This window comes from Vigna angularis, chromosome 1 (assembly GCF_016808095.1).
Source record: "Vigna angularis cultivar LongXiaoDou No.4 chromosome 1, ASM1680809v1, whole genome shotgun sequence".
NCBI classification, from domain to species: Eukaryota; Viridiplantae; Streptophyta; class Magnoliopsida; order Fabales; family Fabaceae; genus Vigna; species Vigna angularis.
The window spans coordinates 20,385,217-20,457,305 of NC_068970.1; the positions used below are offsets into that span (position 1 = coordinate 20,385,217).

The window sequence follows — 72,089 nt, forward strand, 5'->3', positions numbered from 1 at the left end:
TGGCTACTTTGATGTACTTTCATCAATAATCCCTTATTTTGTAGCTAAAAATGAGCTTGGAAAAGTCTCCAACAAATTATAAAGCTGAACCAACCACAAGGCACGCAGAAACGCTCGTCCAGCCAGGGAGAGAGGACGCTCGTCCAACAGTGGAGGACGCTCGTTCAGCCAGGCAGAGGACGCTCGTTCGGCCAAGCCAGAAGAGGACGCTCGTCCAGCGAAGAGAGTAGTGGACGTTCGTCCAGCTAGCAGAAGTGGACGTTCGTCCAGCTAGCAGAAGTAGACGTCCAGCGAGACTCGCAGTGGACGCTCGTCCAGCGAAGACGCGCATTGGCGCTCGCACAACTAAAAGTGGACGCTCGTTCTGGACACATGAGAGGACGCTCGCCCATATCCAGATGGTCTGCGCCCGTGCGCGAAAGTGGCACCGGGCGCGATTTTTCCAGTAAGTTTCACGCCCGGGCGTGAGAAATGGGGCGCCCGGGCGTGACTTTCCAAAGAGTCTCGCGCCTGGGCGCGAGACAGAGAGGGCGCCGGGCGCGATTTTTGCTGATGTGTCTGACAGAGCTTATTTAACCCTAAAACGCGAAGGGGTTTGGGTCTTTGGTTCTTTGGAGGCGCAATTCACTCAGAGGAGAGCTTGGAGGGCTGCTAGGGTTCGTGGGAACACTCCCTCCTTCCTCTTGGGTTCTTCATCTTCTTCCATGGCCATTTTGTAAGCTTAAAGGCTCTCCATGGAAATGGAGAGCCAAACCCATCTTGTTGGGATTAGTTGTAGCCTTTGAATTCTTGTGTAATTGTTGAATGATTTGATTATATATATGCCTTTTCTATCAATTGCTAGTATTCTTGTTTCCAATCTTAAAGCTTGCATGTAATGGGGACGTTCATGACTTGATTTTGGGGTTTTATGGATTATGGGGACGTAAGATGAAACCCAGAACTGAAATAGGAGTCCTTGTGGTTCATTGATTCTAGGGATGGAAGATGATTCACATGTTGTCTTAGATCCCAGCTCTTTAATGCGGGTTTTGCTTGTTAGATTGTCCAAGGGATTGGAGTTTGATAAGGAAAACCTAGGCTCTTTCACCTAAGGGATTAGGGCTAGAGTGTTTTAATGGATTGACTTTAGTAAATTGATAGAGAGGAGATGAAATTGGTTTTACACAAGAGTGCATTGGTGAAAACTAACCTTAGCAATGTCATTTCATATCATTTCTAGTCTTTTCCATTTCTAAGTGTCTTCAATACCAAAGTCCAAACCTTGTAATTATGTATGAATTTATGTTTCTGCACTTGTTCTGTAAATTGATGTTATGTTCTTGAGTCTATATGAGTTGTTAATCGCACAATTCTCTAGTATTACGAGTCTCTTGGGAAAACGATACCCGGTCTTACCGGTTTATTACTTGAACGATTCGGTACGCTTGCCGAAATCGAGCCCAACAAGTTTTTGGACTAACAGCCATGGTCCAGGGTCAAGGTTCCAGGGTCCAAGGTCCAAGTTCCAGGGTCTAAGGTTCAGGGACCAAGGACCAACGACAACAGACCAGGGTCCAGGGTGCAGGGTCCGGGTTCCAGGTTCCATTGTCCATGGTCCAGGGTCAAGGTTCCAGGGTCCAAGGTCCAGGGACCAAGGACCAGTGTCCAGGGTCTAGGTTCCATGGTCCAGGGTCCATGGTCTAGGGTCAACGGTCCAGGGTCAACGGTCCAAGATCAAGGATCCAAGGTCCAGGGTTTAATGGTTTATGTTAGGATTAGGGTTTTGGGTTGTCAAGATTAGCATTATGGTTTATGGTTAGGGTTTAGGGTTTATAATTACGATTTAGTCTTAGGGTATAGGGTTAAGGGTAGGGTTTGGGGTTTAGGCTTTAGGCTTTAGAGTTTTGGGTTTTGGGCTTAGAGTTTTGGGTACGGAATCCATGGTCCAGGGTCCGGATCTAGGATCTAGTGTCCAGGGTACAAGGTTTAAGGGTTAGGGTTTAGGGCTTAAGGTTTTCAAGATTAGCATTATCGTTTATAGTTAGGGTTTAGGATTAGGGTTAGGATTTTGGGTTTTGGGTCTAGGGTCTAGGGTCTAGGGTCCAGGGTCCACGGTCTACGGTCCATGGTCCATGGTCCAAAAGGCCACGGTTCAGGATCCAGGATTCAGGGTCTAGGGTCAGGGTCAAAAGATCCAGGGTCAGGATGCAAAGATCTAGGGTCCAGGCCCAAAGATAGGATTGGAGGAAGAAAAAAATAAAAGGTCCAAACTTCAAGTAGCCATCGGAACGCTAAATTTGCCCTTGATGAGTATAATATGTTGCCTCGTAAGATCAGGTTTCACGGGTTAATTCAATGCTCCATGAGGCACAACACTCCTTCCCGCAGCTATATAAATGAGTGTGCCCAGGGGAACTTCACTAACTAGGAAAATTGGAATCAAATGCAGCCAAGAATCAAGTAGATATGATTATAAAATAAAAGTACTAAATCAAACAAGAAGCACTACAATAAAAGAGAGACATTAATAGCATGCTCTTTTCAACACACATATGTTCATGGGAGTGTGACCTACCAAATAAAGCGAGGGACCTACATCATTTAATGATGACATGCCTGTGAATTTTTCTAAATAAAAGAAAGCGTTTAGAAAAGACTGGTAGTAGCATTCCTTCACAAAATAACATGAATTCATAGCTAAATGTCTTCAACTACAGTCAACATATTACAACGTGTTAAGTTTCTTCGTTTTTCTCTCTTCCATATACCATTGCTTTAAAGTTAACTCTAACTACTTAGTTCATGTAGGGGTGGGGTTTGTCTTCGGTAATATATGATGGTAGTGAACAAGAACATGTACGCACCTCAGAATTCTTGGGTGCGCTTATTCCCTGCACTCATAGCATATCTTATGTTATCAATGCTACTGTTTTATTTAAAATTTCTCTTTGCCTATGGAAAAAACTTTAACTGGTCAGTCTAGAGGCCAAAAGAGTTAGCAGCCTGTGAAAGCTATCTTTCACTATCTCAGTCCCTGGATCCACCAGGTGACCCATAAAAATCAAGAAAAAAAAAAAAGAGGAATGAGAAGAAATATCAATTAAAGGAATTTAGAATGTTTATAGCAAGTATATTTATACTACAATTATATTATACTTATTTCTTCTATTTTGATGTTCAAACAATAATTTATACAGGCAAGTTAAGTCATTAATATCAAATGTTAAGATTGTACAAGCACCGAATGATAGACAAATATTCATATTGAGAACATATTTTTGACTTCTCAAGTCATATTCTTCATTTCAGAATTCCCCAAATATGACTTGGATGGCTTTTAGGTTTCATAAAATACTCAGGTTACATCAACTGAAAATGAAACTGCCAATACATGACAATCCCTCAACTATTTTTCATTAATATTGTGCAATTGGTACCAAAACATTGGGGACAAAGTTGGTTTCCTCCTATTAAAGTGTCAGTTTTAAAATTGAGTGACTCAAAGTAAATAAACATTGATTTCTAGAACTTCCAATGTCATGTCATTCTTCAAAAATGAATTATGCAAAGGACTGACAGAAAAATGCCGAAATATTATTAGTTAGATCGACGTCTTACAGGAATATAAGATGGCAAAGATGAGCCAGTAGCAGAATCCCTTCTACTTGGCATTGGTAGCTTAATTTAACTACAATAAACAATCAATGAAAGTAATACGAGTACAACAAATAGAACAGTAGGAGAAGACGTGACCTTGACATTCTTTAAAGTTGAAATAATAGCATGGGCTTCGTAGCTTATACTGTTTAACCACAAAAATTTCCCTTCAATTAATGCAGCTCCTAAAGTCCACGAAATGTCACCTGGGCCAAATACCACTTCAACATCACCAAGACAGAGACCATAATCAATCAATGATGCCATATAAGCCACCTGGAAACAAAATTGTCCAGCATAATTTGGATTTTCAGAAACACTGCTCAAACCAGACCATAAATTTGAACATATTTGTTTGCCTGACTCCCAAACCATTGTTAAGTTGGTTCTTGGGCTCAAATTTAGCTTGTTGTGGACAAAAAAGAAACCAGACAACGCATGAAACTTGGCTGGTTGTGCAACAGCTGTTAAATTAAGTATATCAGTGCCTGCAAGGTAAGTAATGAAACACAGTAAGTTCCTAGCAGCACATAATAGAAACAAAACTTTTAACCACCCTTTCTTCCATGTTATCAGGGAGCTAGGACTGTGCAATGTCAACACTTACATAGAGAAAAGGTGGACTGTATGACAACCTTAGTCATCAAAAGTGATATAGTTTCACACAATCAACAAGTGAATTTTTTGGTATGATCATAGAGAGGATGCAATAATGTTTCTTTATTGTTTGATCTACTTTTCATTTTTACGATTTTACAAAGTAGCGTTTTGGAGAACGGGTGAGAGGTTGAGAAAATGAAAGTAACTACATATAGCCACCGGGTACAAACCAAACCAACTGCTAAAAATTTGCCATGCTGAAATTATTATAAGTTTCCATTAACATGTATATTCAACAGACTTCAAGAAGACCAAGAGAAAATTTCATAAAAATTGTAAGGCGTGAATTAATAAAATAAGAAAACTACAATGCAAACAAATGATTATACCCTTACCAGTACCAGAAACTAAACTAGCTTGGCAATTTCTGCTAACTGTCAGATGTGACACTTTGGAACTCGGGTTCATAGCAGCACCAATAGCTAGTTCTTTGCATTGCTCCCAATTAGGTTCTCCAGTAAGACGTAAAGAATAAAGTTCACTTTCCTGGTCTTGGCTGTGATTTTTCTCATAAATGGAAGCCAATGCAGAGCAAGAATGGCATGTATAGTTTTGTACATAAGTTGATAACAGACAAGGATGTCTGAGGTCAGAGATACTGGCAGTTCTTTCCTCACCTTGATTGTTTCTGAGCATAAGAACTGTCCTATCAAACGCTTCATTTAGGCCAAACGCAGGAAATGAATATACCATAATCCGATGCTCCATTCATCCGAGCCTTGATTTCATCACATGCACATCATCACCAGCAACATCTATCTCTGCCACAATCTGCAACGACGAGCCCCCAATATCAACAAGTCCCAAAGTGGGAGACTTGGGATAGTTCTCATCAAAGGTGCCCATTCTGTAGTTCAAAGCCACCCAGCCATAATAAGCTTCCTCCTTCCCACTCAAAACCCTTATCCAGCTCTTGCTCATCATAAAGCTATGGCCTTTCACAACAGCCTCAATATCTCCCAATACCCTATCAGCGTCCTCCAAGGCGAGCCCCCTCAACCCAGCAGTAGCCAAGACAAAAGCAGGAGTATTGCCGCGCATTTCTCGCGGCACCACTTGCTCCGCCCACACAATGAAGGGCTCCAAAGCCTGTCTCACTCCTAAAGAATCATTAATAAAGTTGTGTAACCCGGGTTCAGTTTGCATACAGTGATATTGACAAGAACCTTTCCAAAGTGAACTCCTCTTCGTTGTATTATCAGGATAGGAGTGCAGCAACACTGGCAAGTTCCCTTTGATTGCTCCTTTCACCCCTACCATCCACTCATACACATTCACCCGTGTCCCAGTGCTTCCACAATCCACAACCACAGTGTAATACGACGACGCATTGAGTTTTCCGGTTTCTGACTCGAGATAAAAACCCAGAAACAATAGCAGCATCACCAAAATTACTAAACCGAATTTTATAAGCCATTTGTGTTTGGCGATTCGCTTGTATTTGGAAGGGGATTTGGGGACTTCCATCAGAAAAATGATGTAATAGTCATATGAAAACCCCTTTTAATCGAGTTTCAAAATCGGGTTGAGGAAAACGCGTACTTGGTTGAGATGAGATCTACTTCACTAGTTGTAGCAGCTACTACTGAGTGCATAATAGAAGATGAATTTACCAGAGCTGTGGCTGTAGAGTTGCTGTAGTTTGATCCGAAATTATCTGATGGAATTTGGAAAACTCAAAAACTGCTACTGAAGTGGCTATGATCACGATACTCCGCAACTTTCAAATCTCTTTTCTTTTGAGATTGCTTCGTGACTCGATCCTGGGAAGGTTTTGGTTTTTAACGAGATTTTGTTAGTGTTAAAATAACAAAATTCTAAACCGTAAATCACATTTTTAACAAGATCTCATATTACCGAAAAGCGAATATTATACATACACATATTTATAATTTTATAGTCCACGAAAAAAACTAATAATTTTTAAACATACAAACACAATAAAACTTACCCCTTTTTTTCTTTATTTTTCTCTTTTTGGAAAAAATCACTGTTTCGTTATTTTTAGTGAAAAAAAAATGTATTTCTCATGACAGATAATTTTTTTAAAAATAATTTATATTTTGTAATTATTTATTGATGACATAACATACACATAGATTTACTATTTCAAAATAATTGTCATATGGTTACTATGCAAATACATAATAAGAAACTATAGTAACATGTACAATCGACTATTAAAATAATTTATGAGAATATTACTGATTGACATTTTTTTGTTAGTGTTCATTATATACTCAATTGTGGTTTTCCTTTTTCTTAAAAAAAGTTACAGTTCAATCATTCAAATACAATTCAGGTCATTTATATATTTTTCTTTTCATTTTCATTACATTCAACCTTAACCCTTCCCACATTGTCTACACTTTTAACTTTCCATCTTTATGCATCTTAACCCTTTGTGCAAATTATATATTTATTCATCCTATTAGTTTCCTTTAACGATTTTAGTTGGTAATTGGTTTACAAATGATGAATTTCACGTTTGGATGTGATCATGATTTTATATTTAACTTAATGTGAAATCAAATGTAAACATTTTCTTTACAATTGCTTTATTAGATTATTAATTGTTTATTACAAAGTCATACTTCTTTATATGATAAGTTTAAGATTAATTATATATATATATATATATATATATATATATATATATCTTTACTTTTTAAATAAAAATTTATTGACATCCTTATTTTTATATTTGTTTCATTTTTGTTTTTAAGAGTATAAATTTTTGTCTCATCTTTATTAGTATATATCAAATAATAGGTATAGAAAATTTGATATTATCAAGGATTTAATTTATACAATTGAATATTTAAAATTTAAATTTAAATAATCTCGTGTAAAAAAAATTAAATAAAAAAAATTAAATATATATTTCAACAACTGTTTGATTTAATGAAAATATTTTTTTCCTAATATATATTACATCATTTAGGGTTCACTTTAAAGGATTGATTTGAAAAAGAGTAAGTGGATGGATTTGAGAGGATTTCAGAATGAATTGATTGTTGTTTATTTGAAGAGATTTAGAGATGAGTGAGAGTGGATTTAGAAGTAAAGTTTGTGAAAATTAGTATAAAATTTGACCATGTGACAAATTAAAAAAATTGTTTAATTGATAAAAATTGAAGATTACCAAAATACTCGTAATAGTAAAGTAATATAAAATTGTAATTGTTAATATTATATATAATTGTAAAAATTATTATAAGAAGAAAATAAAAATAAAAATTAATTTTTAAAATGAAAAAAAATTATATTATTATTATTATTATTAAAACCATAGGGGTAATATAATAAAAGTACAACACTTCCCTTCAAATCTCTGCTAATACGAGAGATGTGAGTTGATGAATGATCTCGTTTTTCCATCCGCAGCATCACCTTCATTTCCTCTAAAGTGAACATAAAAAATCTTGTTTTTTCATCTTCTTAAATCTCATCTACACTACAATACGTTCAAGTGAACAGAACATTAAACCTGTTAGATAACGTAAATAAATACATAGTAGATATTTCTCTTGTAAATAATTATTAAAAATCACTCATCTAAATAGGATCCACAATCATAATGATTCACAATCATAAGATCTATAATCATAGGATATGATTCCTCTTGTTTTAATGTATATATTGATACTATCATATCAATTAAAAGCACGAGATAATTTCTAACAAAACCAAACCAAATAAAAAAAATGTAATCAAATTTGTGGTGGAAGAAATAATATATTTAACATAATCTTTGTGAATATTGAACAAATTAAACAACAAAAAGAAAATGAGAAAGTTATATGATAACAAATAATATGGGTCTTTCAAATTAAACAAAATTAAGAACAGGAGAACATAATAAAGATAAGTTTATTAGGTTACTTTTATAAATGTTTTAATAATTTAAAACGGACACAAATATTAGGTGTGAGACAAGAAGCATAACAACGAATACGAGAAGTCAGACACATGTACTATAAGTATGAGTATGAAGAGTTGGGATGAATTTATGTTCTGTGTTCCTGCTTAGTTATCAAATAAGATTTTAGGTTTACTAATTATAAATTAATATAGGATAATAATTTAATGATTCATTTTTATTTGGATAACATGTTTGTGATTCCCGTTTTAAATAGGATAAAAGTGATGATAAATGTATATAAATAAAATAAATTGTATACACCAACTTGATATTACTTATTTAGACTTTATTTAAAAGATAATGATTTCTAACTTTCATTTTTGACAATTTTTTAACTTCTACGTGTTAGACGAATATTTGTTTTAGGATTCCACACAAAATTTTATTAAAAATGTCATGATCATTATAATAAAAAAATGTATTTAATTTTTAATCATTATGATTTTAAGTGAGATTATGGTAATTAAAAACATATCACATGAATATTAAAGTGTAAATGGAGTCCACAGTATATTTCAAAAGATAAATACAAATATGCTTAGTGAAATCATCAATAATTGAAAATAAATTATCAATACAAATAAGAAAATAATTGAAAAGATATTACAACAAAAAGGTTTCAAGGATTTCTATGAACTAATTTAGAAGCATGTCAAGTCTTACCATTACTGTTATTAAAGAGAAGTTAAACTTGCTTGACCAAATGGCGTGAGTCAGAAACTAAATTTTATTTTATTTAAGGGAAATAGTTACATATTTAACTATTAAAGGTGAAGGTTGACTAAGCTCACGGTGCAAAACATTAAAGGTATTGGAAACAATATTAGTGTGGGCCTGTTCAGTAAAATAAATAGAAAAAAATATATAAAAATACTAAGAAACATATTGACGAGGAAAATATATAAGTCCAATTTAGCTTCTCTGGATTTTTTTTTTCTCTTTTATATGCATTTAAAATATAATAATTCACACTAATTTTGATATTTTATTTATTGTTTGGAATTGGGACCATCGGATTCATAGTTGGAACAGTCATGTGAACTGAGAACATGTTAGATTTAGGTTGTAAGTATCATTTCAATTTTTCCAAGATAATAATACTTCAATCTATTATATTTATTATTGAATCTAAACATTTCTAAAATAAAATTACATTCCTAATATAAAAACAGATAATCAACTAGGTAAGAACCTAAATAATAAGGTATACCTCCCGGGAAAGATATATATTCAATTATCAACCATATATTGTTGAGTTACTTTAGTACTGTCAAAATGGGTTGTAACTCGCAAGTCAATCCGGTTCATCACGAGTTTGAGCCAGATTGGGTTGAAAAAAAATATAATTTTTTTATGTGGGTTAGTTTTCAACCCGACTCACTTAGAACCTGGGTTGAATCCGTGGTGAGCCAGGTGGCTCACCAATCCACCTAATTTAATTTAATTATTTATTATTTTTGTGTTTCAATATTATTAGTTAACATTTTTTATTATATTAAATGAGGATAAGAAAAATATGTTTCTAAGAGAGAAAAATATTATAAATTTATCTATTTAAGACTCTAATATTATAAATGGATAAGTGATAGAAAAGTTATTAATATTCAAAACTTATTTGTTTGTCTTTTGCTTAAAAAACTTATAATTAAGTGAGTCAACCCGTTTAACCCACCAACCCGTGGTGGGTCGAACCGGATTCGAATTTTTTGAGCTCACTAATAAGTGAGCCGAGTTGGGTTGACTCACTAAATGACCAACCCGTGATGAACCGGACCGAATTGAGTTGGGTTATCCGTTTTGACAGCTCTAGTTACCTTAATCACATAGTTAACTAGAGCATTTTCAGCACATGCAATAATTTCAATAAATTTTTTATTTAATTTGAGTTTTATATTTAGCTTTATAATTTACTTTATTTTAAATATATATTTTTCATTCGATTGAATCTCAAAATTTTGATAAATAGAGTTAATTTGGTTAATTTCATTAAATTGGTGTTAAACTATTTAGAAGTGTAACTTGTCAAAATATACACTTCTATATATGAAACCTTTCTAATTTTTCTTTTGTTTTTTTTTTTCTTTCTCCATTCACCTTCTTCTACCTTCCTCCACATTGTCCCACCTCCCTCTACCTCTCATTACGTTTTATGTTGAAAAGTTTTTTTTTTTTTTTTTTTTCTCAAGTTAATTATTACATGGGGTGAAATATTTCGAGTGAGGAATATTTAGGATTTTGAATTGGAAAAAAAGTACCCTTTGATGTCACGATGTTTTATTTATTTCTTGTATTTTTTTATTCAATTGAATCTCAATATTGGATACATAAAGCCACTTTGGTTTGTTCCATTAAATTAGGGTTAACATTATTTGAAAGTGTTACATGTTAAAATATGGATAATCTTGTATCTTGGAACCCATATGATTGTTTTGTTTGCTTTTCTATTCCTCTTCCTTTCTCCACCTTCCTTCACGTTTCCCACCTTCCTCCACATGTTACGTTGCAAGTTTGTTTCTTTTTATTTTATGGAGTTAATTATAACATAGGGTGAAAGATTTCGAGTGAGGAATATTTAGGACTTTGAATTGAAAAAAAAAATACTCTTGTGATACAATGATGTTGTATTTTGTTCTTATATTTTTTTTATTCAACTAGGTCTCAATATTTGATAAATAGAGTCAATTTGTTTTGTTTTATTGAATTGATGTAATTGGAAGTGTTACATGTTAAAATCTAGATCATTTTCTTGAAACTCTTATGATTTTTTTTTTTAATTTTTCTCTCTCTCTACCTCATTTTATTTTGAATTGTTTTTTCTGGAGTTAATTCTTATATGGGGTGAGAGATTTCGTGAGAGGATTATTTAGGACTTCTAATTGGAAAAAGTGTCCTTTGGTAGATGATGTTCTATTATCTAGAAATGGTGCAAAACGAATATACAATGAAAAACACAGTAAAGTGTGGAGGGAGATGAATAAAGGTGAAGGGAGAAAAAAAACAAAAATAATAAAATTAGAGGAGTTTCAAAGTAAAAAAAAAAAATCTAGATTTTAACATATGATACTTTCAAACCGTTAGTCTTAATTTAAAAGAAAATACTAAATAATCCTATTTAATAAATATTGAAATTTAATTATGTAAAAAAGATAATATAACACCAACCTTTGGAAACAAATTATTAATTAAACTATTTTCTTTTTCTAGTGGACGTCTTGAATTAACAAAGAATTTTTTTTAAATATAAATAGTATGAAATATTACGGCAAGAGTTTAAAATAAATTCAAATTGTGTTACTAGGGAATTCATTTTAAGTGTAATCCAATCGTTAAGAGAAAAAAATATGTATAAAGTAAATCAATCTATTTAATAACGTATGAATCCATTATAGGTGAAATAGATTATAAACTTTTTCTTAACAAAATAAAATAAAATAAAATTGAGTTGACTTGACTTGTTTAAGCTTAAGTCTATGGTGAGCCTTTAAGGTAGCTTAGCTTGATATTCTTAATTACAAGAATTCACAGTTTTGTTTGATTTATTTTTCATTAAATACTCATTTTAATCAAATATACAATTTGAATTTAAATTTAACAAAAAATTTGAATCAAACCAACCAATGTTTTGTGAACTATTTTTGTAATTTTTGTCTTGTTAAACATTTTCTAAAAAAAACATATTAAACATTTTGTAATAAAAAAATTAACAAAACAAAGAAAAAAGAAGAGATAAACATGTCATGATTTATTTTTGTATGATTGTTGTTATATTTATGATTTCAATTTTTTTCCACATTTATACATAAATTACATAATCTTATAGTTAACAAATTACAACACAAATTTGCTATTTTATTTTAGAAAGCATAAATATATTGAAAGTAAAATACAATCAAATTAACAAACTGAGAAATTGGAAAATTAGTGATCCGTTTCGTCTTGTCTAATTGCCTCAGTAAACCATCTTTTTGAAGAATTAATGGTACATTGATTGGAAGACATGCCCCCTCGTATACGCCACTTATCTTAGTTGCCCACTAGCATCTTATTATTTAACATATATTCTATGATTGATTAAAATATATAAAAAATCATAAAATAAAAAAGTCAATAGATAAAAATTTAAGTTTCATAAAAAATTAAAATTTATAATAAATTTAATTCAATAATCATACAATTTAAAAAGTTGGTGACATTTCTATTTCTACCAATAGTTTTGGTCAACGAGTCTTTTTAAATTGTAAGTGATAGTTTACATTCTATTCTTAATTGTTTTCAACGTGCATGTTGTGAACTTTATCATTTTTTTACAAATAGGAGTGCTGGTCTAGTTAAAATGCATCACATGAAAAATTAGAGGGTTCTCCTTCCTTTTTTTTATTTACAACTCTACCCTTATCAGAAAGAATATTTTACTTTAAAAAAACTGATCCATTTAATGATTAAATTGAAGCACCAGCCCTGCACTCCTTTCTAACTGAGTTCAGCCTTATCGCATTTAAGATTATTTTGTAGATCCTACACCTCTTCCTCCTCCTTGCCTCTCCTTGCCTCTCCTTGTCGCATTTCATTTCAAGTTCACATTTTTTTGTCCTCCCTCACTCCTCTCCTCGTCCATCATAATCAATTTTATTTGTTTTTAAGTTTTTTTGGTGCAACAATGTAATTTTCTTCTTAAGGGCAGATTTCCTTAAGATCATGATTTGAGTGTGATAAAATATGTGTTTGTTTCGTTTCTGATCTCTGGACCTTAATCGCACTTGGAATTGCAGATCAGGCGCCGTCGCACATGGAACTGCGGACGCCGCACATGGAAGTGCGGTTGGGAGGGATGAGAACCGCACTTGGAGCTGCGGTTGACGGGTCGCCGCATTTGGACCTGCGGTTGGCGTGCACTTGGAACTGCGGATGAGGCTAGCCGTACTTCGACCTGCGGTTTATGGTGGCCCCACTTGGAGCTGCACCACTTGCTTTTTTAGGGTTTCTTTAATTACTTTATTTTCTTTTATTATATTTAATTAAATTTGTTTAAAATTTATAAATTGTATTTCTTTATATTATTTATTATTTTTTATATTTATTTATAGTATTAAATTTGTTTTAAAAATATATGTATGAAATATTATGTTAGTATATTTAATTTATTTTGGTTAATAGTTTATATAGTTTTTTTGTTAACATTTTATATTTATATATTTTGTAAATTTTATTTTTATGTTATATTTTATGATTAAATAATATTGAATATGTTTTTGGAATATTTTTCATTTTTTGATTTGTTTGTTATTTTATTTTAAAGTCAAAAAATAAGAAGAGAGAAGGGGGTGCATGTAGGATAACAAAAGGAGATTTAGGGTTGTTGGTAGTTACGAAATCATTAACTCATCATTAATTTTTATTTGATTTTAATAAATAAAAGACAAATGTGTAAAATGAAAGGTGCAGGAAGAAATGGGTGAAGTGAAGGGAGGATTGTTTCAATAAATTATGCATCATCCAATCAACATTAACGTAAAAGCTCCCTCGATTCATGTCTAGATTTTGACAAGGTATCAAAATACATAAAATCCAAGAATAAGGTTGTTACATATGGGGTCTTGACGAGACATTATTGGCAACACAAAACTGGTGAAAAATGCGGACATCAAAATTTCTCGTGGCGTGTCATGCCAATCACGAATCAGTGCTGCATTAAAACGCTCTTGTGTCTACTCAATGAAGAAGTTGTCCATGCTGTGTAAGGTGCTAATTGGTCCATGATGGATGTATTAGCTTGTACTTTATCTTCATGCAAATCAAGCTCCTTTGCAAATGAATCAGACTATCATATAGACAAGACAGACCCAAATTATATATATTAATGAACAATGACAAAATTAAATGCTTAAATGCACGGACCGAAAGGTTAACATTAGTATAAAGTTCAATCAATGGCATATAGTGCACCATTAATCTTAACATTCAAGATAAAAGACACTTTTTAAATTAATAGCTTCCAAGTGCCAGGGATGGATTGGAGAATAAATTAATAGCTTCCAAAAGCACAAGGTTCCACCACTACTCGAGAGTCAAAAGGACTCGCGAATCAGCTTCTTTCTCTCAGAAGATACAATCAGTTCTCCAAAGCAATTTTGTCCAAGACACCTCAGAAACTACGTTTTCATAACCACTTTCAACACAAACTCAAATTTTTGTTTGTCATATAATAAGAGACTAACCAATAACTTATTTTGTTGCATACCTAAACTCCATTGGTTGCCTGACAATACATTCCAGTAACATCCAGTGAGAATACAACTTCAAAGTCAGCCACAATTAACAGATGATCTTGATTTAGAAATCGTGCTCTGTTTACTAATTTGTAAAAGACAAATTTAAACTAATAAGTTTAAAATTCCATTCTTTGCAGCATCTGAATAACTTGCACAATTGTGGAGCATCTGATACGGGTTTATGTTGTAAAAGCAGTAAGAACAAACTTGTCTTCAGGATAGCAAATTTCATGTGGTCATTTTGCTTAAAAGAATCTAAAAAATTAAGGAGTCAACAAGATAGAAGTGTTTCATTTGATGACACTTAATTGCATACCTACGATAATATATTATATAATAGATGAACCAAAGTTAAATATAAAACTGATTGCTTCATCATCCTCCACTGACATGATTGACTATTCCTTCTCTGCTGAAAACTGATTGCTTCAATTATCCCAACACAGCATCCGCAAATCAAATTCTTTTCAGACTCAAACTCAACACGGCAACCAAAGACAACAGCAAATGGAAAAAATAAAATAAGCTCCATTTTATTCCATATCAGTTAAACACTCAAAAGCCATCAGAGAAACATTTACATGATCAGGCAAAACTCATCTCACTAGTTTAACTCCTGAGACAAAATATTCAACATCCAAAACTAATCTTCACAAGCAGTAAAAATGAAAAACAGACTGAGTCTAATCTACATACAGAACCTAAGTGAAACGTTTACAACCAGATTGACTTTGAAACAAATCAATGTGAAAGTCACAGACTTCGCAATGTGTGATTAGTATAAAAATCCTTTACACTTATATACGAAAAAGGATATAATACTTAATTACAAATTACAGGTATATAATACTTATTCATCATTCAAAATTGACGAGTAAGGCAGAAAGAGGAAGGGCAAGGGGATTATTATAATCCATAGCTGCAGTGCAGTAAGCATATAGAATGGCTTCATAAATCTAAATTTTGTAAACAATTGTTAATTTGTGACACAGTTCAACAATCTAGTTCTGCCTATAAGCAATGTAATTGGCTAAAGCAACTAAAGGAGCAGCCTTGACAGGGTCAAAGCCAGAAAGCTGATCCTGAGCATCTTTGTTCAATTTGGCAGCAAACTCCTTAGACTTCTCAATCCCCAAAAGCTTGGGATAAGTAACCTTATCAGCCGCAAGATCCTTCCCCGCAGTTTTCCCCAATTCCTGAGAAGACTTCGTAACATCCAGAATGTCATCAACCACCTGAAACAACAATCCTATATACCGGGCAAACTTCCTCAATTTCTCAATCTCCTCGTCCGTTCCACCGCCCAGGATGGCGCCAAGGACCACCGCGCCTTCCAGCAGGGCCGCCGTCTTGTGGAGATGGATGAACTCCAAGCGTTCGAGGCCAACGTCGTCAAGCCCCTCGGACTTGATGTCGACCACCTGCCCGGCGACGAGTCCCTCGGCGCCGATGGCTCGTGCGAGCTCTCCGAGGGCGCGGACGATGCGAGGGGGGGAGGCACCGACGGTGGCCCCGGCGATGTGCTCGAAGGCAAATGCGAGGAGCGCGTCGCCGGCGAGGACAGCGACGTCCTCCCCGAAGACCTTGTGGTTGGTAGGCTTACCGCGGCGGAGGTCGTCGTTGTCCATGCAGGGGAGGTCATCGTGGATGAGGGACATGGTGTGGATCATCTCGACGGCGCAGGCAGCGGGCATCGCGGTGGAGGCGGCCCCTCCGACGAGCTCACAGGCGGCGACGCAGAGGACGGGGCGCACGCGCTTCCCACCGGCGAGGAGGGAGTAGCGCATGGCCTCGTGGATCCGCAGCGGCTCGCGGAGCGGAACGGCGTCGTCAAGCGCCTGGTTGACGGCGTCGGCTTTCTGGACCATGTAGGACTTGAAGTTAAACGCCGGCTTCTCTTCCGTCTCAACAGTCTCCTCTTTGGTGAGCACTGCGGAGACTGTGAAAGGCGAGGAGGAATAAAGCTTATCTCTTGGGCGTTTGGTAACGATGAAGGAGGGAATGGGGGAGTTGGTGAGGCCGTGAAATAGAAAAGTTGGGGATCTGGATCTGGTGAAGCTGGGGTGTAGCCATGCGTTAAAATTAACGGCACTCATGGTGGGGGTTGTGAGAATCTGTTTGGTTAGGGGAGTTAGATTGAAAGGTTTGGGCTTTGGTAAGAACTATGAGAGTTTATGCATTGCATTGGGGTGGCTTAACGAGTGTTGGAGGGAGGAGAGTGGGCGAAGGAAAAAGAATAGAAGGGGTGGTGAATGGCGAGTGGTGAGTGGTGAGTGGTGAGTGGATAAGCAAAGGGTTCCACTTGCACCAATTACTCAATTACTTTAGATTGGTTATTCGGATCTTAGGATATGAGATGAGATTCAACTACAACAGCAGAGAGCATAAACTATCATCTATCTATATATCTATCTATTGCCTACCTCCATTTCACTCCCTTTATGTTCTGTCACCTCCTTTCACTGCCTCGTGTCAATTCCATCAACTTTTTCTCCATTTCTTTTAAACCAATTTATTTCCTTTTATTTGACGTGTGATTCCACTTATCCTATACTTGCAAGAAACCACAGCAAAGGGGAATGAATATCACTCATTCATCTTCTTTTCAAATACCAGTTCATTAAATATCCCTATATTTCCTCATTCATCAATACGTATAAAATGCTTTATATTATTAATTATGAAACCTTCCACTCTTAATTATAAACGAAAATAATCAAATAATATGCTATCTTTCTATTTAATTTTCTTCTTTTTATATGGTTTGGTGTAGATGTCAATGTTATTCCCTGTTGTCCACAAGTTGAAACATTGTTTTCATCCTAATAACGTCACCTTATCCACCACTGGCAGTCTCTTTGTCAATGGCATTGGCTACAAAAAGAGACAGTGCTCATTCATCTTTTTGCCCAGCATTGTGAACTTCTCCAAAAACATTTATATTGAAACGCATCCAAACACAAATTAATATGTATCCCAAAGTAACATGTCATGAAACAAAAATCAAGTAAATAAAGTCACCCAACTCTATAAACTACTAGCTTCTCCAATTAATTATTTAAAATTACTTTATGTGATAACACACACAAATATATATATATATATATATATATATATATATATATATATATAATTTAAAAAATTGGGACCATGAAACATAGTATTAGGTTCAAATCAACCGACCTAACATTTTCTTAATTTGTTTTTAATATCGAAAGATGTTGATATTCACCTAAGTATATTCATTATAGGCTTGAAGGTGTCCAATATAATGTGGTCATAAAAAAATGTATAAAAAACAAATACTAAAAACATTACAACAACTTAAGCATGAATGAAAACAATTAAATTAAGAGTATGTTATTTCTCTCGTACCTTGTGCCTAAGTTTTAAAGAAAAAATGTGTTGAAACTTTCTTGTTAGAAGAAATATAATATGAAGAAATATAATCTTAAAGCTTTGAGTAAAGAACCTCTAAAGCTTCTTGAACTCAAAGAACACCTGACTTTTTTTAATTATTCTTTTAAAGATTTTATATGAATAATTTTGTATTATTTATGAGAAAATTTTAGTATAGATTTGCGAGATGCAACATGTTCGTTTGAATAGATTTTCAAAGATGAATTTAAATGAATTTGGATATATCTACTTTTCTGGTCACCTAGTAATAATCTAAGATTTGGAGTGATTTCGTTTGAAATGTCATATTTGTCCTACATACTTTGTAAAATACCATGTTGAAGATGAAGAACAAAGTTTGAAGAAGGAGTTGAAGAAGAGTTGTATTCGGTTTTGAGGGCGCTGTATTCAGTTCCCATTTTCGGGTAATTGGTTCTAGTTGAAAGAACAAATGCATCTGATGCTTGTATTCGGTTCCCGTAAGCTTGTATTTGGTTTCCATGGTGATTTATTCGGTTCCACAAGCCTGCACACCTTTCCTTCATGCTTCCCTCTATGCGCTGATGCGTTTCCAAGGTTGGTGGTAAATTGTATTGTGTAACCAACATACAATGCTTACTATCTTTGAATTTGTTATTATACTATGGTATTAGAGCATCTTTGCTTGAGGTACAAAAAACATGATGCTTGTGTCTTATAAATTATCATCTATTACCTCAGGAAGCTTCCTTACTACTTATTCACGAGGGTATTAGAAGTAACTTCCTGTGTTGAGGAATAATGACGGCTAAGCATCCAAAATACTATGTTAGGGACTCGTTAAATTATATTTTAAAAATAATTATTTTAATTTACTAAATTACCACTTTTTTATATTTTTGAATTAATTTTTATTTTTTAAAACTTAATTTTTATTTTTTTCTCCTTATAAACATTTTTACAATTAAATATAACGTTAACAATTATTATTTTATATTACTTTTATAATTAGGGACATTTTGGTAATCTTCAATTCTACCAATTAATTTTTTTTAATCTATCACATCGGTTAAATCCTATACTAATTTTCACAAACTTTACTTCTAAATCCACTCTCACTAACCTTCAAATTCTCTCAAAAAAACAATAATCAATTCATTCTCAAATTCATCCACTCATTCTCCCCAAAATCAATCTTGTAAAGTGAACGCACCCTAATAGATTGACGAATATGAAAATGGATGATAGGGCATCATAATGAGTGCACTTTTTGTTCTTTGTTAATGTCTATCGTTTTTTTTACTTACTACTTTGGAGATAATTGTAGTCTTCTTAAGTATATGTAATAATTTCTATCATGATCACAAGTAGTCAAAGTTTCACAAAAAGCCTTTGTCCCTTTTTCTCCCAAAGAAGTGCACATTCACATACCATGGTTTATGTAAAGAGAGAAAAAAATTCTCTCTATTTTCTATTATATCTACATCGACTAGTTTAAAACCCACTTAATTTAGAGTATATATTTGGGTGTAGACATCACCTTACAAGCCAATTTTGTGGGGTTGAGTTAGGCTTAAAGTTCACTTCTTAACATGATATTAAAGCTATGGTTAGAGCCTATCCTAGCGATATTTGTTGTTTGTTAGACATGTTATTCCACCTGCTATCGGGCCATTATCGGACCACCCATTAATTTTTAATCTCACGCTCGAGATTATGTTTATACCTCGACATGAGGGGGGTGTTGAAAGTCTCACATCGACTAGATATAAGGTCAATTTATATATATAAGTGGGTGCAAACCTCATCTTACAAGCCAATTTTGTGGGATTGAGTTAGACTTAAAGTCCACTTCTTAACAATATACATTTCCTCCATTATCAAACTTTTATACCCAATAAATCTACCTTTTCATATTTATATTTGATTTGTTTTCTTAAGAAATTGAAGAGAAGAGAATTAGGTTTCCGATGAGAAAATATCATTTAGGAAGATAAATTATGTATCAATAGTTACTACTTATCTTACTTGCAATCCCTTTATTCCTATTATTTTCACCTCGCTAAAATATTGATTACACCTATTTCCTGCTTTTATTTACAACATTTCTTATTCACAGTCTTAAAATTGACAACTTTTACATATTTGATCAATAAATCTAATTCAATGTTTTTATGTATGTAGCATGAAAATGTATGATATTAAAATCAAAACCTTGATACAATAATGAAAATGATGAACCTTGGATGTGTGATAAGGCAAAGTAGAAAAATGAGACAAAAGAGAAAGCAACGAGGAAAAGTAAAATCATGGACAAAAAGAAATTTTATTAAGAAGTAATGATACATGTATAAATTTTTTTACATTTATAAGTGAATAAAACTATTTGGGTTTAGGAGGTCGAGGTCAACTCTTATTCTTGGTCCATTCTTCCAACTCCAAGCATAGGTCAAGATTCTTCTTTCGCTTCATGCTTACATGTTCGATCAAACTAGGGAGTTACTTCCAAAAGACACTCCAATGCTAAAGTCAGTAAGAATCCTGTAGTATTAGCAATAAATACGTAATGAATGTAAAGAACCAACCACAATACCTCAAACATGTATTTATAGATTTTGGAATGAGTTTCAAATTAGCATCGGCCTAATTACAACCCAACTAGTAATAATCTTGCTTAGCTTTAACGTAATTGTCCTTAACATTAATCTTTGTTTAAATCGACCACTCGATTAATCGGTCGACTCTTTTGGGGTTTCAAGCTAATAGTTTGTTTCAATGAGCACATGAATCCCGAAAAATTGCGTGTCCCACTTTCATCGATTATAACTTCCTGCAACTGCCACAATTACGAAGTAACTGCCCACGTAGTTAACCATTTCAAATTGAGCAACTACATAGAAATCCTATTATCCTACTCAAAACGTGCGAAACCTTCTCGCACTCAAAAACCCCTTTGCATATCAAGGTGCAAGGATATGTTCAGGCTTGGGGGGCCTGTGTATAGTATGACTACTCAGTCAGTAGAAGACTGGACAATTCTATCAACCTGAAACCCCAAAAGAGTCGATTGGTTAACCGAGCGATCTCGTTAAACAAAGATTAATGTTGAGGATGATTACGTTAAAGCTAAACAAGACTATTACTAGTTGGGTCGTAATTAGGCCGATGTTAATCTGAAACCCATTCCAAAATCTATAAATACAAATTTGAGGTATTGTGGTAGGTTGTTTACTTTCATTATGCATTTATTACTAATATTGTCTGATTCTTATTGACTTTAATATTGGGTGCCTTTTATAGGTAACTCTCTAGTTTGATCGAATGGTGTAAGCATGAAGCAAAGGAAGAATCTTGACCTGTGCTTGGAGTTGGAAGAGTAGACCAAGGAGAAGAGTTGACCTCGACCCCATAAACTAAAACATTACTAGACAAATAAAAATAACACAAAAAAACAACATAAAAGCTAATAGCCTTTCAAACTGGATGTACAAATCAAACATTCCTAGCTTGGAGAAAATATTTTTTTAACATAATAAGAGATAAAGATTTGGTCAGAATATCTACTAGTTATATGTTGATGGAAATTGAAAAAAGTTTAAGAACACTGATATTTTCTCTAATAATGTGACAATCAATTTCAATGTACTTAGTTCTTTCATGCATAACTTGATAACTTGATTTAATGCAATTTGAAGCATAACTTTATTTAATGTAATTTGAATGACAGATTGGTTATCACAAAAAAGTAGAACATGTTCTTTGTAGATGACTCTCAAAACACTTAACAAAAAAATAAATCATTGTCTTTCACAAATGGTAGTAACTGTATATTCAATTTTGGATTAACTTCTCAAAATAGTCGATTGTTTCTTAGAATACTAAGATATAGAAAAGTTTTCAAGATATATAATGCATCACGTGAGTGACTTTCTTATATCATGTTTATAATTTTGAAAATATGAGAGTTTTCATAAATATTATTTATAAATATATTTATGACTTCTTACCATATTATATATATATATATATATATATATATATATATAATTTAGTAAAATATTTTGAATATTTGTAACAAAATGCAAAGATGAAAAATTTAGTCGCTAATTAAAGATGTTGAAAGTTATCTTTAGTATGAAAGGTGTAAATTTATGGAAGGTATTTTGATGCTAATAAAAAATGAAAGTTCTAGATATATCTTATTGATATGATATATGTGTCTTGAAAAGATATATAATAATGATTTGATAGATGATATTAGAAAAATATATATTAAAATATACTTGTTATAATTGTGAATTGTTACATGAAGTACATTAAAGGAGTACAAAATGTAGATAAATATGAGTCCACGTATAATCTTATATGAAAAGTCGCAAGTTGATGAATGAGAGATGGACACAAACTAATAAGGGTTTTAATGGTAAGGTGTTGAATGATTGTTAAATAAACTAAGGATAATTTTTCATATCAAAGTCTAAATCTAACCAAACTTGTGTACTATGAAAGCTACGAAACATTTTATGATTGATGTGAGAGTATATCCTTTTTAGGAATATTATCCATTCATGTTAATGTGATTCAAATTTGAAGGATAAAATCATTGTCGTGATATGAATCACTTTACAAAGGAAAAATATGAATTATACAAAAGTTAAAAATTGATTCAAATTATGATCATAATTTCATATAAATTAACATGTGAAAAATATTTTATAAATTTTCCACATATATAGTCATAAAGTGTATTTTGAGATGTTTAAAACTCGTGTCCGAACTAAAGATTTATTTTCACAAAACTACAATTTTAGGAATAAGAATTGAGGTCCACGTATTACAATGTTTTGCATAACTCTTACATTGTTTTATTACTAGTGTACCTTTTGTATATATAGGCTTACCTTTGGGGAAAAGCCAACAAAGTTAAGTTTTTGTAATAATATGGTCAATAAGATTAAGAAAAAACTAGTTAGATGGAAAGGTAGGTTCTTATGGCAGAATATGTCTAATTAAGTATGTTTTTAAAACCATCCCGTTATTTTACTATTCCTTCTTTAAAGTTTCATCTAGTGTATGCAATGCTATTATAAGGTTACAAAGAGACTTATTATAGTAGTATGAAGCAATGGATAGAAAAATAACATGGGTAAAGTGAAAGAATATTTGCAAATCTAAGGAACAAGGAAGGTTGGGTATCAACAACATTAGGTTATTTATTTTATTGGCCTAGTGAAAATGGAGGTTGGTTATGGAAGATGATGGACAATGGAGTTGAGTTAGTGGAATGTTAATAAATGGAAATAGTGTGAGTGATGAGGGAGAACATGGTTTGAGTGTGAAAAACCACATATATCAACATTGATGGTAAAGTTAGAACTAAGATTTCCAAATTTGAAAAGGGAAGATGAATGGAAATGATGTGATGTAGTGGGAAATGCCCACTGTCAAAATCAGCTTATGAAAACTTGTCGAGTAGCAAAATAAAGGGACGATATTGATTTCTTTAGACTATTTTGGATAATTAATGATTTGTCATCGGTCAAATATTTAACTTGAAGGGTAATTATGAAGAGATTAATAACTAAGCAAAATTTGAAACATAGGAAAATCTTACTAGACAACGATGCACATGTGATGTGTACTAAGGTGAATAAAATAGTGTGTCATATCTACTTTTTTCTTGTAAGATTGCAACTATAGTGTAAAACATGGATAATAGATGAATAGAGACAATTTTAGAACAACATAGACAAGTAGTAAATCACTTCAAACAATTTAGTAATTTAGAGCTCAAAAAAAATATATGGATAATAATCATTTGTGATATTTAGCATATGACCTAAATCCTTTTTCTTGTCAAAAGTCACACTAAGGATAAGTAGTACAAAGTTGATAATTATTATACTAAACTTACAGAAGAAGAGTAAAAGTGTTTGAGTATTATTAGGAAAATACAGGTAGTAAGACTAGAGAAAATATGAAATGAAAATGCATATGCATTTAGAAAAAATCTACTTTTATTTAAAGATAAGGGATTAATACACTGAAACAATGTGATGATACATAAAATAATATAAAGTATCTACAAGATTAAATGAGGTGTATCTTAAGTAGATATTGTAGGCAGGGAATTTTTTTATTCATTTGAAAGTTATTGTAATCTATACCATCCCAGTGCACTTTGATAGAAATTTGGATTTGTGACTACTTTCTACTAGTATCTAATGGTGTATGATAACTATTTATAAAGACTAAGACACCCCCAAATATCCTACTTTTCTTTTTGGCAATAAATAAAAAAATATCGAAGTACTTATTCATTTGATTCTCACAGCACTCTTATATCCACATTATAATATCAACATTTTTAATATCCTATTATGTTGATACTTAGATGAGTTAACAAAATTTTTCTTTGAAAATCCTTCATAATAACAACAAAAATCCTGTATTTTTATTTTTCCATTTTTTTAAGTAAATCATTCTTTTAAAATTCAAAACTCATTTGTTTTTGCTAATTTTCATAAAACTTATAAGCTTCTTCCTTATTCAGAAAATATTGACTGACAAAATATTCTAAAAATATATTTGATAACATTTTTATTTCAACTTCACTAAAATCTAATATATCTTTTCTCAATTTGAGTACAAACTTTATTCTTTAATAATTTAATGAGAATTTTTGTCAGACATTTTTACTCAAAACCAAATGCTTTGTTTTCAAAATGATCACAAAATTCGTTATCAGGAATAGGGTCAAAGCAATGGCATTTTTTACTGTCAATCCAAGTTAAAATATTAGAAGTTAACAAATTTATAAAAAAAATGTTTAAAACTTAGAGAATATATACAATGCAATAAAGATTAGACATATAAATAGAAAGAACAAAAACTAAAGAAAGAAGACACTGTTAACACAAATTATTAAGTTCTTAATTGTGCAAATTTTTGGTAGAAGATAATGCTCAACCTTATTAATTGAGTTAGTGTGGTTGATGTGGAATTCTTGTAAGTACTTTATATTAACCATTGATGAGCACAACTTCTATTTATGGTCATGGTGCACTGGTATGTTAGAAATGGAAATGATCAGTTCACTTTTCATTACACTTTCATCTTGCACAACAAAAGATAAACAGATTCAAGTTTTAATGTGTTACAAACTATGTATATATATAGTGGGAATAGTTGGAAAAGAAAAAAAACTAGTTACTTTTAAATAGAGAAGAGGAGAAAAGTTTAAGAAAAAATAAAAAAGAATACAGGCCAACAAAAATGTACTTAAAAAGTTCACTACATCAAAGTAAACTTGAATTATAAGGAAAACTCACTTTTCCCTCTTTCTCCCTCCCTCCCCCTCTCTCTCTATATATATATTTTGTTTTAAAGATTTTGATTCAGGTATTTAAGTGTTATAATCCTCTTTAGGTCATGTATTGATTAATAAAACCAATTTAAATATAATTTTATATGATATTTTTCACACATAAAACGCAGATGGTAAGTAGTCTACTACCAAATATAATCACTACTCCAAAACTTTGTAAGTCTAGAAATTTGGAAACGATTTTAATAGATTTCCTAAATCTATATTAAATGTATAAGATGGGTTGATGTTGATTTATAACTTTTTTCGTAAATGGTATTATGTTGATTTCCTAAATCTATATATTAAATGGTATTATTTTCCAGTTACCAGATATTAATGACACCATTGCTATGAATCCTAAAAAAAGAAAGGTATTTGCATCTTCTAAAAAAAGTAAAGTGTTTTAAAGGAGAGTTGAATAGAAAAAGAACAATAAAAGTTATTAGATGTCATAAATAACATCACATTTTATAGTCTAATTTACATTTTATAATTACAATACATTAACGGTCAAAACATAAATCCCATCCACTTAACCAAGTTTGATGATTAAGTATTGTCATTATTTATTTGAAAAGAGATTTTAGACAGAATGTAAAATTAGAATGCATCATGTTGGTGACGTCACCAAAAAATTATCCAAAGAATGAAAGGCTTTTTATGGGAAAATTGAGCTAAAAAAAGGCTAGCAGTTGCGGCGTGCGAGTGCAGTGTGTGCGGTACCTGCCAACTGCGAAACCCCTCTCAAATCTCTTCCGTCTTCCTCTTTTCCTCCTCTCAATAATCTCTGCACTTTTCTCAATACAGGTTATTCTCAATTCAAACTCCCTTTCCTTTCTTCCTCATCGCATAGCTTTTCATTTGTATTCCAACTTCCTCACCCTTCATCTCCCTCAGATTTCCCTCTCCGTTCCTTCGTTTCTTAGGGTTTCACGCTTTCCTAATTCCTTTTTATTGGAAACCAGACATGTAGGTTTATCATCTTTGGGATAACTAAATATTGGGCTTAGGCCAAAATTTCGATCTGCCTCCTCCCCCCTTTTAATTGTGTCCTTGTTAAATATTCTGATCTGCTTGCTTTTTGGCTTTGGATTGAAGTTGTGGTTTTTAATTTGCCGGGCAATGATGAATTAAATGTTGTGCATGATTGAGTTGATGTCACCTTTGCAGAACGATGATTAAACTGTTTAAAGTCAAGGAGAAGCAGAGAGAGCAAGCAGAAAATGCAAGCGGAGGACCACCTGCTAAGAAGCAATCAGCTGGGGAGTTGCGTCTTCACAAAGGTTAAGCTCTATGATTTCTGTTTTGTAAATGGCTAAAACTTGTGTGCTGGGCTCAAAGCTTTATGTGCACAAGTCAATTCGATCATGCATGTGCTACCCAAAATTGATGCGTCAAAAGAGTTTATGTAGCTTTTAATTACCAGAGTAGGGACTTCTGTGGGCTTTAGACATGCACGAAGAAGGATGTGTTAAAAGGAGTTTGTCGATTCACTTAGTCTGAACTGATGTATTTGGTTGTAGGAATAGAATGTTTGAATTTTCTGATCTATGATTTTCATCACAAGAGATAGAAATAATAAACAATATGTAAGTCTTTTTGTTTTGTTTTGTTTGAGTGACTTTGGACTGAAGAAGAAAGGTTGTTACTTTTTTAAGGGAACATGTTGAATATCTACCACACAATTTGCATTTTATGATGTCTGAAGCTTGTTTCCGAAGATGAGTTGCTTGCCACTTTGTTTGTGCTTTTGGCTTAGTGATTTACATTATTGGTTAATTTACTTTCTTTATGTAAGTGGTTTTATTTTTGTTTTTAGTCATTATGTTGTGTAAAAACTATAGTTTTTGTTCTAATAGTCTAATTCATGCATTTGACAGGATTGCATAATTTTATTTTGTTTTTTGGCATCACGCTGTGTAATAATTCAAGTTTTTGTGTGAGAATATCTTTGTGCATTTGTCAGTATTAGATATTGCTTTAATTCTGAAGTAAGAATTGCACAAACTTTGAGGGAAATGACAATTAGAAGCTTTTAAGGGATCTAACTATAAGGATCCTTTTTTATTTGTTAAGATCCTTTTTTATTTGTTAAAAACTGTGGTACTTGAAAGTACAACTGCAATAGTTTCTCAGATCAATTGTATTTTGGATTTTATGTGAATTGACAGGGGAAAAATCATCTGGTGATTGTTTGTGCTCTTGTTCGGTGCTTATATCACTTCCATCTGTATTCATGGAAGCTGTTTTAGTTTTGAATTTATTATTGATTTTTCTGGGAAGATTATTTCTTTTCTGCATGTGGTAAGCTGGAATTTAATCTGGCTATTTGCTGTTTTAACATACTCTGATTTTTGTGTACTCTCCCATGGTGTTGGTAAAGTTGTAAACTGATATATCTCTTAAAATGAGTATCTGTTCTTAGTACATAAATGAGTATCTGTTCTTAGTACAAAAAAGACCTTTGGAAGTTCAGGTAGCACGAGTTGATTGTATGGTTTTTATTCCTATGAAAAGGGGGAGAGGGACACCAAGAAAGACATTGGGGGAAATTGTTGATAGAAATTTCATGGTAAAGATTCTATGAGATCTGGTCTATAACCAGACTATATGTCATTCATGTAGCTAATGGTGCTAACCTTACCAAGTGGGATAAAGCTTTTGTTGTTATTATTGATCTTGTTTTGAGATTACTTGAGGCTGTGGTTTCTGCCATCTTATTCTGTTATATGAGCTTTCGGGTTACATTGGTGTGCACTTCTTGCAGACATAAGTGAATTGAATCTGCCAACATCGTGTATCATACGATTTCCCAATGGCAAAGATGACCTGATGAACTTTGAAGTTTCAATCCAACCTGATGATGGCTATTACATGTATGGAACTTCCCAAACTATCTGCCCATCTCTTTTGTATTTAACTTGGAAAATTGGATGTACCTATCTCATTGGATTTACATCCCCGTTCTCCACCCCATAAGTAAAAGGAAAATGAACTGAGAACTTCCTTTTCTCCTCTATTTTTGTTTGTTCGTTACAGGGGTGGCACATTTTTGTTTACTTTCCAAGTGTCTCCCATCTATCCACACGAGGCTCCAAAGGTTAAGTGCAAGACAAAGGTAGGAATTGGGAAACCATGATTATCTTTGGTATTATATAGTCATACTTTATTTATGTAGAAACTTACGTGTTAATCTTGCTAGTGACATTTTTCATTTTCCTTGTCTGTTTACAACTCATAATTTAATTTGTCATGCCATACACGTAGGTCTACCATCCAAATATCGACTTGGAAGGAAATGTTTGCCTTAACATCCTGCGAGAAGATTGGAAACCTGTTCTCAATATAAACACAGTCATCTACGGATTGTATCATCTCTTCACGGTATGACTCTGGTTTTAGCCAATTTTGGTTACTATCCTTGGAACTTTTACATTATAATCTCTGAATTATCGTGGCAGGAACCAAATTATGAGGATCCCCTGAATCATGAAGCTGCTGCGGTCTTGAGAGAGAACCCGAAGTTGTTTGAGTCTAATGTGAGGAGGGCTATGGCTGGTGGGTATGTGGGACAAACCTATTTCACTCGTTGTATGTAATCTTTGCTCCATAACTTAAATTCCGCAGTTGGAATATTATATCATTGCTTAAAAGGTCCATGGTTTGTAAAATTTACTTGCGAAAATTTCATTTTCTTTCAAAACGGTTGCTGCTATTTGTCCTGGAGGAGCACGATGATAAGCCCAAACAAAACCAAGCATAAGAAAGCCAAGCAATTCGTTACTGTAACTTTTTTGTGCTTGCTTTTGTAATGTGACTTGATATTTAAAGTGGACCAAACAAAATGGATTCCGTGGTCAAATATATATATAATATATATATACTTTCTGCTTGCTCCCATTGCAGTTGCATGACTATTGTTCTTTGATTGATCGTTTTAGTTACCTTGCTGCGTTTCCATCAAATGCAACCATTGATTAAACGTCATACTGTAGTGGCGTCAGTAATTTGAGGAATTTGAATATTTCTAGTTGGTTTGTGGGCTCAGTCTGAGATCACTACCATGTTATTACAAGGGTCACCAATTGTTGGGAAAAAAAAGGCATACAAATTTTCTTAAAAAAATATAGGTCAAGAAAATAAGAAGCTGAAATGAACCATGCACATTTTGTGAGTTACAATTAGCTTTTTCAATTGATTTATATAGTAATATTTTCATCTAATATCCCCGAAATATAAGAAATATGAGTAACCACACTGCTCGTTTCAGCATTGTGGTTCATTATCACGACTCTATTCGAGGTTTGAATGATGGGATCACACGTATGTTGCTCTACTCCCCAAACTATTTTGTTACCACAGCCCTTTTTTTCACCTTTCTCCATCTGGGATCGATCTCTCACTCTTCCATGTTTTTCTTAGTAGATATAGATGTGCGCTTTGCTCTCCTTCACATATGCAGTCAAAACTTTGAAGATGAAGGAGACCATACTCAGCCATTAGTAGGGATGAACAAAATTAACCTAATTATACTAAACTATAATTAACTGTATTATATTAAACTACATAAAACTAAACTATTTATAATAAAAATGAAACAGTACTCTTTTATAGTTTCTATATGCTCATTAATTGAATCATATCTTTTATTGTTTTTCTTTCTCTTTAATTGCGTTCTATCTTAAACATTATGCAAACTTCATTTTTATTCATTCCCCATAGTCGAAACAGAGAATAAGAGCTTCTCATCAAAGGCCCTGTCACCCCTTTCTCCTTGTCCTCTTTGTCATTGTCTTTCTTGCATCATGTTGGACGTGAGGTGATATTTTTATCTCTTTGGGTTTTCAATTTTTAAATATTACTATTCATTTTCGCTTTTATTTTCTCCAATTCGGTCAATCTAGTCTTTTGAGAATGTATTGGGTTTTTACTGGGATGAACTGTTATGGATTAGGGAATCAAGAATTATATTAAAAGGGTGACGGACAATTTTTGTTTTCGTCTTACACTTTCATTTAATCTAATCTCAAATGAAAAAAAGTAATGATTATCACCCTAGTGCATGGGTCCTTACTTCCTTGCACATAAATATTTGAAGAAAATGACTTTTCAGCTTATTCAAGTGTAAAAAAGCTTTTCAATTTTCAAGGAAGAAAGCAATATATACTAAAGGATATTCTGAAGTGAAGTTGGTGACATTTGACCATACCAATGAAAATAAACTTTTAAGGGAAGAAATCAAAATCTACCATAGAAAATATTTCATATCCTCCTTTGACTATATTATGAGATTAGTGATGTGAGTATGAAATCATTTTTTTTACGAGGACTTGTATTATGAATGAAGTGAGTATATATTATTTTTTTTAGTATTTTAATTGAGATGTAATGCTAGTTGAATAATTTAGTTAAAAAATTAAAAATAGTTTGGTTCAAAAATATTGTAATTTGATTAAAAAATAACACAATTCGGAAATAAGTTAAGGTATATAGCAGTTCAGTTCATATAACAATTCAGTGCAATTTAGGACAATACAATTTGATATAACAAAAACTAGTTCAGTTTACTCCGTCTTAACTAATTTTTAGTTCGGTTTTAGGTGAACTATTTTTGGTTCACTACAGTTTTTAACAATGCAGTTTAGTTAATTTTATCCATAGTTAGTCATTTGGGTTCAAACAAAATTTAGAAATGTTTGTAAAAAAGTGGATATAAGTTTAATTCACCGTTACAAGTTATCTTTAAAAAGGAAATTTATATCTATTTATATATTATGATTTGGTCATATTTCTAATCAATGTAAGATTTTAACATATTTTATATCCAAATCTCAACCTCACAATTATGAGATTAAGGAAGAACTTAATAGCTAACAACAATATATGTTTAATAAACTTGACTAATATAAACCTTGATACTATCTAAAAAGAGTGAAATTTAAAGGTACTCAATCCTACAAAATCAACTTTAAAATGGATATACATGTGTTTTGGTGGGGAGAGTTGAAAACATTGCAAAGAAAGATAAAAGAAAATTTTGAATGGAAAAAATAATTTATAAGGGAACTTAAAAAATTTAAACTTATAATTTTTTTTATTGAGGTAGAATTTAATTTTTTGGAATTTAAAAAAAGCAAGTAGCTAAAAATATGGAGTTTTTTTTCCCAAAAGGAGAAAATTTGATTATTTTGTTTTCTTTTCAATCATTCATATTTTGGTTGGTTAAAGTTTTGTTATCATGGTAGAAGACAATTTTCACTTTTATTGACTTTTTAAAATCACATTCGCATGCCTATAATGTGATACATAAATTATTGGATCTAAAAACAGATTTTCTTAAAAATTAGACTTAACAACAACAAAATAAGAAATTTAAACCAAATTGCTAAACTAATGTGGTTAGAGTCTTAGCATACAATATACATTGGACAAAAACTAAGAGGAGTGAATTGGTTTAAAATTTTCCTTAAAATTTGTCATTCAATTAAAACATTTTCTCTTGTTTTAATAACTTCAATAAAATAGAGTAAAGAATACAAAATTAGTACACAAATGTTTTATACTAGTTCAAATCAAAAAATCATACATCCAGTTGTTAGTATCTTTAAAAGATGGATTAATTCAAGCATTAAAAATGAACCAAACTTACAATCATAGAAGAAAAAGTTTAAGGTTTAAAAATACCTTTCTTTGCATACACAAAAGATTGATGGCACATTCCTTGAATAGCACAAGGAATGAAACACTTCATTTGAGTCACGTAAATTTGAGCCACGTAAATGAGGAACAACTTCCCTTAGCAATAAAAACAATACTCAATAACACTAGAACTCACTTGGTGAAAGTTATCGCTCTACCCACAATAGATTTTTAAAGCCCATTTTCACAAAAACAAAGAGTTTCTTTAGTCGTCACAACCCTAAACCTCTAAATAGAAAAATTATTTTTGAAATAGGTCTCCCAAAAAATATATTGACTGCTTATTTAAAAATTAGGTCAAGAATATGAAGAGTCAAGTCACAATTGCCACTAATAATCAATTATTGAAAGAGATAATCAATTATCACATAAATTTTTCTGAAAACATTTTTTCGTTATGATAATCAATTAATAACAATGATAATCGATCATTACAAAAATTCTTTTGAAAAGCTTGATTTTAATTAGATAATGGATTATCATTAGTCATAATAAATTATTAGAGTTTTTTCGGATAAATAAAATCTGAGTGATCTTTGTGCATGTTGCTTTATAACTTTCTAAGCTAAGTCCTACAAACACTTTATTCACTAATATATGACTTATTACAAAGGCTCAATCAAAGACATAAATAAATATAAGTCTTCCAATATCTTTTGTCATCACTTTAAATTCTTGGACTTGCTTTTATCATCATCAAAATTTACTCTTTGAAAAATGATCTCCATGATCTCCTTCTTTTACCAAAAATCTCTCCTTTTTTTATGGTGATCAAAATTTGTTTTAAAGTCTTTTGTAATTACCTCCAAATAACCAACTACATAAGAGAAGAACATTAAATAGTCTTAAGGTAATCATGCTTTAAACTTTTCTCCTCTTTTTTTTTTATCATAATAAACAAAATGAACTCTTCATGTAGCTCCTCCTAAATTAGATAACTTAATAAAATTGAACTTCTCCTTAATTAGAAAACCCGTACAACAAGAAAAACAAAAGTAGAAAATATTTTATTAAATTAAAATTTCAAATTCATCACATATCATCGTTATCATCAACAAAATAATTATTAAATTGCTCTTATGACTGAGAAACTCTAGCATCTAAATATCTAATTAGATTACACACTTCTTCATGCCTAGAACCTTTAAGAATGTACATTTCTTCCATCCTCCTACATCTATTTTCAATATTTTCTTCCATGGACGAAGAAAACCCAACAAAAAAAGAATAATCAACGACAGGAGTAGCCTTTGGCATGTCTTGATTCGTGCTGTCAAAATGGGTTAGAACCCGCGGACCAACCCGGTCCACCACGAGTTCAGGTTGGGTTGGATTTGAAAGAAATGAAATTTTTTATATGGGCCAATTTTCAACCCGGTTCATCCGGGTTGAACCCGTGGTGAGTCGGATTGGCTCACAAATCCACCTAATTCAATTTAATTATTTATTATTGTGTTTCAATATTATTACTTAAATTTTTTATAGTATTATAAATGAGAATAAAGAAAAAAATGTTTCAAGAAAGCAAAATATTATAAATTTATTCATTCAATACTTTAATTTTATAAATGGATAAATGACACAAAAATTATTAATATATGGTACATAATTATAATCATATTTTAAATACATAATTTCATTATTTTGAAAATTTGAAAATATAATATATGTTAAGTTTATTTAAGCTTAAAAATAAGATAATTTTGAAAAAAAAATGTTCAAAATAAGTTATTTTTTATAAGTATAGATATTACTTATATTTGAAAATAATTGTAAAAACACATTTTAATTATTTCTTGTTTTGAAAATTTTTATAAATTTATTTTGAAAAATTATTTGAAAAATATTATATATAAATAAAATTTTAACTTATATTTATTTTTAACATCTAAAATATAATAAGCACATTTCAATTTAAAAGGAAATGTCTTTTCTAAAAACAAACAATCATAAAAAAATCAAATAATTATTATTATTATAAAATAATATTAATATAACCTAAACATTTTCGTACATTAAAATTGAATAAAAAGACACACAATTTTATTAAATTAAAAAAAATAAAAAAATATGCTAAAAATTATAAAAAAATGAGAGAATTGAGTAAATATTTTTTTTTTATAGAAATCATATATATATAAACTTTTAGACATAGATAAAAATATCTAAAACATAAATAAAATAAATAAGAGATGAAATTACTAACTAAATATTTATCATTTAATTATATATATATATATATATATATATATATATATATATATATATAATTAGATTAGTTAATTCAAGTTACTATTAAATATATTTTTGATATTGGAAATGGTTACGAAAAACGGAGAATATTACCAAGAAACATGAGAACAAAGTAAGTTTTCTCATTATGTAAAATAAAATTTTTAAAAATAAGTATAAGATTTTTCTCTATAACGAGTTAACTAATTAGTAAACATGATCTTAGAGTTGTTTTCATGTTTTTAAGGAATGATACACGACGATATTATTTTCCTTTTGTTTTTATCATAAAATATACTATATGAAACACTTTAATTTTTTGAATTAGGATTAAAATAAATATTGTGATTAAATATAAAAAGAAAAAAATAATATAATAAAATCACATGTATTATCTAGATATTTAAAATTGTAGAGTTCCTATATAGTTATTTATTATATTTGTTTTAGGTTGAAAACACTTTTTTTGTTAATTATTTATTTGTAACAATTGATTCAATGATTTTTTATTTATTTATTGTTTTGTGTGATTTTTATATTTTTAACTTTTTTTGTTAAATTAATATTAATGATGTTAATATATTTATATTTGATAATTTTAAAAAGGAAAGCCCATGGGTTGGTCATAAGTCCTAACCCATAAGGCTTTGGGGATATTTGACTCCATGGACTTTTTTGATAAAAATATTTCGGGAGTTGCTTCCTCCACCACCGCACATCACTCCCTCCACCTCCCCATTCCCTTTTTGCCCTCATTAATATTTAATTTATGTTTTTACTTTTTTACCCAACAACCATTCACTTTCATTAATGTCCCTGTATCAATGCACCTCCACAACATTCCACTGATTCCGTTGAATGAAATTCCTTTGGATCTGTTTTTCCCTCTAATTTTTGTTTGCTAAAAATGTGGTGGTGTAGCATGGGATATTGTGGTGTGTTTGGTTGGAGATAGCATTGATTGTGCAAGAAGGTTCTCCAGTGATTAGAGGAAGTAGCAAAAAAGCTTTGGAGTGGTGCAAGAAAAAAGAAGGTGCAAGAAGGTTTTTGTAGTTGAATGTGGTCTGCGTATATGGGTATTCGCTGGAGAAGGATGTAGATATTCGCTGGAGTCTTAAACGGATGTCAACATCCGTAAACGGATACCAACATTTGTTCAAGGCCAAACGCACAACTACCAAACATAGAAAACGCACAGGCAACGACCAAACATCCAACACACAACATATTCCAATACATTAAAATTAAAATCAAATGTCTATCATGATCAACCTCTCTAGTAGACCAAAGAAAAAATGTGCACAGTAGACGTACACACGAAGCACCACCACACTAACATCGCAACACCACCGCAGCACCACCGCACAACCAGGAGATCGAAACGGAGAAGAAAAACGAATGAAATGAAAACTGCTATGGAGAAAAAGGGTTGGGAAAAAATGGAACTATAAGAGAAAAGAAATTTGGAAGAATCGAATCTTGGGAGGAGAAAAGTTTGAAAGTGAGAGTTTGTGGAGGAGGGTGGAGAGGGGTAGGGTTGCGCCACTGAGTGAAAATGAAGTTGGGATTTAGGGTTTTGATAAAAAGGTAAAAAAGTAAAAAATTAAAGTAAAATGGATAGTTTTGTAATTAAATTTTTTTTTGGAAGAGGTGCAGGAGCTGTTGGGTGGTGGAGGAAGCAACTCTCAAAGATTTCTTGGCTACGTGGGCTTTTTTGGGTTAGGACCAAATCTCATTATATGGGCTTGTTTGACAGGTCTAATCCTACATCAATTAAAAATTAGATAAACTCATAATATTTTTGTGAATCCAAAATTTATTTTTATTAGTTTGTTTTGTAAGATTAGGTTAGACTTAAAATTTACTTTTTAACTCTCAACAATTCTAAAATGATAAAAATTAGAGATTAAATACGGCAGTTGCTCCCTCCACCACCACCGAATGCTCCCTGCACCACCTCATACCAATTTTGCCCTTCTTTAAAACGGATGTCAACATCCGTTTCACCTTCAACGAATGTTGACATCCGTCCGTTCACATATTTTATATTTTAATTTATTGTTTTTATTTAAAAAAAAAAGTCTTCAACGGATGTGGCGACATCCGTTAACGGATTGCCACATCCGTTTTAATAAAATTTTTAAAACTATTTTGATTATTATTTAAATAATAATATATAAATTAAAATAATAATAATTATTTTATTAAAAAAAAATAAAATTACTTTATAAATAATTAAGTAATAATTTTAAATTAATTAAATAATATTTATATATTAATTTAAAATATAATAAATTAAAAACTAAATTTAAAAAAAAAACTTGATGGATGTTGCCACATCGTTTTAATAAATTTTTAAAAACTATTTTATTATTTAAATAATAATACATAAATGAAATTAATAATAATTATTTTATTAAATAAAATAAAATTAATTTATAATTAATTAAATAATAATTTTAAAAAAATTAAATAATATTTACATATTAATTTAAAATATAATAAAATAAAAAACTAAAAACTTTAAAAAGAAAAAAATTTCCCGGATGTGTAACATCCGTATCCGTTTTAATAAATTTTTAAAAAATATTTTAATTATTATTTAAAATAATAATACATAAATTAAATTAATTATAATTATTTTATTAAATAAAATAAAATTAATTTATAAATAATTAAGTAATAATTTTAAAAAAATTAAATAATATTTATATATTAATTTAAAAACTTAAAAAAACTAAAAACTTAAAAAAAACTAAACTAAACAGATGTGGGACATCCGTTGAAGAATTTTTTCTTCAACAGATGTCGACATTCGTTCAAGAGAAAAGGAGGAGGTGTAGGATATTTTAAAATATAAAGGATATTTTTGGAATTTAAAAAAAGTGTAGTGATGCAGGAAGCAATGTGTGGTCGTATAGGGAGTAACCCTCGTTAAATACCGAACAAATTTACAATAGCTAATTGCAACTGAAATTGTACAATTTTTTTTTATAATGGATCACATGTATCTACAATCATATTCATGGAATATAACTTATTGGAATGTATAAAAATGTGCTTAATAAAAAGAACCTATAGATTTTCTATGTTAAATATGATGCAATATAATGGGTTCCGAAGACTTTTGATAATTATAAACAATTTACTCTGCACAATCATTCGTTAATTGCAATGCAAGTGACCTTAGAAAATAATGTCAATTTATTTTGATGGGAATGACTTAATCATTTTGAGCGTTTGACTTTAAATCTCCGTTAGTTGGTGATTGAATCTAATTCTGAACTTGAAGAAATAGTTATTCGAAAAGTTAAAAGAGAGTTTTTTTCTTGCAATAGAAATATTAACCTTTTCCGGTAAATATACTTGTCTAATTTACCACTACTGTGTACAACCCTAATTAGTACACTTCTCTTATATAGCTTATTAGCATTTGACTTCCTCACATATTCCCTAATTGAGAAAGATACAACAATTAAAATACTATATTGAATGATAAGATGAGGTTCGTTTAGTTAGATAATATATAAATTGCTTTGCAATTTTATTAATTCAAACGGTTGAATATAAAATGAATATTGTTTTGTATAATATGAGTAAAGAATTTTTACCTGAGATTCTTTATATAAAAAATCTTCCTTATAGTAATTTCAGGTAAGTGCTGGGAGAGTGAAGTAATGTGGGAAGGATTTAATCTTAAGAAAAATATTGTTGGTTAGAATAAGTATAAGTTTAAATTTTATATTGGATGAAAATGATAAGTTTGAACATTTTATAAGATAAAAAATTTATAAATATACTGTTTTAATGTTTTGAGTTAAAGGTGATATGAATTGAATTTAAGTCTCACTGATTTTGATATTATGTTTCTTTAATAAATGTTTTTCAAAAGACCTATCACACATTTTATGTAAATATGGTATCGAGAGATAAACATTACAATTTTTTTAATTCGTTTGCTTGATTGATTAGTTTACTCAAAGTTTTAAGATTACACTAAAAACAACTAAAATAAAAAAGCATATGACACAAGGAATCTCATTTCTGCCACGCGCATCTTCTTTGGTATACCCTTTCCATTCTAAGAAATTTAAAATAAACACGAAAGAACCTCCGTTGTCTTATTCTCCTTCTTCACCCTGCTTCTATTGTCTTTCTCTTCATCCTTAATTTGTCAACACATTGTGCCACTAATTATATCTTTACTTTAATACATTCAACTCTGCTAAACTATAAGAGGTATGCATATCTTGGCTCCTCAACTATCACCTTATCTTATTTCCCTTAAATTAACCATGTCTATGTGTACTATACCAATTAATAATAATCCTAGCTTTCCCTCTTAAATTGAAAAATTGCCAAAGCATTTACTTTCAACTTGAAAATGACATGTGTGATGTATCACTAGTCAACTATTACTTATGATATACTTCTTTTATCTCTTTCCAAACTTAATGAAATCACTAGTGTAAAAAGGTTTTTAAAATGATTTAATATGTTTCGTTCTTTTTTAAAAAAAAAAAGTCATTTCCATCATTTTTGAAATTTTTATATAACTATAAATTTTAGTTTTAAAATAATTGAAGTTTATATTAGTACATGCTTCGATTTTTTTAAAGAATCGAGACCTATTCATCTACTGGGTTAAAATTGCAATTTTACTAAAGTTTTTTCATTTGCATCGCTACATCAGTTCTCTACTACAAGAGCCATTTTATTCCATTCTTAGTCACCAAACACAAACTACATTGTTTCTTTTGTTGTTATTTATCCACTCTTCTTCTTTCCCTTCCTCGTGGCCAATGCGAAGTATGTCGCCACGTTGTCACTACTCCATCCCTTTTCTTCTCATTTCGAAAATGGTTAGAAGTTTGTTATTTCATCTTATTTTCTTTTGTTTCATATTTCTTTTTTTCTAATGCAATATTTTATTTAATTTCTTTTATTTAATGTGGAGGAGAAAAATGTAATAGTGACTTTGTTGATCGAGAATATGATGGTTCTATAATAAAAAAATACATAAAAATGTGAAAAAAATAATTTTATTTTTTAAAAAAATATAAAAATAGACTTCGGTTAAAAAAAACCCAAACATAAAATAAATAATAGACTTTAAATAAACCGAACTTAAAATTATATAGGTTAAAAAGTCGATTTTTTTTAAAAATAACAGCAAGTGAATATACATACCATTAGAAATGAAAAAAAAAGGGAAAACAGTTGCTTTTGGCTTGATAATGATATGTACATTGTGTGTCAGGAAAATGTATACTGAAATCTATCCTAATCAGTGTTCCTTTTGACAGCTTTGACATATTCTCCTCTCAGTTTCTGGTTTTCTTCATGTGGTGCATTGAACCCGGTCAGTGTAGAACAGAGAAAGAAATTTTCAGCATAACAGGAAAATTTTCGTACGTATTGTATAACCCCTCTTCAAAAAACTGCAAGTTCGTTTATACACGAATCCAGATTTTGCTTTCCATTTCAACTTCGTTCATTCATGTTAGAATATCTCAGATTTCAAGAAATTGTCCAAGAGAAGAAGGCTTATAGACACCAGGTAGAGTGCTGATACCCATTATCGATAACCAAGTAAGTAGATATGTCTGCCTAAAACTTTCAAACCCTAAAACTTTCAAACCAGGGATTAAGAAATAAATTAATATCTTTAATTTCTAAACATCAATTAAAAACATTTGTTCTTACCCAAAAAACTCTAAATTAGTTACCTCAAATCTTATAAAAGATAATGGTTTAATACACCATTTTGTCCCTACTTTTTGGGATTTGGTTCAAAGTGATCCTACTTTTTAAAAAAGTTCAATAAAATCCCATATTTCGTTAAAAGATGTTCAATCAGGTCCTTTTCGCTGACACCGTTAAAAACCTAACGGTGCAAATACCACCGTGGCCAAATCTAAGTGAGCTGTGAAGTTCTATGAATACGTGGCACGTTGTACTGTGTAAATATTTTAGAAAAATTAAGATGACGTAAGGTAGGTGATAGGTTTAAGGCTGGGTTAAAGAAAATTATCCTTTTTCTAAGACCGATTTCGCCATTTCTGGGTTCAACATTGTGCTGAAAGTGGTGTTGTAATTAGGGTTGGTTGTTGATTCCTTGAAGGAGGTGAAATTGGAATAGCGTATGTGAGGTAAGTGGTCGTAATCTAAGCCTAATTACTTGATATTATTATTGTTGTATTTGGGGGTTAGGGTTTAATTATATTTTGTGCCTTAAATATTGTATGTTGAATTGTTTTGTAATATGTTGTTTATTGTGTTTTAAATATGATTATAGTTATCGATTCTTGGATGATTGAAGATAGTGAGTAAGATTGTCGGCTTTTGGGGTTGATAGTGTGTCGATCATGTTGTGGAAATAATTTACTAGTGATGATGGCGGTGAGGCAGGGGAGATCGACGTGGTTTTCCGTGACTTGTTCGGCGGTGGATTTGGAGCCGAAGCCGCTTGGACCGGCGGAGCCGAGAAGGTATCTAAGTGTGTCGATCATGTTTAGTATTGAGAAATGAAATATATGAAGGGTTGGAGTGAATGTTTGAGTGGATGTTACTCTTGTCTTGACTGAGCGACCGAAGAGTTTTGAGAGTGATATGAGAGTATAATATTGGGGAAATTAAATAAAATTCTTGTTGTGATTCTTCTTATTATTCTGGTTGTGATTGTTTTTCTGATGATATAGAAAAAGGAGGGGTTGAGGACTTGACTTGGGTTGTACTGTAAAAAATGGTGTTACTTTTTTTCACTGTCAAGTTTTGCAGATGCTACAACTGCAATATACATCTCTGCATTAATTTCAATGAAAGGCTCTGAGAGAGAAAGAGGGAAACGAAAGAGGAAATGATGACCTTACGTCATCTTAATTTTTTTAAAATATTTACACATTGCAATGACACATATTTATAAAACTTCACAACTCATTTAGGTTTGGCCATGGTGGCATTTGTACCATTAGTTTTTTAACAGCGTGAGCGAAAAGGACCATAATGAACATTTTTTAACGAAATATAGGACTTTACTGAACTTTTTTAAAAGGTATGATCATTTTGAACCAAACCCATAAAAGTAGGGACCAAATGATGTATTAAACCAAAGATAATTGTACCGTGTAGCCCGGACGGCCACACAAACACATCGACATCAAGTCAGACCAGACGTCTTCAAAAAATAGGAACATAAAGTTATTGAACACAACAGAATCAACGAGTACGACCAGACGACGTGCGATACCGGTCAAACAATCAAATTTCCATACAAAGATTAAGATAATCGGTGATTAGAGGTATTGGACGGAGATTGAGTTGTGATTAAGATCTCACTAATCTCAAGTTCATGCCGAAAACTATAAATACAGTTCAAAGGTAAGACGTGGGTGTTCGCATTTACTGTACATTTATTAGTTACATTGAAATTTCGTATGGACAGTCAACTGACTTAAGCATCAGAGAATCTTTGGCAGGTACACCTCCAGACAGTGGAGCGGAGGAGACTAGAAAAACAGTTACTGAACGACGTTCTACGAGAAATTGTGTAAATGTTAACAACTCGACCCTGCACCCCGAAATAATAATTAATAATCATACAATATGTTTGAGTTGTTCACTAAAAAAACAAAATATAAAATATCTTTAATAACGTATTTAGATTTAAAATTCTCTGACCGACCCAAATAAGATCCCATAAATACAACATATTAGTTCATCATTACAATCCAAACCCAAAAGGAAAAGTATAAATACAAGATTAACCTGTAACACATGTATTAGTTCTTCTATATACATTTAGTTTACTTGTAACTTTTACCTTTTAATTACTTACTTAGTCTTGAACATAATATTTTAAACCTCATGCTAACTTACTCTCATCACAATACTTAAGAAAGCACGAATACCTAAAACTTTTAAATAAAAAATTAAGAAAAAGAAAATGTCATTAACATGTAAACATAAGTTAGAACATTATTAATCATCATCGCACTTCAAGTCTAAAAGAAAATGTACAATGCAATAAGGTTAACACATAACACGAGTATTAATTCATTAATACAAATTTAATAATTGCAATTACAATCCTCACTATCTTTCCATACAATCCTAAACAATAAGATGACAAAATGTTGAGAAAGTACAATGAATTAGAATACAATAATGTCTTCTAATTATATATACATAATATTTGTTAATTGTGTTGGAAATAGAAAAGTAATTTCTTCCTATGAAAGATCTAATAATAAGTAGTTAATAAAAATATCATTATTCAATGTGTAATTTTTTTAATAAAACTTGCAGTTTTTATATAATTTGTTTTACAAAAACTATAATGTAATATGATTAATTAAAAATCCAATGTGGAATAATTTATAATTAGTTAATTGTCTAAAGATTTACACTAACCATGAGAATTAAACTGAGACTTAAGAGTTTGGATTAAACGTTTACCAAAGAAAGTTGGGACATAGGTTCAAGCATTATTGGATATTACAAAAAGCAAATACGATAATTGTAAAACATTGTTCTTTGTGCATCATATTTGTGTGCTTTATTTTGGATGATATAAAAATTGCAGTATCCTTTTTATTTGTCGCCAGGCATGGTGGTTGGAAGAAGTTACAGGGTTGAAAAGGCTTCACAAATTTGAACACGCAATAGGGTGTGAATCAATTAGAAGCTTACGCGTGCGAATTTTGGATAAAATAAGTGGTCAATGCAAGTCCACAGGAGACAAAGATAATGACAAACATTTTGTCTTTAGATTACATCTACATGAATACCACACTCTCAATTCCCTGTCCTAATTTTTTTTCTCTTTAATAAAACACTATTTTTATTTGTTCGTTAAATTTTTTTTGTAACGTTTTTATTATTGGGTTAAATTTGTTTAAAATGTTAAATTTATTACTTCACAACTCTTTTCTTACTTCCTAGTTTTTATTATATTTTAATCAATAAACTCCCCAATTTGAAAATTTACTATTAATTATCCTATAAGTAAGACTTTTTAACTGTCTTAAGGATACTAGTTAATCTTTCAAAATAAACAGCGAGTCTTTTATGAAAAAAAATCAAATTTAAGCATATATCAAAATTTAAGACTATAAGATTGTATATGCTTTTATTAATAAAAAAAAATAGTTTTTACAAAACTTATTAATTTTTCAGTAAAAAAAGTTGTTTTGACCTTAATATTTTGAGGTCCGTTAATTGCTAACGTGCTAATCAAATAAGTTAAGAAAGTAACATATGCTAGTCTCTTTAGGATAATGCCAAAGTATACATACCAAAATTCTTATTTAAATCCTTAAAATAAATATTATGGATTATTTTAAAATAAATTTTAAGGATGAAAATATTTATTTCATGTTTTAGAAATGTTATCATCCTAAGTTTATTGATTAACATTGTTACGGTCAATCACTGTAGATATGAGATATTATACGTTTTTAAGTGTAAAATTCTATTATAATTTTATTTTTTAGAGATATCTTATAAGAATGAAAGAAAAAAATATATTTAAATTATTTTAAGTTTCGATTTTTAAACCATGTAAAACTACTTAGTAAGATAGGAACAAGAAAGATTAAATATTTTTAGAAAAACAAGAAAAGAAAGTGATGAATAGAGGTAGTACTAACAAGCCTCCAAACCACAAAGTAGGGAACTTGAAATATATGAGTTAGTTTGGATGGTAGCATAGAAGAAATTATATAAGAACTTAATTAGAACATCAAAGAATGGAAGATGAAAAAAAGTTATGAATATTGAAAAAGAAGAGAATATGATAACTTTCCACATTCCTCGCAAGTTCAGTTCAATTCCACTATCTAGGTATAGCTTTAAGCTAGTAAGTAGTTCACCCACATCACAACGTGTTGTTAGGATAGTGATGGAGAAAACTTACACAAGGAAGGACAGACAAAGAACACATGCTTTCATTTCTTGTCTTGCATTCAGAATTTCAAATATTCTATATAAAAGGTCGACTACATTGTGGCCACACCTTATTCATTTTTTTTTTCTTTTTATAACTATTCATGAAAAAAATACTCAAGTATTTATATTTTTCTTAAGACACTAAAGTGAGTCAGAGAAAATTTGAAGATTTGTTGCCCATTGGTGTCTTTGGACCATGAAGGAGTTGTGATGATAAATTTTAGGTTTAAATACCCTCTTTTCTTATATAGTTTCTTCTAAAAAGTATATTATAAATATAGTCTTTTTAGTTTTAAAACTAAATTATTTTGATCTATTACTAATTTGTTATCAAATTGCTAGCTTAAAATGTCAGGTGTTCCCAAATAACATCATATTACATAATATATCAATAATAAAGTTTAACAAATCACTTGTTATCTTAACAAATGATTATATAAAATATTATTATTATTATTATTATTATTATTATTATATATATATATATATATATATATATATATAAATAATAATGAACAAAAAATAATAATTTTAAAAATTGGGAAGATTAAATGTTAAGAAAAAGTAAAGCAGAATTTTTTAGAAAGTATGACTTGAACTATATTTAAATATAATATTATCAGAGGTTAGATTTGAAGAAAGTATTGAATTAAAATAAATTAGTTGTAATTGTGACCTAATTATATTGCTTTGACTTATTCATATTAATTTAAGAATCTCAATTTGTTTTTTTTAAATGGTCTCAATTGGATCCTAAATTTTGTAAATGAATAATAATTAAGCTCTTTTATCATTCTTGATTAATTTTAGTGGTTGATGTGTTTTATGATGATAATTTAAACGTGGAGTGAATTATGATATGCAATTCTCCACCTAAATCAGAATTCTGATGCATAGGGAATTCTTGTGCCGCGAGGATGTGGAGAAGGTTTTCTAGTGGCTCCTGGTTCTATCACGATGACGCATTGCATACTGGGTTTTGTGGTTTTTCCTTTTTGCATGTTGAAGAAGCTAATGAAGGCAGTGTGCGAGGTTTCCTAGAGAAGATGAGGTTCAGGTGAAGCTCACGAGAACACGATTTCTTGCTGGTTTTGATTTACAGATGATTCGCTATTGTGGCATGATGAAGAAGACATGGTGGCACGATTAAGCTCCCTATGAAGGACGATTGCGCAAGGATTTCAGACTAGGGTTTCATTTTCTTTGCAGTTGGAGCGCGATTTGGGTTTTGTCGGTGATTAACTACGAGGTTGATGGTTTTGAGGTGAGGAGCTTGCGGATTCGAGATTTTAAGGTTTCAATTTGTGTTTTTTTGGGTTTTTCTAGTTTTGGGTTATCTATGATTGCAGGTGCGTGATGGAACTAGATGCTCCATAACCGCTGTGGTTGTGCGATTTGGGTGGCGCCATTCTCGCGATTTGGTTTTTGCAGGTTCGCAAAGAAGATGATTCACGATGGAAGAGGAACGAAGACACGAGACCGTAGTGGTGCTTCTCTGGTTCACGTCTTGGTTGTGATTTGGGGCTTTTCACAATCTGAGTTCTCTGGTTTTCGGTCTTCCTGGAGGTGCGATCATGGTGTAGTGTCGCGAGTTCTGCTATTAGGGTTTCGTCATGACGGCTGAACAACAACCTGTTGTGTGTGATGAAGTTGATGGATGTGCGACGCGTGAAAGATGTTGCTCGCGGTGGTGATTGGAACAAACATGGTGGAGTCGTGGTGGTCCAATGGAGATGACGACATCGTGAGATTTGCAATGGTGCAATGAAAAAGATGAGTGCTTGTAGTGTTATTAATTGCACATCATAATTTAAATTTTATTTTTATGTAATAAAATAATTCGGATCTGTATGTCTAATATACAGTAGATTAACAAGTTTTGATATTGATTTTTACCACATAATGAAAATATCTTGATTGTTAATAATTTACAAATTTAAAAATCAATTAAAATCGAATTGAGATTTCTAAACAGTTTAAACCATATTTTTATCATAAATAATTTATATAAATTTGATTTGGTGGAGTTGGGTAATAATGTTAGATTTGATTCTAGTTCATTGAATTCAATCCGGAAAGAAAACGTCTTTAAACGTGTAAAAAGCTCAGAGAAAGTATCACTGTAGTGTAGATATTATAAAAGCGTCGTTAAAAATTCAAGTGAAATCAGCATAAGAACCTTTTGGAATAAATTTTGAAGTTAAGTAATTAATATTGAATTTAAGAATGTTTATAAAATTTTTAGAAATCCAAAAATGATAAGAATAGTAAAGAATTTGTGTAATCCGTGTCTATTGAGTTTTTTCTTTTACTTATATAGTCATGATTTCTTCTATTTCTTTCTAGGTCATCAATATTTTTTGAGATATATTACTTTTATTTGTTAATTCGATGGAAATCATATTGGATATTTTGATAGTTTATTATCTTTATAATAACACAATCATTTTCTTGTATCTTTGGTTACAAATATTGGAAAGTTAAGTGCGCAAGGTCCATTATTGTAATATTGATGAAGTTTTAATTAATACGTGAAACTTTATGCATATTATCACTAAATCCTGTATAATATACTACCATATTATAACTTTTAATTTAATTTCTTTTCAACTCGAGTTGTAATCTGACGTCTCTTCCCAGCTGAAGGAATACGTAATAGTTGCCCACGTCAAAAATAATAATGTTTCACCAAAAGATTAGGTTCAAGACAGTAGAAAAGTGTATATATAAACTTTCCTTGAAAATTCAGAAAATTTCAAATTACCCGATATAAAAGAAAATGGAAAAGAGAATGCTATCTTTCCGGATAAAAATAAAAACTGAATAAATTAAGTAAACAATTATATCGCTTAAAAGAACACGAAATTAAGAATGATTATAGGTCAACAACTTTTTCTTTTTGATAATAAATTATATATCATTATTGGTCTGTATATTTGGACAAACTAATAACAAGCTATTACATAAACAGTTAACAAAAAATTGTTAAAAAAATGTTTGCATTAAAAATATGATGTTATTGCTATTATTATATCTTAAGATAATAATACTTTGATAATATCTTTTTCTATAATATTTTAATATTATCTACGTATCATTTTGTGATTGATCTAAAATTATTTTACAATCAATAACAATAATTATAAACATTAACATGAATTAATAATCGAATAACATATAAATAATATTAAAATATTATAAAAAAATATTATCAAAATATCATTATCGTACTTATTATCTAAACAATAGAAAAGACAACCTTACCTTTTATCACGTGTTTGGCACTTGTCTAGTAGTACTGTAGCACATGTTGTCCATGTTGCCCTTCCTGCAATAAAGATCCTTTTGGGAAACACAAAAGAACAAAGCTCTCTGTTCTCTCTTTTGCTTTCTTTCCAAATGCCTTGGGAAAATATATATGTGTTGGATCTATCCTTTTTCAGTTGGTTTAATTAATTTTCTTTATTATTTTTAGAAATGGTAAGTGGATCTTTTATTATTTTAGTTTTAATTTGGTTTTATTTATGAAAAATTATACAATTAATTTTTTCATTATAAATAATTTTAATAAAAGTTTTACGTATTAATTGGTATTTTTTTTAATTTGTAAATTTTATTTTAATGTTTTAATGTTTTTTAAAGTGATGTTACGTAGTATTGTCACTGTGTCAAAGACTTGATTTAGTTCTTATATTTATTTTTTTAATTAATTTATTTTCATATTTTTTTGTTAAAATGAAATAATGTTTGACTTTAGAATCTTAATTTAGTATTTATATTTATTTTTTAAAATTATTTAATAAAATGGAGAATGTTGTTTCTTTTTAAATTAAAACAAATTTATATTCTTTTACAAATGTTAAGTTGATATTTTTATTAAATTTATATTTATATTAAATATTTATAGAATTATATTTAAACTAATCTAACATTTTTATAAATATTTTTATTAATTAAAAAAATTATTTATCTATATTTATTTAATTAATAATTATATATGTAAATTCTTATATGTAATTTTTATCTATATTAATAAATTTGATAATTTTAACCTACTTAATCTATTTTAGCCAAAATTGGAATAAAACCTTAATAAAAACTTGTTTAAAAGTAATTTATTAAATAAAATCCATTAATATAATTAAAGATAGTTTAAAAGTATTTTTTTGAGATATTTAATAAAAATGTCAATTTTAACAAAAATAACTTCATAAAATTTATAAAACAAAAATAAATTTGATTCAATTTAAAAAGAAAACATTATTTCATTTATAAAAATAGGACTAAATAAAATATTAAAAATATAAATATAATGATTAAATTGAGACCCTATCACATTATACTCTCCCATCACACTAATAAATATCACGTGACAAAAAAGGTAAAAAAAATTTAAAAATCATAAATTAAAACGTAATTTTTCTTTAAAACAATTTTTATAACATTAGCACAAATAACCTAATTTATAAATCAAAACTAAATTGAAACTAAAAGAATTTGTAGACGAAAACTAAAATAAAAAAGTAATTAAACCTTTTTATTTTCTTCAATCTCTCAAAATTTTCTTATATTTTTTGGTATAATATACATAATATACATTTGAAAACACATATTTTTCATATCGCAGCAATATTACTGCAAAGTCGTTTTTTTAAATCTTTTTCCAATTTTCTTTGTTGTTTAAAGAAATTATATGCATAAAAAATCTCAAATATAAAAACCCAAGGCTAATTGCACATCATTCTTTATGAAGGAAATATGCTTATGGGCTGATGGTTTTGATGCATCATATATGATAATCTTTTTCTTTATGAATTGCTTATTTGAGAAAGGTTTTATAACTGTTACCACTTATATGCAAACATGTCCAACATTATCAATTAGTTTATCTTGCAATATTAATCCATTTTGTATTCATTATGGTTACCCCTTCCCCTTCTGCAAATTATTGAATAAGAAGGAAAAAAGTTGCGTGAGATTCATGATTATTTATTGGACACACAAACATACATAAATGGGATGAAAGTGTAAACAATAAAATAAAATTAATAGTACGAAGAATATTTATTGTTAATTTTTTTCATATTTTGTAGCGAATATTTATAAAAAAAATACAATGAATAATCATTTTAACAATAATTTAATATGTAAGTAAATAATAATAATAATAATATTATGTATAATATAATTAATCATATCAAATTTATAATTAATTTTTTTTAAATACTTGTTATTCTTTATAGTCATTAATTAAAGAGATGGTTTTTTTAATAATTATAATGTAAATATTTTATTTATATATACTTTTATGTTATAATAAAATAAATAATAAAAATAATAAATAAAAAAGAAATAATCAAATATTTTTCTTAATATATGTTTATATATTATAAAAAAGAAAAAATATGTTTCTGGTCCAAGTACTACGTAAAATTGAAAATGGTTCTTAGTTGAAATTTTGACACCGTTTGGTCTGTGTAATTTCAAGTATTGATTTTGATCTTATTTTTCAATGTCGTTAAAGTTTATCATATGTAATATCCTAAAAATATAGCTTAAACTATATAAAGGAGTTAACATACAATAATATGATATGACAGTTTAAGGATTTACAAAAATGAGTTCTAGATAATCTAAAATACTAAAATATTTAATACTTTACATTAAAACACAAAGTCTAATGCAAAATAAGATAACAGACCAAACGGTTTCAAAACTATAAACTCAAACCGAACAGCTCTACAGAATAATACTAATCCTCCTTACTGAACGATCCTACGCTTCAGCTTCAAGATTCTCTCCTTCCAGAGCTTCTTCTAATGAACTCGCGTCCCCTTCTGCTTACATCCACAGGATGATTATTGCAAAAGGAAGTATGACCGAACGGACAAACAAAGACAAGACAGGAGAGTAGGGTAAGCTTGAGTAATTTAATTAATCATATTAATATAAACTAATTCATTCACAACCAAAACATACCATCATCATACATATACATCCAAGCAAATACCGAACACATAAAATACAATAACCAACCACTTTTACTCTGACTGTCGGGTCTGTATGAATTATGTAGCTACGACGTTTTAGCACCCGGATGGTGTAGTAGCTGGGATGCCCTCAACAGCTGCCACCCAAGGTTAGTCCGTTATACCTCGCCCAAGTTCACCTTATGGACTAGGACCTCCTGCCATTCTCACGCATGAGTTACTATTCTCTACTTGAGAATGAGTAATCACAGAATATCAAGATAAACGCCAACTAAGTATAACCACATTCATACTTTACCATTTCAATAACCAATTACGAGATATTCTTCCCTAGAATACTCCTTCATATCCATACTATTCAATTCATGCCACACTTTAAATGCCATCATACTTAGCCATCAATGCAATAAAACCGAACAATAAAATATGATCCCATCCTTGAACAAAACCTAAAGAGATAACATCATTCATAAAAACAAAACCTATACTCAGGCTAAACACTTTAGTTGAACCGAATATTTATTGTGAGACTGCACGTTTTCTCGCTACTTAAAAGCTATGACCGAACAGTCTTTACTAGACAGAACCCAAAGAATTGACTGAATACTATATAATACTTTATAATTAAGCATGACCGAACACTAAAAGCTTTTAACTAAAACCTAAGAGCTTAGACCGAACTTTACGAGCTTAGGCCAAACACTATTGAAGTATGCCGAACACTCTTAGTTTCAAATACAATCACATAATTAGGTAATGTGACGAGACCGAGTGTTAGTACAAGACTGAGCACTACTGAGACTGAGCGCTAGTACAAGATTGAGCACTACTGAACTTATACAAAATGAATAAAATAGATTCTACCGTACAACTAAGAAACACTTATTTACAACTGAGGATAAATATAGTATCTAACACTTAAGTTATATTGGGTACCTTAACTAGGTTGATTACTAAGTAGAAATTGGAAACTATCCTTAGACCGAACGCTTATTTACAAGTATACTAATAGAAAACCGATTGGTCATTAACTGAAATTCTCTACAGAAGAAGAATCCAGTCCAGACCGAATGCCCAATGGAAAATCGAACGGTCACGAATGACTCTCGACGACAATTACAGAATTACACAGAATGTTGCAGATTCAAGATCAAACCTTATTCCTACCCAGTTCACATCATTTATAAATCATCAAAAAATACAACAATTCAATATTCACTATCAACCAAATAACCAAACATAACATCATTCAAACATGCAACCATTCAAAATCAGAGAATCATAATTAAATTACAAGCTTCCCTTACCTCGAACCCAAAAGACTTCTATGCTTCTACAATATTGCCTATACCACCAGTAACCTTTATAACCTCCTACAACTTCTGATCTGTGAACATGAACCAATCGTAAAACCAAAGACAGAAGATAGATTCAGAGAGGGAGTTTAATGAATACATGTAAGCTAAATAGTGCTTGCATGTAACATAAAATACATAAATCCTAAAAGGACGAAGGGGTTTAACTTACCAACTCCAAACAACAACTTGACCGGTTTAAAAGAGAGAGCTTGGCACCAAGAATATTTAGATGTTGCCTAGATGATGATGGGAGAAAAGAAAAGGTAAGAATTTGTAGAAAGAAGAAGAAGATTGTAGAGAGAAGGAGGAGAAAATGAAGAACTCAGAAGTTTTGGAGGAGAAGGTGCATGTAGAAAAAGTGGCACGAAAATCTGAAAATTTGATTTATATACCACCGTCAAAAACTGATCGGTCATTCTGCTGCCCACACCTGTCTTCCACTTTCTTTATTTCAAAACCCTTGCACCTACACCTGGCTTCCACTAACACAGAAATTTAAGGATTCTAACAGCATACGTGACAAATAATGTTTCAATTCAACATTAGATATGTGGACACGTATCTAACACATGTTCTTTCATTTCTTTTCTTTTCTTTTTTTAAAAAAACAACCTTTACACAAAACAAGGCATATAGTGTTAGGAGATTTGACACAAAACGACATTATGAAATTGAAGGGAAATGATGAACATTGTGAATCAATTTTATTGATGAACACCATCTTTGGAATCCTTTGACAAAGAGTTTTAAGGAATGTGTGGTGAAATCCAAGGATTCTATTGAAATGTGATTTGTTTGTTAAATGAAAAGATTGAGGTCTAGGGTGTACATCACGAATAGAGGTGGAAAGGAATTTTGGAGATTAGGGATTTATGTTGTTGTACCTTTTGAAATATAAAAAAGAGTTGTGGATCCAAGTGTTCGACGTCGTCATCCTCATCTTCGTAATTGGGATGTTCACAATTAGATTGAGTTGTGGATCCAAGTGTTCGAAAAGATTATTGTTTTTGAAAGCCACTAAATTGTCATCCTACAATACACTAAGAAACCATCTTAGCTCTTTGTACATTCATTTTCCATCACAACAAACACAAGAGGAAAATATTGGTTATTTGGTGTCTTGTAACCACCACTAACAATTGGCCTCCATAACTGTTTTTGATGTGGCATCCATCAACACATGAAAAGTCTACAACCATTTTTAGACCTTGCTTTCACCCATCGAGACATATATAAGATGCCTCAAAACTTGGCTATATTGTGGGTTGTGGTTGATTAACTTTAATCTTGCATGTTGTTCCAGCACACACTCTTCTCTACTCTGCTAGATAGTCTTAATGCAATGTATATTGTCTCTCTTATCCCCTTTAGAATGTTGATGGCCATTTGTTTTACTTTCAACACCCTCCTTTTTGTGATTCCAAACCTATATGACTTATTTATGTCATCAATTATCTTATTTGCAGTCATGTTTCCAACATTTCTAAAGTTTTCCACTACAACTTTTGAGACCCAATCCTTGTTTACATTTTGATTCCTAAAAACCCTACCACAATTATGTATATCAACTAAGGTTTTCATCCCAAAATTTACGACTTCCTTCAACTTTACTACATAAAATAAAAAATCCACAGTTCCTCTTACAAACAACCCTGACTCTAATGTCATCATTCTTAATTAACATAATCTCTATGTCATTTATTACTGAATAATCCTTAAGAGTTTTTTAAACTCCTTCAACGAACAAAACTCCATCCCCAATTTGAATTTGAAGTTTATTCTCATATCTTCATATTTAAACATTGGATACATGTTCACACCCTCCCCTTCATAGTCCACATCACTGTCTAATTCATCAGCATTGTATATGGCATCGATTTCATGATTGTCACCATTTTGTTATGTGTTAAAAGATCAACATCTGCATTGGCTGAAGCCTTCATTTTTCTCCCTCTTTTACCTATCTTTTTCCACCTTTCAAGCACATCTCTTTTGTCCTTGCATGATTTACCATCCTTTCCAAAAGCATCATTATCATCTCTATGTCATTTTTATTCACTTTCATCCAACCCTTCCTCTTCAAATTCAACATCATTATCCACATCCACACCAGAAACCCCCTTCTCAGCATCCCCTAGCTTCAGCCTCCACCGCCTTATCATTCACATCAACAACCTCTACCACCTCATTCATTAACATCAGCCGCCTTAACCTCAGCCTCATTACCTTCAACCTGTATACCTTCATCATTAACATGAGCAACCCCCTCTCCACCGTCAACTCCACTTTGCAACCATTCAATAAAATCAATTGTACTAACCACATGTTTAACATAAATCTCCACCTCCTTTTTCTTATATATTTTCGACATATTCAGACAATTGTAGTGCTAAAGAAAATTATTTCATTAAGAAAAGGAAACAACACATGTCAACATCTCTCATGTTGAATTGGAACGCCGCTTGTCATGTAGGATAAACTTTAACATCGTTAAAAAATAGGGACCAAAACCAATAATTTTGAATGTACAAGGACTAAACGGTGTCAAAATTTCGACAAAGGACCATTTCCAATTTTACGTGTAATACTTCAGGGACGAAAAATATATTTTTTCCTATAAAAAATGATAATTAGCATAAAAAATTAAAATAATAAATAACATAAAATAAATTATTTATGTTTATCCAATAGTTAAATATTTAAATTAAAAAAAATAAGAATTCTTTCATAAGAAAATAATATTAAGAAAAAATAATCAAAATTTAAGTCAATCATATGTCAAAACAATAAGTTATTTTTAGCTTAGATTCCCTCTTATCTTAACATTTAACACATTTCAAGTAGAAGATGACACAAACTTGACATGTCACTAACCTAAAATTTGATATGTGACTCTTCCCAATGGTATTAGTGCTAATTTAACCTAAGGTCCATATTGAGTTTTTTTTATACAAAAATAGGAATTGAAATGAGTTTTTTTCTTTAAAAAAACAAAGACTAAAATATAGGAGCAAAACGAATGAAAGATGTAAATATAGGAATCAAATTACTAATTAAACATTTTTTTTCTTTCTTCACATTTCATTATTAATAAGTACAGACAAATATTAAAAATTTATCGCTTTGTCTACTTAGTCAACACACATAATGAAACGAAATATTAAAGTCAGGGTGTGAAATTGAGTTAATCTAGTTTACACAATTTAGTTCACCATGAGTTGAACTAAAAATGAGTTAGTTCAATTTGGTTCACTTTTTAGCCAACAATTTTAACCACCATGGGTTAGTGAGTTAGTAAGTTGACTCACTTCAGGATATTTTATTCTTTTAATTTATACATTGATTGTTAAAAATCCTTCAACAACTATATGAGTCCAATTTATAATATATAAATGGATTAAAACTTTAACTTATAATTTAGTTCAGTTTTACACTAAAATATTTTTATGTTTTATGTGTCATGTATTTTTATCATATTTAATTTTCATCTTAACTTTTTTATATTTTTTATTTAAATTTAATAGTAAATATAATTAATTACTTTAAACAACCCATTAAATAAAAAAAGTAGTTTTATAATTTATTTAATTTAATCTTTTTAAATAATTAAATCTAATACCAACTTTTCACTTTTTCTATTAAATTTTTTCTTTCATTTTCTGAATTTAAACAATTTTATTCTTGAGGTACGTGTTTTCTTCGTTTCTTTAGTTTCTCATTCTCACACTAAAGTCCAAACAAACCAACTACATGTGAACGTATTGTCTTTAACACTTGAAGTTAAAGAATGATAATGTTGATAAAATATTTCTGTTGATATTTAATTTGACTCTTTCACATTTTCCCCCTTATTTATTTCTAGATTTATTTTAGTTATACAATTTTAGAATTTAATATAAAGAAAAAAATGCCTACAATGGCACCTGCTTGCAATTTTAACTCAGCCTGGGAGCAATTTGGAAGTCGTCTTCAACATCTTCACAAACTAAACAGATATTTCCACCATTTTGCTTATAAATAGAAGGTAATCTTGAACTGTTTGTTGTGTCTCAGTAGACATTGAACTCTTTCAAGAAGAACATCTTACTCCTCTTTGAGAGAACAAAAGAGTTATATATCTACTACTACACTTGACCATGAATAATCGACTTGAAAGCCAAATGATGCTCTTCTCTCACCAATATCCTGGTGCATTCACTGAAGTAACTCCTCCTCAACAAGGTCTCTATTCATATTACAACGCTCAACATTTTTCTACTATATATTGATTCTGTATCTTCAATATGACATATTCGACACTCTTTTAATTTAAATTAATCTTTACACGTCTTTGCACAGGCAAAGAAGCCAAGCCAAGACGCAAGAGAAATAAAAATGGTGCTGCGGCCACCCCCAAGAAGAGAAAGCTCACTGCCGAGCAAGTTAGTCTTCTCGAGAAAAATTTCTGCAGTGAACAGAAACTTGAATCTGAAAGGAAGGACCAACTCGCATTTGAGCTTGGTATGGACCCTCGACAAGTTGCGGTATGGTTTCAAAATCGACGTTTTCGTTGGAAGACCAAAAAGTTGGAGGAAGAGTACTCCAATCTTAAAAATGTTCACGAAACCACCATGCTTCAGAAGTGCCACCTTGAGACTCGGGTACTTATACCTAATTCATTTCTTTTCTACATAGCTTTTCATTACTATAGATCATTGCTCTACACTATTCTTGTACTTGAAGCAATTTGTTGAAAACAATGAAATGAGCTTTAGTAAGACCCCGTTTTGCATCTTATTGCCTTGGTAGCAGAAAACGGTCTCATCTATGTTACCTTCTTTCTCACAACAATAACTTCAATTTTTGGGCAAGTTTAGGAATGTTTCTGCTATATTTATACTTATATCTATATATCATTGTCTTTTGTTACTTTAGTTCTTAAAGTCTGCTTTATGTATTTTATTTTAAATAGTTCCCCTCCCCCACTACTAGTTTAATCACGTACTTATAACCAGTACTTTGATTTAAATCTCAAGAACAAAATATTCGAAGTTGTTGGCCACTTCATAAGTTAAAGAGTTCAAATATTTGGATAGAAAACATACTTATAACTAGTAGTATATATAATCATCTTCATTTATCAAATATTTTTAAGTGAAGACGTTTTAAAATTACCCCAGATAATAAAATAAAAATCTTGTCTAAAACTATTTAGAAAAACATTAAGGAAATTTAGTGGAGAGTTTTTTTGGAACAAGACATTGACAAATGATTTGACATGAAACACCAAAAGGCATCCTTGGTGTACAATAAAAGCCACTGTCTTTCGGCCGTGGATGAAGTACGTACAATGTTTTGTGCACTGGCATTGGGCAATGGTTAATGCGCACTTATCAGAACCCACGTGACGTGTTCAAATACATTGCATCTTGCTGGAAAAAGCAAAAACTAACAAGACGATAGATCCTTTATTTCTCAGGTTCATATTACGACATCACAGTTCACAAAAAAAAAAATAGAAATATAATGGCATTGTTCAAATATAGGTATTAAAGCTGGAGGAGCAGCTTTTGGAAGCAAAGAAGGAGATTCAGCAGTTACAAGAGCGTGATGAAAGAGCCGCAAGCAAAGATTTACTGGAAGCTGTGAACCCACCATTTCCTGAAGAGTTTAGGGTGGAAGAATATGATTATGGTGATGTTTTCTACATTCCGGAGACTCATTACATCAATGGAATGGAGTGGATTAATCTCTACATGTGAACCTCAACAACCTTAATTAGCATTTTGTCAATAGTTTGAATAATCATTTTGTATAAATATTTCAGTTATCTAATGTAAATTGTTTCATCTGCTAGCTTGCAAGATATTGTGTACAAGTCTGCCTATGATTTGGAAAGAGCATATCATTATATAAATTTTGACTTCACTTAACTAGTTGCATCTTTAGTTGTTGCATGATGACTACAAAACATTTAAACCTTTTCTTTTTTCTTTTTTTAATATACAGTGTATCAATACTATTTGAACTTAAATCATAGTCTTATTCTAGAAAATTGAAGGATTAAGAGTAGGATATAACTTACTGGCAGTCTTATTGCTGAAAGGTTAAAAGATTATACGGATATGATGAGATTTGTTTTATATGAATAATAATATAGCAAAAAGCATGAAGTACTATCAGGGTATACTGATCGAAAAGGGGGGAGAATGACTAATCTAGAAAGTTTTATACTTATCAAGACCAATGAAGAAATATAAGAACTCAGACCGAATCACATTCAAATTTGACGAAATATTCCTCCCTAGACCAATGAAAAACTTCCCTAATAATCAAGAATGAAAAAATATACTCATATAATAATTTAGGAACAAATCCAGAGAGATTAAGACCATAATTTTAGTAATTACGATTGAGAACAACCAAAAATAAGATAATAGTTAATAACATTCACAAAATAATACATAAAAAACAGGAGTAATTACTCTTAATTCAAGGGATGTAATTATGAACGCAATGAGAATCATCAATTATAAATAGTTTAAAAATCAAGAAAAGAAAAGAAACAAAAAGAAAAAAACTAGTTGTAGCTAAAAGGGTCCTCATATCGTTTGGTTAGAACAATTTGTGTGGACTGTGAGGCAGGTAAAATAAATCACGCGTCACTTTATCTAATGATGAGGGGAACACAATGTGCGCTCTTGCATAACCAAAATATATGCAAACAAAATGAGGAAATTGCATTCAAAGAAACCAAAATGCACGAGCATATCTTTAGTCAAAACTTGTTAGTACCAAATGCTCAGGAAATCGCTTAGCTATCAAAATAGAAAGCGTAGATATGGCATGAATTAATGTGACCCCATTGAATGTTGTCCTAGCCATACAACACAATATATAAGTTTTTGGTTGATGCGTACAAACGTCAATTAGCTGATAATATGGTTGCAGTCTCACGAAATATTATGCTAATATATGTTATTGCATAACCACTTATTTGTATAGGATTTTCAACACCTTTGTTGAGGCGTGTTAAGAAGAATAATGTTTCAAACATAGATGTGGTTCATAAGAGGATATGCATAAGTCACATCAAGCAAGGCGGTGACTATAATAAGGTGCTATAGGCAGGAAGACCTTGAGTCAGCATTGGCTGAATAGTTGTATTTCATAGTTAGTCCTTGGCCTTTTCACAAATAATGGGAATGGACGTTTTGGGACCATTCCCCCAATCACGAGGCCAACTACGATTTTTAGTTGTAGTTTCTTTTTATTTCACTGAATAGATCGAGGTTGAATAACTAGTAAAAATATTATGTGACATAATTCACAAGCAAGCAACTGCAACAATACATGCGCAGAACTAGAGATACAATGCGTCTTTTCATTAGTAGAGAACCCACATATAAATCAACAAACAAAAGTTAAAAAAAAAATTATTTTGTGATAAGACTAATTTAGAGTATATAAGTGGATATAAATAAGTTGATTTTGTAGGATGAGATTAGGTTCAAAGTTTATATTTATTAACATAATATCAGAGTCATGAGTTAGAGTCTATTTTAGTGAGATTTCTTGTTTGTCCGATCTATTATGTTATCCGTTATAAGGATATTTGTTGTTTGTTGGACATATTGTTTCACCCACTATTAGAAACATATCCCAGTGAGATTTCTTGTTTGTTTGGCTTATTGTGTCATTCACTATTGTGATATTTATTGTTTGTTAAGCATATTGTTTCATCCGCTATCAGCTCATTATCAGATCACCCATTAATACTTAGTTTTATGCTTGAGATATATATTTCTCGGCGTAAGGAAAATGTGATAGAAATTTCACATCGACAGATATAAAACTAATTTAGAATATATAAGTGGATGCAAACATCACCTTACAAACTAGTTTTGTGGAGTTGAATTAAACTTAAAATTTACTTCTTAATACTAAGCAAGAATATTGGGTCAATGAATTGTCTCACGCATTGTGGTCCTATCACACCAAACTACACTTAACAACCCTAAAATTTTCATATCAAAGGTTGGAGGAGTTCTTGACAAAAGCATTAAAGAAGGAAAAAGTGTGAATTTGGACATGATGTTCGAAGTATGAAAATCCCAATTGAAGGATAGGGGTGACAGAGAATAATAGAACTTAAATACTTCACAAAGGTTATCCAATGGAACTTTTATATTGTGTTTGTTTCGGATGAAATTTTGTTCATACAAACGGATTAGCAAGTGTTGAGCGTGATTACTTTTAAAGAAGTGCAACAAAATGGGAGTGCGGATTTGCAATTAACTCTTCTCCCATTACATTCTAAAAAATGAAAAGATTGCAAGAAAAAGTCATGTCATACAACGATATAACTAAATTTACTTATATAATCTCAAGCAAAGTATATTGATAGAAGTGTGACTCTTTTAATTAAGGACATTGGCTCATTCATTACGTCTCTCTCTTAAATGGAGTGACTTAACGCTTTTATATGTCAGATAAACGAAGCCTTCTTTTGTGGAATCATAAATGCTAGTTTATCTAAGGAAATCGAGTTTGACCTAATTCATAGTAAGAAGGGTAGACATTCATGGATAAAGAAAGTGGACGAAACTCAAGGTATGAAACAAAAATCATGAATGGAAAAGAAAAAGGAGAAACTAGGAGAAAGAAAAAAAAAATGAAGATGAAAGATAGCATACTTGGATAGAAAGGAATATGACATTCATCTGATCCAACCTCTACTAACATTCTTATCACTTAAAGATTGAAGATTGTGTATCAATTATGAAAAATATTTTATACATAATATAATGCAAAAAGAGAAAGGTTATTGAAGTATTTATTAGAAAAAGTGAAAGAATGATTAATATAAAAAGTTAAATTCTTACCATACTAATAAAAAAATTTAATATTTAATACTGAATCAAATCCAAACTTAAATATCCTTTTGCAAAGCCATACAAAACTCCCTCATAACGAAACAAAATTAAATACATTGATATAATAATTTAAAAATATATGGATAGATTATAAAATCTTTTTCAAGTAGTTAGCGTTAAGAACCACCAAATAAAATTAATAGGTCATAAAATTTAAAAATATACTTAAAAATAAGCAGCCATAAACTCTTAAGATATAATTACAAATTCAAAAAAAATATCCATGGTGAATAGAACCTTCAAAATTAAGAAAAGACAAAAAAAAATGTTCAATTAAAGGATCGAATATTTATCGGCGAGAACATCAAACATAACATTTTTTTATTATATGAAATAATTAGTAAAAGTAATACATTTAACTACCGAAACAACTATATATGTTTTGTGTTTAGTTTTTCAATAATGTTTTGTGAAAATTAAACATTTAGTGAAAATTAGGGATTGTTATAAAAATACTATAGGGATTTGTTTTTCAATAATGTTTTGTGTTTTGTCACACCTAGTAATCCTAGTATGATGGGACCCCTCCTTTTAGGGGAAAAGAGAAGCATAAAGTCAAAGAAAAAAAAAATCGTTTCATAGATATGCTATTGACCTACTCAGGTAGCTCTTCAGTTCATTGAATTCGAACTTCAACTTGTCACCTTATCTCTTCAATTTTTCCTCCCGGAATGAAATAATAAAGCAATTCCTTATGTGGAATGTGTTCTTTTTCAGAGTTTTCTTTTCTTGAAAAAGATGATCCTTATTGCCAAATGAAATAAATTTTTAGTTTTTGATTAAATTAAGTTACTTATTTTAACAGGTTCTCTATTTTAACAGGATTAAATTATTTATTTATTTGTAAAAGTTAAATCATAATTTTATAAGATTCACATGAATTTTGTTGATTTTCATCGATTCATACACCACATTGTATATTATGTCAAAAACCTTTTTATATCAGTTAAAAAATGTTTTTTACTGATTCTATAATTAGTATAAAAGTAGGGACATAAAACAATTTCAATTTTTACATGTTTTATAATATAAAAAATCACTTTTTATACTAGTTAAACACACAATCGATATAAAAAAAATAATTGAAATAGTGAAATCTTTCTTCTCCGATCTTTCAATCAGCTTTCACGTATTGACATATTCACTTGATTATTTGGTTCATCTTGTATGCATAATAAATTCAAACACTTGGTATGCCTCCTTCAACCCTTTCCTTTTAAGCCACTCCTCCACCATTCCATTATGAAAAAACATCAAATTTGTGCCACCATCAATAACTCATAACAACATTCTCCATGACAAAATCATAATAAAAAGGACTCATATTTCCATCTAGAATGTGGTGTAGATTGAAGCATGAACTTAAGATAATTGTTCCTTATACACACATAATTGGGCATTCAAAACCAAGCGGCACAGACTCCCCTCGACGAACAAGGAGGTCTTTGACGATGTCCATGTCTTGCAAAGCCATTCCCACTCTTTCAGTGTTGACAATTTTGGTAGGAGGAGCGGTGACGGTGGTGACAACAACGACCATGGCATAAAGTTTAAATCTGGATGTCGTTATGGTTGTGGGAGAAATACAAAAGGAGAGTGAAGTGGCCATGAAGGAGTGTAGTGGTGACCATTGTAGTTTTATTGGTGGAGCTATGTTACAATGTTTGCGAATGGAGCTAAGTTCTATCATATGATTTCCTTTTTATTATAAAATACACTTTTTATACGAATTATAATTAGAATTGGTATAAAAAGTCTTCTTATTTATTATAAAATTGTCATTGTGTCTACTTTCTATATAAGTTTTAATTAGAACTGGTATAAAAAGTTTTCTTATTTATTACGAAAAATTTCACCGTATCTACTTTCTATACTAGATATAAGGTTTAATAGTCAATTTTGTTCCTACTTTCGTTGACAAATCTCAAATTAGTCCCTCGTTTAAAATGGATTCTCACTTTTAAAATTTTGAGTCAAATTAGTCATTTCCGTTAAATAGAAACAAATGGCGTTAAGGGTTTGATGATTTGGCATAAGACATGTTATTTTATAGATATATTTATGCTGACGTGTTAGTAAATGGGTGCAGAGATGAAATTTAGAGGTGCACTTGATATTTTCTAGGCGAGGCCCAAGCCCTCTAGGGTTTTTTTTTTTTCAGAAATGAAGGTCTCTTCTTCACCTTCATTAGCAGCAGCTCTGCCCTCCGCGCGCGGTCGTGCCTTCTTCTGGATGACCAAAATTGTCGTCGCCGGCATCGGTCGTTGCCAGAGACACCACCAGCCACTACAGCGTTCCTCCCTCCGTGCACACTTGATGACGCCGTTGCCGCTACCATTAGGTTCCGGCGTAAAGGTAAGGGATTTCGCCACCTCTATCCCCCATTTTCTGCGTCATCCACCACAGCTTGAACCGGAAGCACGCCATGAACCTCACATCCCTCAAGGTTCCCAACGAAACCACGTGTCTACTATCTTCCTTTTTCATATCCACTCCCAGAAACATTCCTTCTACCGTGGATGTCTCCACCACGTTCTCCTGTATTCCTGTCAGAATCGTTTGCTCCTTCACCACCAACTTTCCCTCCGAAACGCGAACAACAGGTTTTATCGTCATCTCTTCAGCTCCCTCTACGCTCCTCTGCAATTAAATCAAACCAATTTTTCATATGTCCAATGGAACTGAAATGAAATTTTGAATTTAGGGGTTTTATTAATCAATACCTTGAATGACACCACTGGAAACACTCGATTAAAAAAATGTCTGCGAATTCGAAAACATGGAGATGAAAACCATTGCCGTTAGCAACATAAAAATAATGACTAGATAAATAAAATGGAACAAAAAAGACAATATTAAGATGATGATGAGGGGTTTTTACTCTTTCACAGTCAACTTCTAATTCACTAACATGGTAGCATAAATATATTTATAAAATAAGGTTTAATACCCAATTTTGTCCCCACTTTGGTTCAGAAATCTCAAGTTAGTCCCTTTTTAGAAATGTAAGTGCAATGGATCCTTACTTGTAATTATTTGAGTCTAATGAGTCCCTTCCGTTAAATAGAAGGAAACGGAGTTAGTGGGCTGATGATGTGGCAATTGTCTTTGGTGAGGTGTCAAGACGCAATTGTTTGCGTGCTTACGTGGTGTTAGGGTTCAAGAACGACCGCTTCGACTGCGTCGCCATCTCAATCCAAAACGGATTCGCAAAAGTTGGCACCATCGACGACGGGTTCGGGTTCGTGTTCGTGGCTCCAGAAACCAGTTTCCCTCGCGAAATGCTCTCGCTTATTGCTTCCTTCAACGATAACCCGTTCCGTTCCGCCTCAGTTGTCGTTTGATGGTGCTTCGTCATGCTCTGCCACGATTTGTTGAACTCGACCAAGCTCTTCGTTCCGCCGGGGGAGCCTTCCAGTTCGCGAATCAGGTCCAACGCGAATTCCGTTTTGTTGTCGGTTTCCGGAATCGGATGACCGAACTCGGAGAAGAAAACCGGTAACTGCGACGGTGAACCGCTGTAAACGGTTTGGCCCCATGATAAGAAGATCATGCGGTCCAGAAGCCCTAGGATTCGGTAACTCGGTTGGTGAATGGACATGATCACGATGCTTCTGCTCTGTGCGATTCTCTGCAAAACCTTCACCACCAAGAACGCGCTGGTGGAGTCAAGTCTCGAGGTTGGCTCGTCCAGGAACAGCAGGATAGGGTCGTGGATAATGTCGATGCCGATGGAAACTCTCTGACGCTCTCCGCCTGATACTCCGCGGTGACCTTCGTCGTCGATAACTGTTTTCGCGGCGTTCCGAAGACCTAGCTGCTCGATGAGAGCCTGGACGCGGGCGTTTTTCTTCGACTTGGAGAGCGTGCGCGGAAGTCTGAATTCCGCTGCGAACATCAAAGTCTCTTCCACGGTGAGCATCGGGAAGAGCAGGTCGTCTTGCATCACGTACGCAGAGATCACCTTCAGTAGACGCGATTCCAGCGTTTCGCCGTTCAGCGCCACCGTGCCTTTTAGACTTCCCTTGGCGATTCGGTTCGCCAGCGCGTCGATCAGTGTTGACTTTCCAGAACCGCTGGCGCCGAGTACCGCCATGATCTCGCCGTCGCCCCCAAATCCTTTTATCCTCAATTTTTAATAAAACCCAATTTCAAATTGGGGAACCCTAACACCACGTAAGCACGCAAACAATTGCGTCTTGACACCTCACCAAAGACAACTGCCACATCATCAGTCCACTAACTCCGTTTCCTTCTATTTAACGGAAGGGACTCATTAGACTCAAATAATTATAACTAAGGATCCATTGCACTTATATTTCTAAAAAGGGATTAACTTGAGATTTCCGAACCAAAGTGGGGACAAAATTGGGTATTAAACCATAAAATAACATGTTAGCACTGTTTTCTGCCAAATCATCACATCTTTAACGCCGTTTGTTTATATTTAACAGAAGGAACTAATTTGACTCAAAATTTTAAAAGTGAGAATCTATTTCAAACACTTTTAAAACGAAGGACTAAATTGAGATTTGTCAACGAAACTAGAGACAAAATTGGTTATTAAACCTAGATATAATTAGAACCTTTATAGCAAATTTTCTTCTTTATTACAAATATGTCACTGTGTCCACCTTCTATATTTGTTATAATTATATTTAGTATAAAATGTTTTACAATATAGATTACAACCCTACTTTTTATAACAGATAAATTACAAACCATATAAAAAATATTTTTAACATTAGTGAATACATCTATTAAAAATTTAACATGATGTAAACTCAATTTTCAAAATAATATATATATATATATATATATATATATATATATATATATATATATATATATATATATATATATATATATATATATATATATATATATATATGCTAATAGCACCTATCACAAACTATATTATAGTAAAACACAAACCTCGTTACATATACTTTATAAAACGTCATGTAAGAAATCCTATTAATTTCTCATCACCTAATGTTTTCATTTACTTGATCTCCGTTATTAATGAAATTTGTATATGTCATTCATGTAATGATTTTATAACCTAATACATATATTATAGTCGAACTAAATTATACTACCACCCAAGTAATTACCGTTCATATAATAAATCCCGATTTCAATTCATTCAATAAATAAAAACTAAATATTTTCCTAAAAACAAGAAAATTGTTGGAGAAGATGTTTTATGTCGTTCATAAAATACACGAACAAAATATTTTATAATTTAGTTTAGAATAAAACACAATATTTTATAACAGTTTGGAGATACAAAAAATTATATTTAATCTATTAAAAACCGAGAAAAATAAATATATCTAATTAAAATCACTATAAAGATGACTATTTATTATAAAATTAAAGGGTATAATAAATATCATTTAATAATACCTCACAAATGGCTAATACAATTTCACTTTAACTATCCAAAGTATTAAATAAAATTTATATCTTCATTAAATGATGTAGTTATTAATACCATCAATATCTCCTAAATTTCTTATTAAATTATGGAAGCGTTACAATATTGATAATTTACGAATGTATTAATCCACCACTTAATATTTACAGAAATGAAACCCATACTTAAAATTTACATGATTAAAATTGATACTTAAGAATATTTTACTTACAATATTTTCAGTATTTAAACTGAATTTAATTTTTTTCCATGTCATATTGTATTTAAGGAATTGTGTTTTTATATACCATAAATAAATGTGGTAAATTAGTTAACAAGTTCGGCGGCTTTACTTTAATGTTTTGAATGAGGTTACACGTGAAAGTTAAAAGAAAAAGGATGAAAGTGAGTAAATTAGTAAGCAAGGAATTCACTAGAATTTTGTTAATTCTTCTTATCATTTTATTCTCTATAAATCTATTTTATTTTTCTTATTAACAATTTTGGAGGATCAAAATAATATACTCAACATTTATATATTTAATTATTTCAAATATAAGGTTTGACATTACAATCAAAACACTTTATGTCATACTTTTCTTCAAATTTTTTAACATTACTTTCACCGTATAAGATTTTCATAAGTCCATAATGTTTCTTTTTCAAGTCGTACAGAGGTATATAACAAAGGTAATTCGACGTTCAAGTCAGTAATATAATTTTTTTAGCATAGTAAAATTTTAAATTCGCAATAAATGTATCATTTACATTCTTACTTCTTACTTGAGACTCATATTTATAGTTTCTAGATGAACTTATAATTAGCATAGGCTTAATCATGGCTTAATAGTCGATAAATGCACTTTACTTATAAATTTGATTATTAGAGATGTTTAAGCATTCAGATGATCGATCGGTCAGTCTCTTGATCAACCGATTGCTAAAGTAGCAAAGTTAATGTACGTTTTGACGTCTTTCAACTGTAACACATCGTTTGACTGTTTGGGTAAGCGTTGACCAAATGGTCATACGGTGCAATCATCATAACTAATAAAAAAAAATGTTAATTAATGTTATTTATCTTCATTTTTCTACGTAAATCTTAAATCAATCTTTATTTTATGCGTCTCAATTCAGTTTCTATTTTGAAAGAATTGATTCAATAAGAACTTTTTATGTTATTTTAATTCAATCCTAATTTTTTTTTAAATTAAACAAAATTCTCTTAATTTTAACGAAATTTAATTTTTATATAAATCTTTTACAAATATTTTTATTAAATATTATATTTTTAAAATACTTTTAACAATATTAATTTTATTTACATTTATATTTTGCATTGAATTTTATTTAAAATTATTTTAAAGTATTTAATAGAAAACAATTCATAATTAATTTTAACTAACAAATATGCTAAATTTGTTTATATATTGCATTTCATAAACTAAAAAAAAGTTATGAATTTTTTCAATTTGTTTAAATAATTGTATATATTAAAAATGTGTAAAATTCAATAATTTTTATACAAATATTTAAGTTGGTTTAAAAAAAATTACAAATTCAAATATAAAGTTTGAAAATAATTTTAAAAAATTAAAAAAAAAATTAAAATTTGAAAACAATTTTAGATTAAGTTCAATAAAAAATATAAATGTAAATAAACTTAATCTTATCAAAATTATTAAATAAAAATATTTGTGTAACTTTTATACAAAAATTAAATTTAATTTCAATTTGGAGAATGACACAATTACTTCATTTTAAAAAAATTGAAACCAGAAAAAAATAAAAATACAAAAATTAAATTAAGACTAAGACAATGACACCTAGCATGACGGTAGCACATGACACTACCACTACTGCACCACACTATCACTATCACATGACATAATAGCTTGACACATGACATTTTTTTTAATTAAAATAATTAAAAAAAATAAAAAATTAAAAAAAAATCATGAAGTGATATGTGTCATCTGTTCAACATTGTTACTACAATACTAACATAAATGATCTTATTGCATCAAATTTTCCAAAATATGGACAAAATTGAGACGTAGAAAAAAAAAACAACCGATTTTTTATTTTCCTACAAAAATGAGAATGAGTTATATGATTTAACCTACAACAAAATTACATAGTTTATTATTAAAATCTCTTTGGATATTTCTTAGAAAAACAACAGTTTTTGAAGTTGTATTTGTACGGATTCCATTTTAAATAAGTTATTTTAATTTATTTTCGTTGACTTATTGGATATTATCACATTTGAAGACGTTTTTCTGAATCATGTATCAGAAAAATTAATATGAAACTACTTACTTTTTATTCTTTGAATTTTAAGAAGAGGCTTCTCCAATTGAACAATAAGATCAATGCTATAATGTTTCAAACTATATGAAAAAAATTGAATTTGTGTTGTTTTCATCTTCACATATATCTTTATTACTTTTTAAAAAATAATTTTTTTTTATTCTTCGTCGATATACTTATTTAAACAAAGTTTAAAATTTAAAAAATAAACTAGTAGAATTAAAAATGGTTAATAAAAAAAGACATAGTAGTTACATTTTTTTCTTATGTTCATAAAAAAATTTATAATACAAAAAATACTTTATCAAGTAATATTTCATTCTCGAATAAGACAAGAAAGAGATTTTTTTAAGAATGAAATAAACATATGAGAAATGAAAACTAAATAATAAGTTTGTATTTAATTTTTTTTCATCAAAAACAAAAAGAAAGCATATAAGAAAATGGGAGACCACCACAAAAATAAGCAACTCATAAGACAAGGAGAAAAATAATAAAAATAATATCTTAATAATTTTATTCTTTATTATATTTAATTATTTGTTTTATTAAAGCTTTATAAAAGAAATAAAAGTCTATCTAATTTAACTCTCATAAATGAATAGGTTAATTATTAAACACCATGGCTTTATAGTTGTGTGAATGTAAAAATACCTCTTTTAACATACTATTTCGTTTCTAAACATGATATTGTTAATGTGATTCCAACTGACCCACACTACTGGCATCTGCAGACACCTCCAAACATTGTTTTATTTTCTATCTCATCGACTGCCACTGATATTATCCTATAGTCTTTTCTCTTCTACTTCAAATTTCACTTCCAGTTTCTTATCTCATCGACTACCTCTTATTCATTCAAGGATTGAATTTTGAGTGCCTTTAGGAATTTAATATTTTAATAAAGCATATTATAATTTACATTAATTATTTGCCATATCCTTAAATTCTTTGGTTGTGACCTAGTTACATCGTATGACTTTAAATGTAATGGTATCGTGTTTGACTTCTTAGATAACATAATTCCACTTTAGTGTGAGTTTTAATTGCTTAAACACTAGTGCAGCGAGGGGCTTTTACCGCGGTTGATTTTCACTATACGTCGCGGTTCATGAACCGCGGCATATTCAACCGCGATAGTAAGTCAGACACTTTATGCCGCGGTTCTAACCGCGGTATATAGGCTGAGGAATATGCCGCGGTTGTCTAGGGAACCGCTGCCTAAATTCATTTTTTTTAAAAAAAAAATTAAAAAAAAAATTAAAAAATGCACTATATGCCGCGGTTCAACCGCGGCATATAGGCCGACGAGTATGCCGCGGTTAGTGTCAAAACCGCGGCCATATGTCTCGTTTTTAAAAAAAAAAAAGAAGCACTATATGCCGCGGTTGTGGTTAGAACCGCGGCATATTCCCCTTATATGCCGCGGTTGTGGTTAGAACCGCGGCATATTCCCCTGCAGTTTTTTAAAATAGCAGGTCTGTTTTTGTGATATCCACTACCACAAAAACAGACCTGCATATAAAAACATTTACAGAAATTCAATTTCAACATAAAATAAAGTAGAGAGTCTAAGAAAATTCTATCTAATCAAATGCATTGTTTAAATCTAAATCTAAGAGCTATTGTATAATCTAACTATATACTTCGCAGCAGCGTTCCTAATGAATAGTAGTAACTTCTCAGGAACTGGTGTAGTAGTCTTGAATCTCTGCAAAAGACAATTCATTTTAATTAGTGTATATGAATTCAACATTTGTTAAAAAATCAAAATTTGTTAAAGTTAAATATTACCGTTTCCCAGCTTCTTGTGATGTGAGAACGAACAATATGGGTCATCCAATACATTACATAGTATCCACACTCATATGACCCATTTTGTCTGTTACACTACAATATATCATCACAGTTGATAATAGTTAGTGAATAACATTTGTTATAAAACAATTATAACAAAGTATGACTTTAGCATATGTCAAACCTTGAGAGAAATCCAAGCAATCTTTCTACTCTTAACAATTGATCTCCCGTCCATCATCATACTTGCTGGAATAGAACTGTATATAAAAAAATGTTTTAGCATTCAGTTATATAACAAAGAAAGTCCAAACATTGAGGTTCTTACCAATCAATTGCTTGTCTGAGTTGTGTGGGAGGAGGCCTGTGCAATGAGCAGAACCACAAAGCATAGTTGTCTTGCACAGACATAACAAGAAGTTGCCAATGGCGCCTGAAATTCATAATAACGTAACTATTAAATATTAAAATCACATATGGAACATTATTATGTTAACAAAGTTCACTTACCCGGATATATAAGGCAAAAAGTATATTTTCTTGCCCCTTCGAAAACTGCTTATCATTCTCGTGTTGATATGATCAAAATCATTTGATTCATGAATGTCTTGGGGATCAATGAATCCATAATCATCAGAACGCCCCAACTTATTAGTGACCCCAGACATATACCTGAAATCAAAAATTAACTTTGATATAAGGATACTTGATATATAAATCAATTTTATATATAAATAATTGGTCATAGACTTACATCGTCCATAGTTGAATAATTGAAATATTCAACTCTTGTGTTCCCGACGCAAGCTCACGGACATCTTGGCTATTAAGGTATATACCCCCTGTAACTTCTGAAATTCTCTGACCCAGTCAGCACCTGCAATAAATTGGCAGGGTATATGCCGCGGTTGTGTAGAGAACCGCGGCATATACTCTGTTATTAAATTTTTTATTCATACGTGGCGTCAAAGGCAATGGTTGACTGGGGTATATGCCGCGGTTCCCAGTAGAACCGCGGCATATAGGTTCGTTTTATTTACAACACTGCCACCGCGCACCATTATGCTGCGGTTTTCGTTGAACCGCGGCATAATGTGCGCTGTAAAAACCCGATTTTTTACTAGTGAAATAAGTTAGGCTACCAATTTCAAGTAGTAAATTTTTGTGTCAATGGTATTATGGATAAAAAGAGTTAATGTATGATTTTTAGTTTGAATAAATATGTTTTTCTTCTTTAATTTTCACAAAAAAATTAAAATCATCTCTTCTTTGAAATTATAAACCAAATAATTCATCAACTTTAGAAATAGATTTATTTTTTGAAATGAAACGACATTAAAATTTTGTTGAGTTATCTAGCGATGTTTCACCATGGAGTATGATGTTTGAATAAGTTCTTATTCACGTGTCCCTTGATTTTTTTTAAGTGAATTAAATTAAGAAAAATTGAAAATAGGGCACCAGTCAATGTAACATCCTATTTTAATAGCATAAGACCACTAAAATAAGAAATATAAAGATAACAACTTATTAAAGAAAAACTACAAATTTCTAAAGAAGGAAATTCTATATCTAGAGAACAAAAACCTATTTATGTTGTTGTTTCACCCTCATCTACACGCTGAAACAACTAGAAAGATTTTCCCTCTCGTTGTTCACACCATTTAAGGTGATCATTACAAAAGAGAAAACACACACAGACAAACAAAGATAAAAACAATGATAAACTAATATTAAAAGGAAACTAAGATATATTAATATTTTATCATACACTACATTTTACACATAATAAAACAACCATCCTAATCATTTCATACACCTAAACTTGACCATTCAGATATAATATAAATGTCGAACTATAGTGGTTCATGCACTCGTAGTGGTAATACTGCTGGCCCATCACAAGCTACCACACAAGGTTAGTCTGTGAACAAAAGTCTTTGACCAAGGTAAAGCTCTTTGACTAAGACCTCCTACTCGCACCACATGCCTCACCCCTCTCTACTTGAGAATGGATGACAATTAGAGTGCTAGGATAAACCACCAGTACTTAACTCCATATACATTCATACAAATAACACATTGATAACCATCATTAAGAATTCTCCTTAGAACTCTTATAAACCTCATATCCATTTAACCACATGTTCCAAACCATATCATTGAGTATCATGT

The 72,089-nt window shown here is 30.9% G+C and overlaps 6 protein-coding genes across 8 annotated transcripts; 2 read left to right on the forward strand and 4 right to left on the reverse strand.

Annotated features, from left to right (window-relative positions):
- Positions 1 to 3,536: 3,536 nt before the first annotated feature.
- On the reverse strand, positions 3,537 to 6,082 carry LOC108335474 (probable apyrase 7). Of its 2 annotated transcripts, none has more exons than XM_017571496.2 (2): positions 4,635 to 6,082; positions 3,537 to 4,127 (listed from the first exon to the last, which is right to left on the reverse strand). In XM_017571496.2, the coding sequence occupies exons 1-2, from the start codon at positions 5,005 to 5,007 to the stop codon at positions 3,667 to 3,669; spliced, it is 834 nt and encodes a 277-aa protein (XP_017426985.1). In that variant the 5' UTR covers positions 5,008 to 6,082; the 3' UTR covers positions 3,537 to 3,666. Both variants share the same exon structure in this region, with proteins under 2 accessions (XP_017426985.1, XP_017426993.1).
- Positions 6,083 to 15,411: 9,329 nt separating this feature from the next.
- Positions 15,412 to 16,897, reverse strand: LOC108323772 (geranylgeranyl pyrophosphate synthase, chloroplastic). Its single transcript, XM_017556506.2, has one exon. The coding sequence runs from the start codon at positions 16,587 to 16,589 to the stop codon at positions 15,495 to 15,497; it is 1,095 nt and encodes a 364-aa protein (XP_017411995.1). The 5' UTR covers positions 16,590 to 16,897; the 3' UTR covers positions 15,412 to 15,494.
- A 9,001-nt stretch (positions 16,898 to 25,898) lies between these two features.
- LOC108345038 (NEDD8-conjugating enzyme Ubc12) lies at positions 25,899 to 29,140 on the forward strand. 2 transcript variants are annotated; one of them, XM_017583632.2, is made up of 6 exons: positions 25,899 to 26,047; positions 26,411 to 26,523; positions 28,008 to 28,116; positions 28,280 to 28,358; positions 28,508 to 28,624; positions 28,702 to 29,140. In XM_017583632.2, exons 2-6 carry the CDS (start codon positions 26,415 to 26,417, stop codon positions 28,837 to 28,839), a joined length of 552 nt encoding a protein of 183 aa, XP_017439121.1. In that variant the 5' UTR covers positions 25,899 to 26,047; positions 26,411 to 26,414; the 3' UTR covers positions 28,840 to 29,140. The 2 variants fall into 2 exon arrangements, with proteins under 2 accessions (XP_017439121.1, XP_017439196.1); XM_017583707.2 differs by having other exon boundaries at positions 26,041 to 26,209.
- A 26,397-nt stretch (positions 29,141 to 55,537) lies between these two features.
- Positions 55,538 to 57,258, forward strand: LOC108341897 (homeobox-leucine zipper protein ATHB-40). Its single transcript, XM_052871450.1, has 3 exons — positions 55,538 to 55,688; positions 55,806 to 56,107; positions 56,993 to 57,258. The coding sequence occupies exons 1-3, from the start codon at positions 55,604 to 55,606 to the stop codon at positions 57,206 to 57,208; spliced, it is 603 nt and encodes a 200-aa protein (XP_052727410.1). The 5' UTR covers positions 55,538 to 55,603; the 3' UTR covers positions 57,209 to 57,258.
- A 6,266-nt stretch (positions 57,259 to 63,524) lies between these two features.
- On the reverse strand, positions 63,525 to 64,478 carry LOC108328842 (ABC transporter G family member 1). Its single transcript, XM_017562730.2, has one exon. The coding sequence runs from the start codon at positions 64,476 to 64,478 to the stop codon at positions 63,525 to 63,527; it is 954 nt and encodes a 317-aa protein (XP_017418219.2).
- A 5,159-nt stretch (positions 64,479 to 69,637) lies between these two features.
- On the reverse strand, positions 69,638 to 70,741 carry LOC128194912 (uncharacterized). Its single transcript, XM_052871395.1, has 6 exons — positions 70,669 to 70,741; positions 70,425 to 70,586; positions 70,243 to 70,347; positions 70,099 to 70,174; positions 69,912 to 70,007; positions 69,638 to 69,828 (listed from the first exon to the last, which is right to left on the reverse strand). Coding segments are annotated over exons 1-6 (537 nt in total). The 5' UTR covers positions 70,671 to 70,741; the 3' UTR covers positions 69,638 to 69,732.
- Positions 70,742 to 72,089: the final 1,348 nt, after the last annotated feature.

What these genes read in the sequence shown, in the direction of transcription:
- LOC108335474 (XM_017571496.2), bottom strand. Translation starts at nt 5,007, where the DNA reads ATGGAGCATCGGATTATGGTATATTCATTTCCTGCGTTTGGCCTAAAT. An exon ending in TAGTTTAGTTTCTGGTACTG is followed by an intron (nt 4,128 to 4,634) that starts GTAAGGGTATAA and finishes CTTACCTTGCAG; the next exon opens with GCACTGATATACTTAATTTA.
- LOC108323772 (XM_017556506.2), bottom strand. Translation starts at nt 16,589, where the DNA reads ATGAGTGCCGTTAATTTTAACGCATGGCTACACCCCAGCTTCACCAGA.
- LOC108345038 (XM_017583632.2), top strand. Translation starts at nt 26,415, where the DNA reads ATGATTAAACTGTTTAAAGTCAAGGAGAAGCAGAGAGAGCAAGCAGAA. An exon ending in GGAGTTGCGTCTTCACAAAG is followed by an intron (nt 26,524 to 28,007) that starts GTTAAGCTCTAT and finishes CACTTCTTGCAG; the next exon opens with ACATAAGTGAATTGAATCTG. An exon ending in GATTGTATCATCTCTTCACG is followed by an intron (nt 28,625 to 28,701) that starts GTATGACTCTGG and finishes TTATCGTGGCAG; the next exon opens with GAACCAAATTATGAGGATCC.
- LOC108341897 (XM_052871450.1), top strand. Translation starts at nt 55,604, where the DNA reads ATGAATAATCGACTTGAAAGCCAAATGATGCTCTTCTCTCACCAATAT. An exon ending in AGTAACTCCTCCTCAACAAG is followed by an intron (nt 55,689 to 55,805) that starts GTCTCTATTCAT and finishes GTCTTTGCACAG; the next exon opens with GCAAAGAAGCCAAGCCAAGA. An exon ending in AGTGCCACCTTGAGACTCGG is followed by an intron (nt 56,108 to 56,992) that starts GTACTTATACCT and finishes GTTCAAATATAG; the next exon opens with GTATTAAAGCTGGAGGAGCA.
- LOC108328842 (XM_017562730.2), bottom strand. Translation starts at nt 64,478, where the DNA reads ATGGCGGTACTCGGCGCCAGCGGTTCTGGAAAGTCAACACTGATCGAC.
- LOC128194912 (XM_052871395.1), bottom strand. An exon ending in TTGCTTGGATTTCTCTCAAG is followed by an intron (nt 70,008 to 70,098) that starts GTTTGACATATG and finishes GATATATTGTAG; the next exon opens with TGTAACAGACAAAATGGGTC. An exon ending in TCACAAGAAGCTGGGAAACG is followed by an intron (nt 69,829 to 69,911) that starts GTAATATTTAAC and finishes TGTCTTTTGCAG; the next exon opens with AGATTCAAGACTACTACACC.